Source organism: Dipodomys spectabilis, unplaced genomic scaffold (genome assembly GCF_019054845.1).
Source record: "Dipodomys spectabilis isolate Male_0828 unplaced genomic scaffold, ASM1905484v1 ptg000118l, whole genome shotgun sequence".
In the NCBI taxonomy this organism is placed as follows: Eukaryota; Metazoa; Chordata; class Mammalia; order Rodentia; family Heteromyidae; genus Dipodomys; species Dipodomys spectabilis.
The window spans coordinates 1014339-1077424 of record NW_024870795.1 but is presented as its reverse complement, the minus strand read 5'-3'; the positions used below and the strand labels follow the sequence as shown (position 1 = coordinate 1077424).

At 45.5% G+C, this 63086-nt stretch overlaps 2 protein-coding genes, 1 non-coding gene and 1 pseudogene across 3 annotated transcripts; 3 read left to right on the top strand and 1 right to left on the bottom strand.

The window, feature by feature from the left end:
* Positions 1-3040: 3040 nt before the first annotated feature.
* Positions 3041-13284, bottom strand: Pla2g5 (phospholipase A2 group V). Its single transcript, XM_042688714.1, has 5 exons — positions 13204-13284; positions 9715-9764; positions 8323-8467; positions 4669-4775; positions 3041-3552 (listed from the first exon to the last, which is right to left on the bottom strand). The coding sequence occupies exons 1-5, from the start codon at positions 13251-13253 to the stop codon at positions 3428-3430; spliced, it is 477 nt and encodes a 158-aa protein (XP_042544648.1). The 5' UTR covers positions 13254-13284; the 3' UTR covers positions 3041-3427.
* A 13846-nt stretch (positions 13285-27130) lies between these two features.
* Positions 27131-27801, top strand: LOC122115322 (annotated as a pseudogene).
* Positions 27802-30893: 3092 nt separating this feature from the next.
* Positions 30894-30958, top strand: Trnaa-ugc. The gene has a single exon. It is a non-coding gene; the product is annotated as a tRNA-Ala (tRNA).
* A 783-nt stretch (positions 30959-31741) lies between these two features.
* Positions 31742-34979, top strand: Pla2g2a (phospholipase A2 group IIA). Its single transcript, XM_042688695.1, has 5 exons — positions 31742-31776; positions 32414-32463; positions 32639-32783; positions 33032-33141; positions 34596-34979. The coding sequence occupies exons 1-5, from the start codon at positions 31757-31759 to the stop codon at positions 34736-34738; spliced, it is 468 nt and encodes a 155-aa protein (XP_042544629.1). The 5' UTR covers positions 31742-31756; the 3' UTR covers positions 34739-34979.
* Positions 34980-63086: the final 28107 nt, after the last annotated feature.

Below are 63086 nucleotides of genomic sequence, written 5' to 3'. Positions count from 1 at the left end.
CACAGCTTGGGGATCTGGCAGCTCTGCTTCCTTCCCACCTGTCTTCCCCATTATCTGTGTGACCTCAGGCAAAGCAGTTCTGCCTTCACAGCATACAAGTGCTCTACTGCCTCCAGAGTTTCAGATCAGGTAGGGGCAGTGTCCAGCAAAAGGGAGGGTCACCTGCTACCTCATCAGATCCTCTTTTCTCTGTGCTCTCTGCTTTGTGTCTACCAGTGGGCTTTCCCTTTGAATCCATTTTAGTTTGGCAGCCATGAACCTCTTCACCCATGTGCTCAGAAGGTTGAGTCCAAAGGCCACATTCAGATGCCAGAAAAGGCAGTCTACCCATTGAGTGCAGATCTATCTGTGTTCTCTGCCCACATTTGTACAAAGATCTAGCTAGGGTGCATGTTAGGCTGCTTTCAGTAGCTTTGAAATGAGGAGGGATGCAATTTTAAGGGGGGGGGCGGGTAATGGCCTCTTTGATGGGGCTGCTGTCCACCAAGGAATGGGTGAATCAGAAGTGTGAATATCTCTTCCCAAGTTCGAGGGACCACTTAGTTTGTTTCCTCGGAGCTGTTCACCACAGTGAAGGTGGGTCCAAGGCAACAACAGCCTTGGGGTGTCTGGTATGGAGTATGAAGCCTAGAACCCAGCCACAGATGGCTTCTGGAAGTCCAAGAGGCAAAGTACAGAGGGAAAAAATGGAGCAAGCCATTGACTAGACTCTAGGGGTCTCTTGAGGACCTCTAATGTGAACGCATCTCTCAACTGCTTTGGGTTCCATTTTCTCCCATTGAGTTGTAGCAGGGTGGTGAGCTGAGCTCCAGGTTTAAGTCAGGAGGGCTATTCCTGTTTTGGCTGCAGATGAACTGTGTGACTTTGGGAAAGTCTCAGCTCTCGGGGGTCCCAATTCTTGGGTTGATCAATGAAGGTTCTCCACGGTCCCTTCCAGCTCAAATGCACACCCGCCTGTGGTAGGTACTTCATCTGTCACCTCGTAGCATCTCTTTCCTGTCCTGTCTAGATATTAGGGCTCTGAGCTGGATGCTCCAGGGAGAAGACCTGCCCACAGCCATATCTACACACCTTACTGGACAAACACCTCTTAGCCTGGTGGGAGAATGGGAAAACATCATTCAGTGTTTCATAGCTGAAGAAACTGGCCACTGAGAGGAGCTTCCGGCTTCCCCTACAAAGCCACAGGAAGGTTGCATCTTGAAAGTGGTTTTGATTTTAAATTTTTTTTGTGAGCAAATTGGGCATATGATCCCCATTCCGTTACAGTCTTAAATATAGTCATTGAGTATATGTGGAAATACCAATGTGTTCAAGGCAATATCATGGGGTTAATTTTTTTGTTTTTAGAAAATGTTCAACACTATTCGTTAAAGATTCCACTATTATTTCTTTTGGGGGTGGGGGGGTCTGGTTGTGGGGCCTGAACTCTGGGCCTGGGCGCTGTCCCTCAGCTCTTCAGCTCAAGGCTAGTGCTCTACCACTTGAGCCACAGCACCACTTCTGGCTCTTTTTCTTTTTGCTTATGTGGTGCTGGGGAATCGAACCCAGGGCCTCATGCATGCAAGGTAAGTGCTCTACCACTGAGCCACCTTCCCAGCCCCATGATTCCACTATTATTATTTGGGGGTTATTATGGTTATTGGGGGATGTAAAGAACGCAAAAATCCTTCTTGGAAACGATTCTCCTTTGTTTTGGAACTTGTCCCTTCTTGCTGGAGTCTTGGAATTAAAACATTTTTGTTGTTGCTGTGCCAGTTGTAGGCTTGAACTCATTCCCTGGGGACTGTCCCTGAGCTCTACCATTGGAGCCAAGCTCCACTTCTAGCCTTTTGTTAATAAATTGAAAAGTCTCACAAACTTTCCTGCACAGGTTGGATTCAAATGGTTGATCCTCAGATCTCAGTCTCCTAAGTGTTAGGTCCACCTGGAAAAAAAATGGCTCCTTTTTCTTGTTTTCTCTCCATGCAAAACTATGCAAAACCACAGTTAGACCCCTAGACCCCTTCCCTGTTTTCTCTCTGTGCAAAACTGCATGTGGCCCTGCCTAGAAGTCCCTGCCGAGCACCTGTAATCCAGGTACCTAGTGCACCTGGGGGCTCTGAGGTCACTTCCTCATCCTCGGAGGTCACTGCTCTGGTCACGCCTCCTTCAGACAGTGAGCAGTTCCCTTTCCCATAGGTTACACCTCCTTCTCACCCTCCGCCATGCTATATAATCTCTCTCTGCCTTTAGTTGCAGCTGGTACAGCTACACCCTACTCTAGAGGGGCCCAGCAGTTTGACTCTCCCAAATAAACTCCTTTCTGCCTCTTACAGGCATGAGCCACCAGTGTCTGGCTAGGATGTCTTTTCTTTTATAAACTGTGAGGTAAAATTGAGTTCTTAAGTGCCCTTGATTAAAAACAATAATAAGCCCTATCGCTTAATCCTTTCTTCTTTATATTTTTCTTTCTCTCTTTCCTTCCGTCCTTCCTTCTCCTCTCCCTTTCTTTCTCTTTCTTTCATTCTCTCTCTCCACAGTGCACCTGATGAGCCCACAGCCTCATAGGTGCTAAGCCAGTGTTCGACCACTGAGCTCCTCACACTTCAGCCACTAGAGCCCTCTTCCTGTTCTGTGAACCCCAGAAGCCATCATCCCTACATCCACATCAAGGCGGGCAATAAGAGTCTTGTTTTAAGCTGCCAGGAACCTCACAGTTTCTTTTTCAAAGACACTGAAAGTTAGAGAGGGTGGCCTGAGGCCACACAGGGAGAGAAGCCAGAATAAGTATTTGAACATTACCCTCTCTGATCTGAAGCCCGAACTGGCATTCCTGCCTACTATCTGACCCCCAGCCTGGCTCAAGGGACCTCAAAATTCAAGGAAATGAACCCAAGAGAAGACTTGGAGCTCATGCAAGAAACCTGCCCTGCATTTACTGTCCCTTTCTCTGCCTCTAAAGCAATGCAGGTAACCAGGTTTCATGCCAATGGCAAAGACAGACAGAGAGATTCAGACAATTCCCTGCAGCAAGAAGAAATGCCTGTGTGCTTTTTAGTAGCTTCAAGATTTAATTTTATTTATTATCAACATAGCAGATCTATGGAGTCAATTTTGCTTTTACTGGAAGAAACATTCCCTGGAGAGCTATGTTGGTAAATGTATCGAAGAAAATAAACATTAAATCCCATCCAGAGCTGGAAAGAGAATTCCCTTCCTCAACTCACAAGGCTGAGCTCACAGACATCTAGTGACTCTGAATTTGGCCACATCCTGGACCAGAGACACCGTTCTGGAGCAGGAAATGTAGTCTGGGCTCCTCCCAGCTGGACAGAGCTAGGAGGAAGATTTAAGGCCCACTGCTGGAGGCAGCTGTGAGGGGCCTGCAGATAGCAATAACCTGATGTAAGAGAAGCGGGGTCAGGAACAAGTTCACTCAGAGCCACTAGAAGCAGAAGATGTTGGGGAAATACTGATAATAAGGGTTGTAGCTCCACAGATTTCTCTTCAGGCAGTAGACAAAGTTCCGGTCACAGGTGCAGAGCTTTGCTGGACAGAAGGTCCCTCGATCTGCAAAAGAAACATGGAATACAGGAGGAAGGGGAAGGTTCATTGTCCAAAGCCAAGTCCGAGGATGGGGCCAGAGTCTGCATCTACGCAGTCTCCCCAGCCCCAGGTGGGGGAACTGTCTACTGTAAGCAGGACACACTGCCACTGCCCCATGGGAGCCTTCAGTCCCAGGAGACTAGAGCCTGTCCTTTGGGAGTTTTCAGCCCCTACTTGGAGAAACTGAGGCTCCTAGAGGGGGATCTATTCCTAGGCTTAGCTGCAAACTCAGAGGACCTGGGTTTGAACCCAGTCATCAACTGGTGATTCTTTGAGCTTCAGTCTCTCCATGTGCAAAATTAGAGACTAGCCAGGCACTGGTGGCTCATGCCTATCATGCTAGCTACTAAGGAAGCCGGGATCTGAGGATTGCGGTTCAAAGCCAGCACCGGCAAGAAAGCCTATGAGACTCTTATCTCTAACTAACTACTCTCCCCCCCACCCTCAACAAAAAAAAAAGCTGGAAGTAGAGCTGTGGCTTAAGTGGTAGAATGCTAGCCTTAAGCAAAGAAGCTCAGGGAAATGTTGAGACCCTGTTCAAGTTCCAGGAGCAAAGAAAACAAAATAATGGGGGAGCCAGGTGCCTGTAGTTCATGCCTATGATCCTAGTTATTCAGGAGGCTGAGATCTAAGGATCACAGTTCAATGCCAGCTCGGGCAGAAAAGTCCATGAGACTCTTATCTCCAATAAACTACTCAGAAAAAGTTGGAAGTGGCACTGTGGCTCAAGTGGTAGAGCTTTAGCCTTGAGCACAAAGAGGCTCAGGGATAGCACACAGGCCCTGAGTTCAAGCCCCAGGACAGGCAAAAAAGAAAAAAAAGCAATGGAGGAGATTGTGCCCACTCCACAGGGGTTTTGTTTGGTGGCAGGGAGCTGGGAGATGAAGTATAAAGGAGTCTGCACCGCCTCTAGCGCCTAGTGAATGCTGAGTCTTAAGACATGCCAGCCCTCCTCCAGAAGTCTCAAATGGGCCCTGTCTTTTATCCACACTCTACCTCCCAAGACAGACTGGCTGGCATTCCAAGTAGCTGAACACTGAGACATGAGAGATCCTGGCCCAATGGGAAGCCCAGCCTTACCACAGGTGACAAGGCCCCATGCGAATCTGTATTTGTATGACTGTGTCCGGATGTTACAGCCTTCCTCCTCCAGCCGCCCGTAACACTGATCATGTACCCAACAGCACCTGCCAAAGCAAGAGATTGGGGTCCTGAATGGAGGGACTCCCTCTGCCTCCCATCCCTGTGAAGGAGTACAAGATCAAGATGTACATCTCAGGCCAAAACAAAATTAGAGCCAAGCTGGGCTCCAGAGGCTCATGCCTATAATCCTGGCTACTCTGGAGGCTGAGCTCTGAGGCCAGCCCAAACAAGAAAGTCTATGAGGCGCTTATCTCTAATGAATGATTACAAAGCCAGAAGTAGAGCTGTGGCTCCAGTGGTAGAACACTAACCTTGAGTGAAAAAGCTAAGAGACAGCACCCAGGCCTTGAGTTCAAGCCTCAGTACAAATATACACACACACACACACACACACACACACACACACACACACACACAGTCACAGTCAGGAGATAATCAAGGGGAGGGATGGTACCTGCCTGCCTGAAGTAAGGATTAGGGCAAGGATTTTCTTCTTATCCTACACACACCCTGTGCTTTGTACAGCTTGCTTGTATGTAAAATCTACTGGGGAAAAGTTTCTCTTTAACATGCTTGAAGACTTCAGCAATTGAGACAAGATGCCCTGCATAGCACGTTGCCTAGCAACCAACCTCCCTCTCCTCTCATGAGCTGATGCTCATGACCAATGAACTGCTTTGCATCCAAGCAGCTTATGTAACTACCTCTTCTGCAAATAAAAACATCCCCATGAGCACATCTGTAGTTTGCTGCGGTTATTGGTCTGCTCTTACCAAATCAATGTCATTATTCTTTGGAGATTATATATTATTTAGGCTGCCATCCTTAACAGGTACAAAAATTCAATCCTGTCCCTTTAGCATATTCTATGCTAGTATGTGTGTGTGTGTGTGTGTGTGTGTGTGTGTGTGTGTGTGTGTGTGTGTGTATGTGTGTACCAGTACTGGGGCTTGATTTCAGGGCCTCATGCCTTTGCTTGGCTTTCGCTCATGGCTGGCGCTCTACCAGTTACCTGGAGATACAAGTCAACAGTAATACTCAGTAGACACTATGTTGAAAATGAACTTTAAATTTGAGGGGGAGGGGAGTCAAGGATGAGAGGAAGTGGGAAAAATGAGAGAGGGGGTAACACTGTTCAAAAAGAAATATACTCCTTACTTATGTAACTGTACATCACCTTTACAATACTTTTTTGTCTCATGTACATTTTTGTCTGGGCTTGCTTAGACTCTTGGTCCAAAGACTTCAGCCTTCTGGGTAACTAGGATTACAGGTATGAGCCACCAGTATCAGTGTCCAGCTTCTTCCTTCTTTTTGATGACTGATAGTTTCAGGAATTCTGGTCAGGTATTCTGTAGGATATCTCACTTAGGATTTTTTTTTTCTTTTATGGTCATGGGACTTGAACTCAGGGTCTTGATGCTGTTCTTGAGCTCTTTTGCTCAAAGCTAGAGCTCTACCACTTTCAGCCACAGTGCCATTTCTTGTTTTCTGGTGGTTAATTGGAGATAAGTCTCACAGACTTTCCTGCCTGGACTGGCTTTGAACCATGTTCCTCAAATCTCAGTCCCCTGAGTAGCTAGGAATTACAGGCATGAGCCACCAGAAACCTGCCACTAGGAATTTTGTTTGTTTCTTTTTTATGCTAAGACTGAAATTATAGTTGACTTATTTTGCTGTTCTGATTTGTTGCTCTTGGGGTCTTTTTTTCCTGCTAGCCCCTCTTAGTTAACAGGGTAAACATGTATGTGTTTATATTAACCCACACACATTTACATATCTCTAGATAGTTCTCTGTGTGAATGTCTACATCCATATTAAGCCGGACAGCCTACTGATGTCTCTTCCTGTAACCTGTCACCATGGAGACCATTCTATACTCCCCCACCCCTTGCTTATCTGTAAACCCCCACTCCAGCAGTGGGAAACTTGGCTCCAACAACCTGCCATCCATTTACTTAGCTAAGGCTTTCCATTGTCCATGTATGCTGGCATCATAATTGTTGTTAAAAAAAAGACTGAGTTTTCACAAGAATGATATCTTAGTCTCTTGCTCTTTCTTCTAGACCTGTAACACTTCCCAATCAAGAGACAGGATCTAGGTCCCCTCTTTCCTTCTTTTCTTTCTCTTTGGATGCATGATAACTGTACTTATTCATGGGGAATAATATGGCACTAAGCATATTCTATGCTATTATCCAATAATACAATTAGGGTACTTTGCATATCTGTTACTTCAAACATTCATTATTCTTTTCTTTGTGGTGGGACTACTAGAAATCCTCTCTTATAGCTCTTTTGAAATGTTTATGTTATTAAGTATGGTCAACCTGCTGTGTAATAGAAAAACAGATCTTATTCCTTCTGTCTAATTTGTAACTTTGCACCTATTGAGTAATTTCAGTGTCTTCCTCCTTAAAGCCTTTGTGACTGCCCCAACTAATAGGTCAGTATAAATGACACTGGAATTTCTGAGGTTGAAGATAAAAATGCCACTCTCTTCTGTATTGCAGTTTGGGAGCATTCTGTTTAGAATCAAAGAGCAGCCATGCTGTGAGGAAGCACAAGCATCCTTGCAGAGGCCTCATTGAGAAGAGTGTGGCTCCCCCACCTGCCAGCTAGAGACATGAGCCATCCACAGGGTGAATCATTCAGTCCCAGTAGAGTGCCCAGGCTGTAACAGAGCAGAGTAGAGAGAGCCATCCACACACACAAGCCTTTCTCAGATGGCAGATTTGTTAGCAAACTAAAGAGCTGTGGTTTCTTCAAGCCACAGTATTAAGACCCTTTTGTTATGCTGAAACAAAGCAGAAACACCTTAAGTTGCTAAGATCCTGGGACTGTTTGTGAGCTGCCTAACATAGCTTAGTCAGCCAGTTAACTTCTCTGAATTTCAATTTTCTCTTTCTTCCTTTCTTCCTTCCTTCCCTTTCTTCCTTCCTTCCCTTTCTTTCTTCCTTCTTTCTTTCTTGCTTTCTTTCTTTCTTTCTTTCTTTCTTTCTTCCTTCCTTCCTTCCTTCCTTCCTACCTTTCTTTTTTTGTCAGTTGGGGGCCCGAACTCTGGGCCTGGGTGCCGTCCCTCAGCTCTTCAGCTCAAGAATAGTGCTCTACCACTTGAGCCACAATGCCACTTTGGGCTTATGTGGTGCTGAGGAATCGAACCCAGGGCCTCATGCATGCAAGGCAAGCACTCTACCACTGAGACATCTTCCCAGCCCCTGAGTTTCAATTTTCATAATATCTCTGAGCTTCAATTTTTTAAGTATAGCCTCAGCTAGGCTCTAGTTGCTCATGCGTGTAATCCCAACTACTCAGGAGGCTAAAATCTGAGGCTCTCTGTTCAAAGCCAGCCTGGGCAGGAAAGTCTGTGAGACTTTTATCTTATCTCCAATTAAGCACCAACCAGAAGTGAAGCTGTAGTTCAAGTGGTAGAATTCTAGCTTTTAGCATAAAAGGCTAAGGGACAAAGCCTAGGCCCTGAGTTCAAACTGCAGTACCAGAACATACACACAAAAATGCTGCCTCAATATTCATCTTGCAAACACATATGGAATGGGATGTGATGTTTGTGCAGTGGTGACATCTCCTCACCAGTCAGTGCCATCCTTAGGGGTCCCTCGGCCACCCCAGCCACAGTAGCAGCCATAAAAGCCATAAGCCTTCAGAGCATCCTTTCCAGTCACTTTCTCAATCATGGACTTCAGGTCAAGCAAATCTCCGGGCACAGCAGGCACAGCTGAAAGACACCCCAGATTCCCAAACATGAGCCCACTCCCCAGCCTCTCCTGCCCTTTCTCCCACACTCTTTCATTCTCCCAAGCCAGTGAGGGCAACCAGCATAGAGATGTGGGTAAGAGTGTGGACTTAAAGGAGTGGACCTGAGTTTGGCCAACTGGCCCTGACACTAATCTCAAGTCATGTTATCCATGTGGAGCAGACAGAGAGAGCTTCTTGTCTCTCCTGGCAATCCCCCCACCTTCCTTCCCACCTCATTGCTTAACATAACACTGAATGCTATGCCTTAGAAAATAAGGAATAGAAAGTTGGAACGACTGGGGTCTTTAAGTACCACTGAAACCAACTCCTTCTTGCAAACTGGAAAGATCTTGAAAAGGTAGGGTCAGGTGTTCTATTTTTTATCTTGTTGTATGTCCTTATTGTATCTGTCTACCTACCTATCTATATCTGTTCATATATGTTTATTTATATATTTACTGGGGCTGGAACTCAAGATCCAGACTCTGTCCCTTAGCTTTTCCACTCAAGGCTGGTACTCTTCCACTTGTACCACACTTCCATTTCCAGCTTTTTGGCGATTCATTGGAGATAACAGGATGCCAGATTTGTCTACCTAGGTTGGCTTTGAACTGTAATCCTCAGATCTCAGTCTCTTCAGTAGCTAGAATTCTAGATGTAAGTCACCAGTGTCTGGCTTCTGTTTTTCTTTTTTTTTTTTTTTTGTCGGTCGTGGGGCTTGAACTCTGGGCCTGGGCGCTGTCCCTCAGCTCTTCAGCTCAAGGCAAGCGCTCTACCACTTGAGCTACAGCGCCACTTCTGGTTTTCTGGTGGATTATTGGAGATAAGAGTCCCACGGTCTCTCCTGCCCGGGCTGGCTTTGAACCGCGATCCTCAGATCTCAGCCTCCTGAGTAGCTAGGATTACAGGCGTGAGCCACCAGTGCCCGGCTGTTTTTCTTTATTATTTCTTTTTTTGTTTGTTTGTTTGCATGGGGGGGGAAGGCACGGATATCTGTCTGCCCTGTTCACAACCTTCTCCTCCCTTCCACAGCAGCACCCTAAGTCAGAGAGGGAACACGGGCTTGGGGAAAGCAAGGCCCTCACTGGCATCTTACATCTGTGTTGGAAGTGCAGAGCCAAGATTTAAGCACTGGTCTCTCATCTCGAAGATCAGGTGTCCTTCCCCCACTACCCATCATTCCCATGGGGATGGAGGTCATTCCGAGTTCATGGGATCAGTACTTACTACAAGCCAAGAACCAAGCCAGTGTAAGGATGCCCCTCATCTCTGGGTCTCTGGAAAAGAGAACACATCCCATGACTTGTCTCTCAGCTGTTGTCTTCAAGGCCCATCCTGATCTCCTCGCGCCCCCACCCCCACCCCCCTGCCACCTGGCTCCCCGCTTGGCCTACTCACTGATTCTCTCCCTCATGCGGAGCAGTAGGTGCCCCATCCCAACCAGAAAGATGAGGCAAAAGCTTCCAGAAAGGGGCTTGGAAGGTGGCTCAGTGGTAGAGTGCTTGCCTTGCATGCATGAGGCCCTGGGTTCGATTCCTCAGCACCACATAAGCAGAAAAAGCCAGAAGTGGCGCTGTGGCTCAAGTGGTGGAGAACTAGCCTTGAGCTGAAGAGCTGAGGGACAGGGCCCAGGCCCAGAGTTTAAGCCCCACAACTGGCACACACATACACACACACACACACACACACACACACACACACACACAAAAGCTTCCAGAAAGAACCAGCAGCTGTGCTCAAGAATAAGTGGACCTTAGGTGTTTATCCCAGCTTGTCAGGTATCATTAGCTCTATTTGCCAGTGGGAAAACCTGAGCTCAGAAAGCTGAAAGAGCTTTCCAGAAGCCCAACAAACTAGTAGACAGAGGGATTCAGCCCCAGAATGTGTGCCCCTCCCTGTCCCACATAGCCTTCCCCTGAGGGACAAATGAATTCTCCAAATCTAGGGAGTTCAGTTCCTTCCAGGACTCTATCTTCCAATGCTGCCTTCCTTCAGATCCATCTCGCTGCAGGGTTGTGTGCTTGAAAGGGCCTTAAGACAGGAAATTCCATGTGTCCCCTGGCCACTGCCCCATTCCAATTCGTCCTTTCAGAGGCTCCTTACCAGCAGCTGCCTGCTTCTCCCCTAAGGACCACAAAGGTAGATCCAGGCTGCTCACCTGCTGTGATCTGCCAGGATTTTCCCTTCAGTGCCACATTGTGTACAAGTCCCCAGGTTGAAGGGTCATCATGTCAATTCTCTGCCTGAGCCCCTGGCACCACCCAAGGCCTGGTGTCCAAACACACAGCTTCAGACTCCCAGGGCCACTGGACATTCAGCCTGGCCTCTGTCCAGCAGAGCCAGTGAGTTCCAAGAACATTCCTGAGGGTTCCCGTTAACCTCCAGCCTGTGCTCCCAGGGCTCTGAGCAGCCAGGTACAATGGCCCTAGACCCCACCTTCCATACAAGTCTTTCTCTCTTGCATCCTGGAGCTGCCAACAAGGTGGAGATGGTAACTACCACTCACCCTAAGCACCTCTGATGAGCCAGGCACCATCCATAGACCTTCAAAACCATCAATGATTATGGCAGGTAGAGTGTTAAACCTATCCATCCCACAAATGGCTATTTGTTGAATGAATGAATGAGTGAGTGAATGAATGAATAAGCTACTGATCTTACAGATTCCAGAAATTAAAGCTTGGAGAGGTGAAATTAATTTCCCAAAGGTTTAGCCCAACAATGAATATTCTCCTTTGACAGACTTTATTCAGCTACCACTGAGCAACCCTTGCACATTAAATATGTCTTTACTTTCTATCTTTTGATAGTATGGAATTTGAACTCAGAGCTTTGTTAGGCAAGTGCTCTCCCACTTGAGCCATGTGCCCAGCACCTTTATGCTTTGCTCATTTTTCAGGTAGGGTCTCTTATTTTTCCCCCAGGGCTGGCCTTCAGCCCACCTATGCCATGTAGCTGACTTATTGGTGGACATGAAGTCTCACTAACTTTTTGCTGAGGTTGGCCTTCTATCATAATCCTCCAATCTCCCCCTCCTGAGTAGCTAGAATTACAGTTGTGAGCCACCATGTTGGGCCTTTTACTTGCTTTTGTGATGCTTTGATATTTTCTGTTTCTTCCTAAGTTAACAGAGGCTGCCCTATGGCTCCATTAGCTAATTTCTGGAGACTGTAATGACTCCTTTGGGAGCAGGCATTTTGTGTGAAAATCAATCTACCAATCCCACTTCTGCTCTAACCCTCACAGTCCCGCTAGGGTCTCCTACCCCAAATCACCCCAGGCAAGATCCAGATAAGGAGAAAAGTCTGGAGCCACTCCCCCTAGCCCAGCTTGAAGGCGTCGACATGACACAAAGTAGCTAGCCCTACACCACCTGCCTACCACAATCTTCCATCTCCCCACACCCTGCTGTGCTTTTCATTCAGAGATCCCAACTCAAGCTCTGGGCCTTTCTGCTGCTTCTCCTGTCTTCAGTGCACATTAGCACTCTCCCTTGCATCCATAAGGGGATACTACAGGCCTTCTCTGGGGAACTGTGAGTAACAAGTGTTTTTGATCCGTTGTCCTCATCATACCTAAATAAACCATCACCCAAGGGCATCTCAGAGTTCCCTCAGACTGCCAAGGTCAGCACATCAGAAGGCCCTACAGAGGAGTCTGGAAGAGGAAGGCAGGTTTCTCAGAGGCAGCAGTAGAGACCTAACCCAGACCATCTCCGGAGCCCAAAGGCCGGTCGCCAGGAGAAGGAGGGAAGGATGTGGCACTGTCTATTTTTATCAAATGACCAGGGAACCCCACCGCAAGATAATTTCAGAGTGGAGTCAGGCTGCATAATGAGAGGTGGAGAGCACAGAGGTGGATTAATGGAAGCACAGGCTTGGAAGGGGCCCCCTCCCCTGAGGGACAGTCTTCCACATCCACCTATGGGAGCCCCCTGCTCCCAGGAACCCCCTGGGTTCACAATCTCTGGCTGGAAAGGAGGAGCAACTGAGGCCCCCAGGACATAAGAGCCACCAAGAGGCTGTCCCTCCCTTGGCCCTGCCCCACCCTCTCCCCCCTCCTCCTCCTCCCACCTTGTCTTGAGGGGCCAGGGGCCCCCTCTCACAGCCTTTCCCTGGACCCTGCCTCCCTGTACCCTTCCTGAGCAAAAGCAGTCCCAAGAATGAGAGTCTCACCAGTGAGCCCCTCTCTGTCCTCAGGCCTGGAGAAGGGGCAGTGCTGGGCCAGCCTGGTTTATAAGGGCAACTGTGCCCGCCTCCCACACTCCTGCCTGGGCTGGCTCCAAGATTCCTGGTTAACTCACACAGAAATCTGAAGCTCCCCTCCAGACACCCCTGGGGATTCTCCCCCACCCCCACCCCCGAGCCACCACCCCTCTCTCTGCCCTGAGGCAGCTAGCTCACAGTTCTGGGACTCTAAGATGGGGTCTGGCTTCCCACCACACATGGTCCAGGGCCATAGACCAAGCACTTCCTCTCTATCACAGAAAGTCTTTGTCCCCAGCCCCTGGATCCTTGTGGTTTTCCCAGTTCACAGTCACTGCTTTTCTTTCATTCTAACTCTTTTAGCCTCAACCAAGGGACAGTGATGGCAGCTCAGTGCCCCACCACCACCCCGTCCACTTCCTGTCCCTGCTAACTCACAACCCCAGCTTTCTCTGGAGATGCAACAGAACATCGCTTTCCAAGTCCCAGGTGGTGCCTCCCCCTCTGTTACCTGACTATAGAATTCCTGTGTTTTCTTCTCTCTGGGAACAAGGGAGGCATCAGGTTTGCCGATAAAGTAGTGCAAGTTTGTAGTCTGGTCACGTAGGAGCTGTGTGGCCCTGGACAAGTCACAACATTCCTCTGTGTCTTCATGTGAAGCATGAAGCAATGACTTCCCCCTGCAGCCCAGAGGCTCTAGCTAGAGGCACAGCTAAAACCCAGGCACATCAAATAATGTCAGGAAGGTAATGAAGGAAAGCTCAGGGGGTCACATCACAGACTCTATGTCGCTCCAAATCCTTCAAATCCTACCTTCCCCAATATTGGCTGACAGTTGATGTTTTTACAATTAAATGAGTGAATGCATGCGCTAGACTTAGGGCAGTGACAAATGCATGATAACACTAATAAATAGTGACAGCAAACCTTCTGAAATGTTCTCTCAGGACATAATCAGCTGTAATTATTCTCCCTTCCACACTCTTTTTTTTTGCTGTTCCTGGGGCTTGAACTCAGGGATTAGGTGCTGTCCCTGAGCCTCTTTGTGCTCAAGGCTAGCATGCTACCACTTGAGCCACAGGACCACTTCTGGCTTTTTCAAAGTAGATTATTGGAGATAAGAACCTCCCAGACTTTTCTGCCTGGCTGGCTTCAACTGCATACTTCTGCTAATCTCCAGCTTCTGTTTCTTTGAGAAGCCTCTCCCCACCGCCCTGGTCCGATGAAGAGAGGGGATCCATGACTGGTTCTCTAGCTAGGACCTGCCCTCTCAGCTTCTGAAGAACCCAGCAATTCCACCCAAGGCAAAAGTTATTTATTGAATGTCTACGACCTGCCAGGCACTGCTGGGGAAGCAGATGGTAAAGCCTGAAGCAGCATGGCCAGCAAGGACTGTGAGATAAATCCTGGCCTACATTTTCCTTCTCCTTCTTGACCAGTTCCCATCTCCATCCTCACCCCGCCACCCCAAACCAGCCAAAACCCAGACAAAAAGGGAAAAAACCAGGAATTCACTGGCCTCAAATGACCTCCATCTCTAGCTTTCGTTTTCCTTTAGAAATGGAACTTTCGTTCCCCCCCAAAATGAACTTGCTGTCCAGAGACCTCTGTCCACGCGTAACCCTTTCATGTCCTGGCTCCTTCTATGGCCCTGAGCCTGTTCTCGGGGACTCCTTGAGGCCCACATGGCCTGCTCATGGGGTTCACCCGCAAGCTGTCAGAGTGCTCCACTCCAAGGACTCTTCCTCTTCCTCCTCCTCCTCCTCCCCCAGCTTCTCCCTCCAGCCTTCATAAGACCCATGCCAGCCTGGCCTAGAGAGGCATGCTACAGGTATTGTGTCAACTTGCTTTTCCTGGGAACTGCCTTCAGGAGAGTCTGTCTGTCTGTCTAGCCTCTACAAGTGTAGTGTTCATTTTTCCAGGGATCTACCTTCTGGAGTACTGGTCTACCTTTGTCTGTGTCTCTGTCTCTGTTTGAGTCTCTGTGTGTCTCTGTCTCTATCTTTGTCTCCCCTACACACACATACTCTTCTCTCTCTGACTTCCTGGGTAAGCGTCTACTTATCCTCTGGGATTCATTCTTCTCTTAAAATTAATTTACTTTATTGATATTATAGAAGTGATGTACACAGGGATTACAACTACATGAGTCAGGTAATGAGTCAATATCATTTCATACAGTGCCTTCTATTCCCTCATTCTCTCCTAGTCCCTCCCTCCCACTCCACCCACAAGTTGTATAGTCCACTTTCACCAATGTCCAGTGAGCTCTACTGCTGCACCTTTTTTACCCTTTTTCTCTCAAGTTCTGTACCCTCCCCCACCTGCCCAAAGACATACACTTGAATGAATACACCATACATAAGGTAAATAAGAAAGAATCATCTAGCTGGGCACTGGTGGCTCACGCCCATAATCCTAGCTACTCAGGAGGCTGAGATCTGAGGATCATGGTTCAAAGCCGGCCCTAGCAGGAAAGTCTGTGAGACTCTTATCTCCAATAAACCACCAGAAAACCAGAAGTGGTGCTGTGGCTCAAGTGGTAGAGCGCTAGCCTTGAGTTGAGCTGAGGGACAGCGCCCAGGCCCAGAGTTCAAGCCCCACGACCAGTGAAAGGAAGGAAGGAAGGAAGGAAGGAAGGAAGGAAGGAAGAAAGAAAGAAAGAAAGAAAGAGAGAAAGAAAGAGAGAAAGAGACAGAGAAAGAAAGAAATAGAAAGAAAGAGAGAGAAAGAAATAGAAAGAAAGAGAGAGAAAGAAAGAATCATCTAAAACTTGTTTTTAAAAAGGCATAAAGGGAAAAAAAGAGGTTACTTGTTCCGTACCTTGGAGTTCCTTTCAGTAGTATACAGTATTACTTTATGTAAATATGAAGAGCACTTAGGCATTGTGCTTTTGTGTTTCTCTCCTAAGAGTATCCTCTTTTGGTCTCACTGTATGTGAGGATCTAGAATCCTGTATAATTTATCAAATCTCAGTGCATTTAGATACAACTTCTGCTTATCAGACAGAACATGTGCCATTTGTCTCTCAGATTGGCTTAACCTCATTTAATATGATTTGTTCTAGTTCCATCCATTTCCCTGCAAATGACATGATATTCTTTCTAATGGCTGCATAACATTCCATTGTACATAGGTACCATATCTTTAGGACCCACTCATCTATTGTGGGGCATCTGGGCTGTTTCCATATCTTAGCTATTGTGAGTAGTGCAGCAATGAACATGGATGTGTTGGTGTCTTTATGGTATCCCGGGTCATGATGTTCATGGTAGATGCCAAGGAGTGGTATGGCTGGGTCATAGGGAAGGTCTGTGCTTAGTTTGCTGAGGAACCTCCAGAGTGCTTTCCAGATTGGTTGTACTAGTTTACATTCCCATCAGCAGTGCAGTAGGGTTCCTTTTTCCCCACATCCCTACCAACATTTGTTCTTGTTCAAATTCATGATGTTGGTCAGTCTTACTGGGGTGAGATAGAATCTCAGAGTTGTTTTGATTTGCATTTCCTTTATGGCTATGGATGATGTTTCTTTTCCATTCTTCCCTCTTCTCAGAATTCTCTCCTTAGCTCCCTTGCCCACTTAGGGATTGGTTTATTGGCTTTGGGTGGAGTTCACTCTTATGACTATGTGGGATTCCAGGAAATGAGTTTTGCCTGGGCCCTATCTGCTTAGTTTTGACACAACAATGAAAAATGATTAAAATCAAGAACAAGGATTCAGCTCAGTGCCTGGTTGTTAGGTCATGTATCTCTGAATGTGAATCTCCATTATCACCTGCCCAGGCTGCCCTGTGTCCCAAGACACATCACCTAATATCCTCAGGCCTCTGTTTCCTGCTTCTAGTGTGAACTAGAGTAATCATAGTAGGACCAGCTTCACCTGGTATGGGTGACAACCCAGAAATGGGTCAGGTGGAAGAGGCTGGCTATGTCTCTCCTCCAAACCAATGAGGGAAGCTCTGGGTCTGCATCAGAATGTGGCACATAGTAGGTGCCCAGGAAAAATTTGCTGAGTGAATGCTCCACTCTCTAGCATCATTGTAACCTACTGGCCTAGCCATACTTCCAATATCATATACATATACATATATATATACACATATACATATACATATATGAGCACATATACATATGCATGTGTGCCTGATGCTTAGCTCAGAGGCCCTCAGGATCTCAGAACTAAACTCCCTGTCTCTCTCACAGCCAGTTCCAGGTTTGAACTCAGAGCCTTGGCATTGTCCCTTAGATTTTTCACTCAAACTTAGCACTCTACCACTTGAGCCACAGCTCCACTTCTGGATTTTTTTTTGGTAGTTTGCTGGAGATAAGATTGTCACAGACTTGGGCTGGGAAGGTGGCTCAGTGGTAGAGTGCTTGCCTTGCATGCATGAGGCCCTGGGTTCAATTCCTTAGCACCACATAAGCAGAAAAAGCCAGAAGTGGCGCTGTGGCTCAAGTGGTAGAGTGCTTGCCTTGAGCTGAAGAGCTGAGGGACAGTGCCCAGGCCAAGAGCTCAGGCAAAATATAAATAAATAAATAAAGAGTGTCACAGACTTTCCTGTCCCAACTGGCTTTGAGTCTCAGTCCTCAGATCTCAGTATCCTGAGTAGCTACGAGTACAGGTTTGAGCCATTGGCACCTGGGCCAACTGTCAGTCCTTTTCAGTCTCCTTCTTCCTGGTAATGGATCCAGCCATAGATCTACCCTGCCAAGGCTCTGAAGGCAGAGACTTCTCATCCTTCTGAATCCCTTTGAATCCCAGCACCCAGGACAGATCCTCAGACCTCAGCCTCTCCCATGGCTAGGATGAGCCACCGATATCCAGTTGATGCCTATATGTTTAAACAGCTTGCCAATTTCTCAAAAATTTGGCTATGGGTATTTGTCAGCCAATTCAAGCTGACTCTGGTATACTGATGCCAAGTCAGGATGCCCGGTGCTTCACGTATGAGGCCCAGGGTTCAAACCCTAGTACCACAGGAGGGGCTGGACCTTCCTTCCAGTCTGGTTTCTGTTGCTTCCTCCATCCAGAACGGTCTACATGCTCTCTTTCTAAATGGCAAAGCCTCCTTATGGTCTCCCATGTTCCTGGTGGAGGCTAGAAGGAACCTTAGCACAGACTAGTGCTCTGACTGGTGAGGCCTCAGACGGCTCTGGAGGTGTGTAAGCCCCCACACCCATGATCCCAGCACGCTTCACTTGTCTCAATTCTAGTCCAAACCAAGGATCCTTTCTCAGGCAGCGTTCCAGCCAGGCCTTATGGAGAAGCAAAGGCAAAGCTCCGCCCCCAGGGGCGTCTCCATCTCCTCCCTTCCCCTCTTCCTATGTGGGCATCCTCCCCACCTCCCTCCCTCACCCTCCCTCTCTAGCCCTCCTTCCTTCTTCTCCCCTGTTCTCTCCCCTCCATCTTTCCACCTCTTTCCCTTCTTACCTGTTTCCCCTCCGCTCTCTTCTCTTACCCAACTCCTAGTCATCCTTCTGCATTCACACACGGATCTTTCAAGAACGGTTTAGTGCTCCTGACACCGGGCCAGGTAAAGGAAACAACTGAGAGCTCTGTCCTCATGGAGACCCTGAATTCTCACGGAAGGAGACAGAAATAGACAAGTAACTAAGCAAAATGCGTGGTTTGTCAAGTGCTGGTAAACTTTGGGGGAAGGAAGGTGGGATGTGCGTTCTCTCTCTCTCTCTCTCTCTCACACACACACACACATAGGGCTGCTGAACAGACTCTTTAAATAGGTAGCTTAAAAAGATATGGTCAAGATGGTGACAGTTGACCAAAGCTATGAAGGAATTAAAGGAGCAAGCTTTGGGGATACACAAGAGAAGAATGAATGTTCCTGATAGGTAGAAGAGCAGGTGCAAAGGCTCTGGAGTGGAGGTCTGGCTCTGAGCAGGAGGAACAAAGAAGCTTGGTCTCCCTTTGCCAAAAAAGTCTTATGAACCCACCCTATCCCGACCTGAAGGTCTTGCACTCCGAGCTCCCCCGGCACCCTGCACTATCTCTCATCAAACCTCCTACCAGACCATGCCACAGTGGCCCTCCACCAAGCTGGGAGCAACCTGTGTCTTTTATTATGCCCTGTCTGTGGCATATCGTAAATTTACTGACTACCTAACCAAATCAATCAGTGTATGAGCTAGACCATGAGCCCTTACAGATGTATCAGCTCTGTCCCTAGAAGTACCTGCTACGCTGTATGGCACAGACTGGGTCCCAGAAAGAACATGTTGATGCAATGACAGATTAAAAATAGCTAACACTTGCTAAGCACAAATACTACACTAAGTTCCTTACACGCCTTATCAAATTTTATTCCCTAAAAAGATCCAACAAAGTAGATACTGTTATCAGGTTGTTGACTTGTTTGTCCTAAAGCTGCCTCTACACAAATTGTGGCCCAAAGATTTCTGTGCACACAGTGAATGGAAGCCTAGCTTGATGTTCAAACAGCCTTTCCTTACTAGGAATAGTAACCTACTCTCGGAATCTATCGGCCAATCACAAGTGGCCTCTTGTCTAAACCGTGTTCAGAGAAGACAGACATGAGCTGGAGCCAATCAGGTGGCTCTATCTCCTTTCCATAGTCACATGCTCTTTTCTGGCTACACAATCAGACCTTGGTATCCACGGGCATGTGATTCCAAAATGGAAAATGCTCGGGCAGCAGAGAGTTCGCTGCTCAAAACCAAAACTCGACCTATACCACACATATAATAGGTGTAAGGACCCCATATCAGAACCCCATAGAGTAGGCTGCATTAATGTCACAAAATAACTGTTGTACACATGAGTTCACCAATACCTTAGATATTTTTCATGCCCTTTATCTAGGAACCTGAAGAAGCCTGGTTCGCTTTTCCTGTAAGCATGCACTGTCCACTGGAAACATGACATCTTCCAACACACCTCCAACTTTCAAGTTAGCACGTACATTAAGCACACTGCCTTTCCTTTCTGGCATGGGAGAATTACCCCAACTTTTGCCTTGTTTGGGGGAAGCAGATTTTCACCACCTAGAAGCAGGAAAGACTCAATGGAACACAGTGATTCCATGACTAACCATAATGGAACAGCCACTGAGCTGCAGAGTGCACATGTGTGGTCATTTAAATACTTTTGTTTTGGGCATTTCTTCTGATTTTTAAAAAGAAATTTTTAACCAATAGCTCACGCCTGTAATCCTAGCTACTCAGGAGGCTGAGATCTGATGATCACCGTTCAAAATCAGCAGGGGCAGAAAAGTCTGTGAGACTCTTTCTTCTCTCCAATGAACCACCAAAAAGCTGGAAATGGAGCTGTGGCTCAAGTGGTAGAACACCAGCCTTAAGAGGAAAAGCTCAGGGAGACAGTTTTTGTTTGTTTGTTTTTTTTTGGACTGTATTTGATCAAAGCTGTGTGCAATAAATCCACCAATAAAGCAGGATCACTGCACAGGGCCTGCCCAGTGGCAGGGCGGAGTTCTGAATTCCTTTTGGTCTGGAGTGCTTCCTAACCCTGGATGGCCACAGTAACAAAAATCAATCCGTGTCTGCAGAAGTAGACTTGCTGGGATTTTCTCTTTTTATGGCAGGCACCTCGCAAAACACTGAGGCTCAAAGAAAAGGAAGTCCCAACCTGTCCAGCAGGCAGCGGGTCAGTGGTAAAGCTCTGAGGCAAACCCCATCAGTGCGATTCCTACACAAAGGAAACCTGGGAGGGAGAGAGAAAGAGGCCATGAGGGAGGGCAAGAAGGGAAGGGAAGAAAGGAAGGAGGGAGGGGAGGAAGGAGGGGGAGAGAGGGAGAAAGGGAAGAGCCAGAAATGGATCCCACAGCCACAGAATCTCTTTGGCATCCGGCTGGAAGTGGACCACTTCTTTTCCTGAAGAGTATTATTTTCTTGTGGTTTGGGTTCATGAGGAACCCAGGCAAGGTCCCAGCTGAGCATAAATGGAACTCCTGACCCACTCCATAATGACTGTCCTGACTTTGTGCCTCCTTTCAGGAATGAGCTTCTTTTACATGAAGAACATCCCAACACTCACCTTGTGACACACAAGGGTAGAGGACCCCAGCAGTCTTAGTGGTCGCTGACAGGGGCTGTGTCCAGCCCTCCCAGGACCCCCTCTTAGGCTACCACTCCCCCATCCTTCCCTCTCCAGTACATTTGCCCCTCCCAGATCAAGCCACCCCATGAAGTCACTGACCTCTTTGACCCGACTTCAGGTCCTGCCCTTGGGGCCTGCCCCCACCAACAGCCTCCTCAGACAGAGTCTGGAGCCCCAGGGTGCCAGCCACCAGCCAGAACATTGGGACCCTAAGCTGTGGATGGAGAAAGAGCAGCCTGATGGCTTCTAGAGTCCCAATGCCCACAGTGGGGACTGAAAGGAACAGAGGCCTGCTGGGAGGAGAAACTTCTGCCCATACCCAGCCATGCGTCACCCTGCTCAGGCCTCAGTGGCTTCACCACCAGGCAAAGTTGAAGCCTGATGCTGCCTCTGTCACCACAGGAGCCTGGGCAGTCACGCAGGGCATTCCAGAGGGGGTGGACTGGAGGCCTGCATTTGTTATCCAGTTATCCAGGTCACAGCCTTATCCACTTCAAAAGCTTTCCCTAATCCCATCAGCCTGGTGCAGCACCCGCCCCCCCCCCCTCCTGCTGTGGCCCTATACCATCTGACAGGCTGCTAAGTGTCTCCAATAGCTGAGAACCCAGGGCCCCTAAGAAGCAGGAACATAGACTCTACAGACACACACACACACACACACACACACACACACACACACACACACACACACACACACACACACACACACACACACACACACACCAGACCTGGGCTACAAGAAAAAAGACAGGAGTTACAAGGGCCACAGAAGATGCACAGATATTTCTGGAACCCACCACTGACAGTGAAGACCTTTGCCCAGAAATGCATTGCTCTTATTTATTGAAGTATGTCTTCCTGAGAAGCTGATGTGCTCCAGTCTAAGGCTGGGATGTGAGATGCATAAGTCCTTCCCTTGGGGGCTTGGAGTTTAATCATGGAGAATGCGTGTGCACTTGTCACCCAACCACAGCAAAAGCAGAGGGGACGCACAAAGGACAAATAAAAATAAGAACAGATGCTCAGCATCACACGTCATTAGAGAATTGCACATTTAAACTGTAAGGAGTCTTCACATGCCTGCTTAAATGACTAAGTTACAAAACACTGATAAAAAGCAATGCCTTATCAAATCGCCAGAAGACACGGCAGAACCTTACAGGTAATATTCCCAATGGAAAGAAGCCAGGATAAAAGTGCTGCAGCCTGTATGATTCTAACTTTTGCAAAATTCTTGACATTCTGCAAAAGGCAAAACCTTAGAGATCGCATGTTTCCTGTTACTATGCTTGGATTCTGAAATGTCCTCCAAAGGCCATGTATAAGGGCTAGGTCCTCAGCCTGTGGTTCTATGAGGAGGTAGTCAAAGCTTTAGGAGATGGAGATAGAGGCCTGGAGAAAGGAAGTGAGTCACTGGGGGGCGTGCCCTTTAGGGAAGGAGCCTGGCCCCTCCCTCTCTCTCTGCTTCAGTTTTCCTCTTCCACCACCACTGGCTCCCACTTGAACTTCTGCTCTGCCACAGGCCCAAGTGATCCCAGACATCCTAAACTGTGAACTGAAAGAAATCTTTCCTCCTTTTCAGTTGTTTATCTCCCCTCCTCTCCCTCCCCCTACACACATCCCCACCCCCCTGGCCAGGTATTTTCTCATACTGACAGATGGTCAGCACTGGGTGTTTGGGGGAGGTAGTACACAGAACAGGAGTTTGGAGAGTGGGAAAGTGCTCTGCATGGTGTTGTGAGAATGGACCCGTGTCATCCCACATGGCCCAAGGGCCATAGAAAGTTCAACACTCGACTAAACCCTGATGCAAACTATGGGCTTCCTTTGATTGTGATGTCTCTGTGTGCCACATGGGAGCAGGAGTGGACAGTGGCAGGAGACAGTGTGTTTGGGGTACAGGGGTGATGGGAGACAGAGAGAGAGAAGGAAAGGGAGAAGTAGAGAAGCAACAATCTGAAAGATTGACTTCCAGGAGCTCAGATTAGGATCTGGTCCACCTGGGCACAGGACTAAGCAGAGGAGGAGATGTCCACAGAAGAATAAAGCCAGTCAGTGTTGTCTCTGAGACAATAAATCTAGGCTTGTATAAGCTGCTAAGTTTGTGGTGGCATATTATCCAAAGTAGATAACTAAAAGTTACCTAACTTAAAAGGGGGAGGAAATGAGGTAGGAAGACGAAAATGGATAGAAAGTAAGTTCCCAGTCAGTAGCTCTCAATTTGTTTCACATGGCATTGTTTCACATATCCTCTGTGTCAACCAGCTTTCTGTTACCATAAATAATATTCCTGATATATTAGCTTATAAAGAGCAAAGGTTTGAAGCTGGACGTGGTGGTCCAGGCCTGTAATCCTAACACCCAGGAAACAAAAGCAAGGGGATCACAAGTTGGAATTTTTGGCTCACAGTTTCAGGAAGTTTCAGTTCAGAATCACTTGACCCATGAATTTCTGGGCTTCTCGGGAGACAGCACATCATGGTAAGAGCTCATGGTGGAAGCAGTTCCTTCCCTCGTGGTGGGCAGGAAGCAAAGAGATAAGAAGAAATCAGGGTCCCGATAGCCCCACCAAAGTAACTTCCTTCCACTTTAGAGGACAGGCCCCCAAGGACCTCACTTTCACTTCAGAGGATATACCCCCTGTGACCTCACTCCCCCACCCCCAAGGACCTCACTTTCACGTCAGAGGACATACCCCCTGTGACCTCACTCCCCCACCCCCAAGGACCTCACTTTCACGTCAGAGGACATACCCCCTGTGACCTCACTCCCCCCCCTCCTTATAGGCTCCATCTCCTCAGACCCTCCACCTCCCAAGAGCACCCTGGGCTGGGGACAAAGCCCTTAACGCACGAGTCCTTGACCAACACTTATCCAACCCATAATACATTAATTTACCATGATTTGATACAAGGAAAAGCTCTTCCCCTGCAGAAAAATTCAAATGCTTCATCTTGAAGGGCTGAGGGAGCCGGAAAAACACCAAATAACAGTTGTTGTAGCCAAAAAACTATTTTAGTTGATGATAAAATGCTAAAATTAGAGAGTAAAAGAAGTATACTAAGAATGGGATTACATTATCTAAACTATCTCCCTCCAGGAGATTTAAATAAAAAAGGAAAAACCTGGCAGATACCCCCATAGCCAAGTCATTAAAGTGAGCATCAAGAGGAAGGAGCCAGGGCTGCCGATGTGTTTCAGTGGTAGAGTGAAGCCTGGCATTGTTGAGGTCTGAGTTTGATCCCTAGCACTGAATTAAAAAGGTAATGAGAGCCAGGTGCCAGTGACTCCTGCCTGTAATCTTAGATACTCAAAAGACTGAGCTCTGAGGGTTGAGGTTCAAAGCCAACCCAACCCAAGCAGAAAGACTGTGAGACTCTTATCTCCATGTAATCAGCAAAAAGCCAGAAGTGGATGAATAACACAAGTGGTAGAGCCTTAGTTATGAGGAAAAAAGCTAAGCAAGATTGTGAAGTCCTCAGTTCAAGTCTTAGTACTAGTGCGCGCGCACACGCGCGCGCGCACACACACACGTACACGTAAGGAGATTTATTAATTCTATTTACTGTTGATAAGATTCATTGAGAATCATCTCTGTAATATTCGTGCCAAAAATGTACATCTTTCATCAGACAAATCTAAATGAAGAAACATTCCACAGAAACTTGACCAGTACTTCTCAAAAATATCAAGAGCATATAAAACAAAAATATATAAAAACAGCCAGGTGCCAGTGGCTCATGCCTGTAATCCTAGCTACTCAGGAGGCTGAGATCTGAGGATCACGGTTCAAAGCCAGCCCGGGCAGGAAAGTCTGTGAGACTCTTATCTCCAATAAACCACTAGAAAAAAAAATGAAGTGGCGCTGTGACTCAAGTGGTAGAGTGCTCACCTTGAGCTGAAGAGCATAGGGATATCACCCAAGCCCAGAGTTCAAGCCCCACCACCGACAAAAAACAAAAAATTACATATATGTTATCTATATATACACACGCATATATATCATTGTTACCCACTAGAGGAGACCAAAAAGATGTGAGAGCTGCCAAGTGAAATCCTGAAAACTATGAATCCTTCTTATCCATGACATGGATATCTTTCTGTGTTCCTCTGTCCACTATAACTTTGGCCATCTGTGTTTTAGAATTTTCATTGTGCAAACCTTCTACTCCCTGTAAATTAATTTATACCATTTTAAGTAACTATTTGGAAGTTCTTTCTTCATTTTTTTTGGGGGGGGGAGGTCCAGTTGTGGGGCCTGAACTCTGGGCCTGGGCACTGTCCCTCAGCTCTTCAGCTCAAAGCTAGAGCTCTACCACTTGAGCCACAGCGCCACTTCCAGCCTTTTTTTTCTGCTTATGTGGTGCTGAGGAATCGAACCCAGGGCCTCATGAATGCAAGGCAAGCTCTACCACTGGGCCACCTTCCCAGCCCTTCATTTCTTTCTTAATAGTTCACTATACACATATTACTTTTATATCCTATGAAGCTGTATTGAATGCATTTATAAATCCTAATGGATTTTTGAGGATTATTTGGGGTTTTCTATGTATGAAATTATGTAATCTGCAAATATGGACAACTTGAATCCTTCTTTTCCAATTTGGCTGTACTTTCTTTCTTTTTGCCCAATTTCTCTTGCTAAACTATACAACTGTGGGTGGGGATGAGAGAGAAAAACTGGGAGAGAGAGCGAGGGAAGGGGTGACATTGTCCAAAAAGAAATGTACTCTTTACCTGACTTATATAACTGTACATATCCATTCTAACAACAATTTTTTAAATGTTAAGATATTGTGTGATTTTTATTTATAGCTTTTGTAGTCTGAGGTACGTTATTTCTACATCAAACTTGTTGAAAGGTTTTATTATGAAAGAATGTTGTCTTTCGTGTGTGTGTGTGTGTGTGTGTGTGTGTGGGCACACACGCTAGTCCTGGAGCTTGAATTTGGCTGGGCAATCTATCACTTGAACTGCAGCTCTTTTTTTTTTGGCAATTAATTGGAGATAAGAGTCTCATGGACTTTCCTACCTGATCTGACTTCAAATCGCAATCCTCAGATCTCAGCCTCCTGAATAGTTAAGATTACAGGCATGAGCCACCAATGTCTGACAAAAGTGTGATCTTTTTGATCTGCAGTTGGATTTGGTTATGAAGATTTTGTTGAGAATTTTTGTGTCTTTGTTCCTCATGGAATGTCTGGTTTTCTGTTTTCCCCCAGCATTTTCGTACGGCCTCTTCCACCAAGCCTGAGCCTCCTAGGAATGGACATTTGTCCAAGGGCTTAGACTTGATGTTGAGTGGAAGAAGGCAAGCAAGAGGCCAAATTATAGACTTTGAATTCCCAGAAGAAAAAAAAAAAAGCCCATCAAAGATGAGAAATAAAAGAACACTGAGATCACCAGAGCCCAGGACTTTGAGAGCAATTCTGCCCAAAGCTGGGACCTGACACTGGAACAACAGGGGAGCGGAAGGCTACTGAGATAACAAATCTCCCAAAGTCTGCGGGGATGAGCCACCGCAGGGGATGAGCCCTCGGAACCTTGTGGGCTGCTGTAGGCTGGAACCCAGGTAACCCTGCATACAGTGGCTCGTAGAGTTCCAGGGATGCGTTCCTTTGCTGGCTTTCTACTAGGAAGTCGGGTCCGTCTACCAAAAGAGCTCTGTGAACAGCAGCAGCCAAGCCTCTCCCGTGGGCTCCTTCTGAGGGCCGACATGGAGGATGTGCCTCAGGCTCTGTCCCCTACTTACAGTACTGTAGTGCTGGAAATACTGGACACCTGCTGTGGAAGCATTGTCCTGACTCTGCCTTCCCCTTCACCCAGCGTTCCCCTGTGTGTTCCTGCACGCATGCATGACTCTCATTACTTCTGGCAGTAGCCAGGGCAGCAGACGGCAGCAGGCAGCAGCAGACGGCAGCAGGCAGCTGCAGACAGCGCCCTCTAATGTCACAACATGTTACAGCCCCTGGGAGTTCCAGAAACCAGGGCCCACAGTTTCTCTCCAGCCTTCTGTCTTTCTTCAGCCTTAGCTCTCCATCTCTCTTCCTTCTCTCTCCTTCCAAAAACCCCACTGCCACTCCAGCTCCCTATTGGTTTTTTCCCCTGGTCGCTGTCATCACCATGGCCAGGGTGATGACTGCCCCTGCCGACAGGTGCTAGCTCTGCTGCTGAGTCGGCCTCCACTGTCACGGCTGCCCCCCAGAGCCTGCCCCTGCTGCAGCCTCCCGCCCTCTGCTCACGTAACCAGCGTGGTCTGCTCTACGAACGGCAGAGACCAGAGAGGCCAGAAAAGACCACTCAAGAGCAGCCTTTTGACGCGTCAGCCAAAGATGGTTGTGCCCAGGCAAATGGAGCAAAGGTTGTAGTGAGACCAAAGCGGCCCAGGAGGAAACTGGGAGCCGGCTGCTGGGAGGTTCAAGATGGATCCTAAACCAGATGATACTCTCAAGGAAAACTTAATTTTTGATATCATAGCCAGAAAAATTAACCAACTTCCAGAAGCAGATAGGAATGTCCTTGAATATGGACTTAACACTGCTTTCTGTGGCTTAATAGGTAATAGTTTTTTTCGACATGCCTTGCATGTTACAAAGGCTCCAGTGGCATCTGGATTACCAATGGCAGTGATGCCTTTTGACAGCTAATGTGGCTTACAAAGGTTTTGTAAGTTTACCTTTGAGTACAGGTGATTTGAGTTATGAAACCTGTCCCGTGACACCGGGTGGACTTATTGGTCTAGTTGTGGGTAGTCTGTACCCTATTATCTTGGCTATTCCTGTAAATGGTGGTCTAGCAGCCAGGGATGGATCAGCGCTGCTACCAGATGAAGCAAACATCTTAACTTACTGGATCAGGATTTCTAAACCTGTCTTTAGAAAAATGTTATTTCCTATTTTACTTCAGACTGCATTTGCAGCATACCTTGGATCTAGACAATATAAGCTACTCATAAAGGTTCTTCAGTTACCTGAACCTGACCTAAAAATGACTTAAAACAAATAAAATAAATTGGTGGGGGGAAAAGAAAAGAAAGAGCAGCCTTTATCGGCCCTGGTGTTATACCACCAGGGGGCAGAAAAGGAGAGAGCATCAGAAAAAGGCTCTCAACAAGTAGCCAAAAGCCTGCTCAGGCCAGTAATGGGGGTGTGGCAAAGATGACCACATCACTAGTGGCATGGTGGCCCCTTGTGCAAATGAAGGACTGGGTTTGTCCCCATCATAAGCCTTCTACTGAGTCACTAAGGGAAGAGCGCCCCCTCCAGAATGGTGGAAATGGCTGCAGGTCATCTAGAGCCACCCAAAGGCTGTGACAGCAAAAGAAATCTAGTGCAATCTGTTTGACAGGACAGTGCCATCAGCAGCCAGAGGTGGGTTTCAGCAGCAGACAGATGTAGTTGGTATGTTTCTCCCTCAAGGTGTCCGTGGGGTATGCAAAGTAGCCAAGGCTGGCAAAGGGCAGCCTGGATGGCTGGTCCTTCACTCCCAGAAGCCTCAACACCAGAAAAGGATCTCACCTCACTCATTTGGAAAGCCAAATCATGAGCCAGGTGCTGGTGGCTCATCCCTGTAATCCTAGCTACTCAGGAGGCTGAGAGCTGAGGATCCTGGTTCAAAACCAGCCTAGAGAGTAAAGTCCATGAGAATCTTATCTCCAATTAATCACAAAAAAACTGTGGTGTGTGGCTCAAATGGTACAGTGCTAGCCTTGAGCAAGCTCAGGGACAGTCCCCAGACCCAGAGTTCAAGCCCCAGGACTGGCAGAAAGAAAGAAGGAAGGAAGGAAGGAAAGAGAAAGAAGAAAGAAAGAGAAAGAAGAAAGAAAGAACAAAAGAAAGAAAGAGAGAGAGAAGTGGCGCTGTGGCTCAGTAGTAGAGTGCTAGCCTTGAGCAAAAGAAGCTCAGGGACAGTGCCAGGGCCCTGAGTTCAAGACCCAGGACTGATACACAAAAAAGAAAGAGAAAAGAGAGAGAGGAAAGAAGGAAAGAAGGAAGGAAGGAAGGAAGGGAGGGAGGAAAGGAGGGAGGGAGGGAGGGAGAGAGGGAGGCAGGGAGGGAGGGAGGAAGGAAGGGAGGGAGAGAGGGAAGGGGGGAAGGAAGGAAGGAAGACAAGCAGGCCAAACCACTCAGCCCCTAGCATCTCAGCCTACTTATAGGAAAAATGAACATTAAAAGAGCTACTTACAGCTGAATGATTATTGCTCTTACCTGTAATCCTAGCTATTCAGAAGGCTGAGGTATGAGATCATGATTCAAAGCTAGCTCAAGCAGACAAATCCAGAGACTGGAGGGATGTGTGTGGCTTATGCAGTAGATCATCAGCCTTGAGTAGAAAAAGCTAAGGGAGATGGCTCTGGTCCTGAGTTCAAACATGGTACTGGCAGCAAACAAACAACAAATACATAAATAAACATGAGCTGCTTATAATAAAGGTTTATTATCATCAGCAGTGCTTTAATAGTAGTCCACAGTATTCTAACCATGTTTAGTTCCTGCCTCAATACCCCAGGGAGAGAAGTAGATCTCTTTTTTTGCCTCTTTTGGCTTTTTCTGTGTATGTGGTACTGAGGAATCGAACCCAGGGCTTCATGCATGCTAGCCAAAGCACTCTACCATTAAGCCACCTTCCCAGCCCCAGAAGTAGATCTCTTTAAACTGTCAAAAATAAATTTGCATTTTCAAGAGGGAAGATTCCTGAGTTGCTTGCTCTTAGTATACACTACATCATTTTGCAATCATTTCAGATCTCAACTCTCAACAGCTTAATGGAAAACAAGACGTTCATTTCTTACTCATACTGGGTCCCCTGAGGTGTATGTGTGTATGTGTGCAGGGGTGGGGTGAGTACATTCTGCTGCCCTCCACTCTGTGACTCAGTGTGCATCTACCTTAGGGCTCTCCCTAAGGGACACAGAAGGGCCAGAGGCCCGCTCTGTCTGACCTTGCCTGGGCTGGGACAGGACCCTTCCCACCAATGCTCCTGTGTGAAGCCCTATCAGGAAAACACACCTGGGAGGGGTAGAGAGCAAGCCAGGTGCCCAGATGAGAAGACCATGGGCCTCTACTCTCGTGGTATACTTTTTGAGTATGTGTGATGTCAATCCTAGGGCTTGAACTTACAGCCTGGGCATTCTCCCTGAGATTTTGTGCTCAAGACTAGTACTTCACCACTTCAACCATAGCTCCACTCCCAGCATTTTTTTTGGTTGTGGGGCCTGAAGTCTGGGCCTGGGCGCTGTCCCTCAGCTCTTCAGCTCAAGGCTAGCACTCTACCACTTGAGCCACAGCACCACTTCTGGCTTTTTCTGTTTATGTGGTGCTGAGGAATCGAACCCAGGGCCTCATGCATGCAAGGCAAGCACTCTACCACTGAGCCACCTTTCCAGCCCCCACTCCCAGCTTTTTGATGTTTAATTGGGGATAAGAGTCTCAGACTTTCCTGTCTGGGCAGGCTTTGGACAAGGATCCTTAGATGTCAGCCTCCTGAGCAGCTAGGATTACAGGTATGAGCCACCAGTGCCTAGTTTGTAGTGATATTTTAAAGACTAGTGGTGGGGTGGCTTCCTTAGGTCCATACAAGCCAAGTTCTTCACACAGATTGGAGAACAGGGGAGAAAAAATAAAGACGTTTACTTTAGGGAACTAAAGTCACCATGTCCTTGAAAACGTTAATGCATTAATGATCCCTGGAGCATTAATGGGACTGTCTCTAAACAGTCAAGGACCAAGCCTAGGGGGGAGGCAGCATTTGGTGAGACTTTGAAGACTCAAATGGGATGAGAGAGGAAGAGAATGATGGAGAAAGAGGAGAAGATGGAGGCTCTGGGCCCAGTTAGGTGGAAAGAGATTCTACCCATTGACCCCTGTGGGGTCCCCAAGGGCAGGATTCGGGATACAATCTGCATCACCTCCCACGATCTATTTGCACAGGCCCTAGAGCTTTAGCGTGAGTCTGTATTGCTGCGAATGAGTGAGTAACTGACGCAATGAATCACGCCAAAGATCCTCTTTCTTATTCTCCAGCGCTGCATTGCACAGAAGGAAGGAGCACTCCTTGCACAGTAAACCATCCTATTGGCTTCAAGAATAGAAGGGCCTGGGGGCTGGGAAGGTGGCTCAGTGGTAGAGCGCTTGCCTTGCATGCAAGAGGCTCTGGGTTCAATTCCCCAGCACCACATAAGCAAAAAGAAAAAAAGCCGGAAGTGGCGCTGTGGCTCAAGTGGTAGAGCGCTAGCCTTGAGCTGAAGAGCTGAGGGACAGCGCCCAGGCCCAGAGTTCAGGCCCCACAACCGGATCCCCCCCCCCCCCAAAAAAAAAAAACAGTTCAAGGAGAGTGCACATGCGTGGGCATGCATGCATATGTACAGATTGGCACTTGATAGTCCAATTGAGAAGACTTTAATAAACTGTTTACAGGGCTGGGAAGGTGGCTCAGTGGTAGAGCGCTTGCCTTGCATGCCTGAGGCCCTGGGTCGATTCCCCAGCACCACATAAGCAAAAAAGGAAAAAAGCCGGAAGTGGTTCTAGGGCTCAAGTGGTAGAGCACTAGCCTTGAGCTGAAGAGCTGAGGAATAGCACCCAGGCCCAGGGTTCAGGCCCCACAAGTGGACCCGCCCCCCCCAAAAAAGAATGGAAGGGCCTGTCCACCCTGGAAAGGGGCTGCAGGGAGGGAACTGACTGGCAGCCACACCAGTACTCCTTGTGGAAATCCCCTCAGTGGGGAGCTGGGAACACGAAATGCATTCTGGTAAACTCATGCATGGCAGGAAAGGTTTTCCAATCTTCAATACTTATTTTTTCCTGCTGAAGGAGGAGGGGGCAGGAGCATTGGGCATGCAAATCTTGGAGTTTGATCATCTGCCACACCCCGCAATACCTCACCCTGTGCCTCACCCACCTCTAAACTTTCAGGGGAAGAAGCTATTTAAGGGCAGTCCAAGTTCAAGAAAAATAAGTCACTGGAGGAAGTGTTTATGCCAGCATCCTCTGAAAGGTAGAAACCCAGAAATCACTGCCCTTTGCTGCCTTCAACTAGGGGTGTGTGTGTGTGTGTGTGTGTGTGTGTGTGTGTCTGCATGTGAGCGTGTATGTGGGGGAGAGCGGCCATGCACATGGGGTTGGGAAGCCTGAATCTTAGTTTTACTTCAGGAAGAAAATTCGGGGGGAGTGAGATCCATGGATGAAATCCCCAATCCCTGAATCTAGTGTGGGTTCCAAGATGAAGGAAGTATCTTCATGGGAAGACACACCCTCTGAGCTCAGGACCCTCCCAGGCATGCTCCCAGGCATGAACCTGCTTTCAGCCTCACAGGAGCTCCCGGTCAGATGAGGAGAGAGGAGGAAGTCTCATTATGGCATCCTGTGGGGTCCCCGTGGGTCTGGGGCTGCATGTGTGCAAAGCCGCTCCGCAGAGCTGGAAGGGTCAGGAGTTGATGAGTGAGGTCACCCCGTGTGCGTTCGTGTGGCAGACGTGCTCCTCAGGATGCACCCTTGATACAGAAGCACATCTGTTAGCCTCAGGATTGTCTAGTTGGGCAACAGAGCAAGGACTGGGCAGAAGATAAGATGACTGGGGGAGAGAGGGGAGAGAGAAGATTCCAGGCCAATTCTTCCATACTTGTCCCCCACAGAGCCATCACCATGAAGACCCTCCTGCTGCTAGCCATGCTCGTGGCCTTTGGTAAGAGCTGACTCGGCATTCTGAGCTCAGAAGTAGGCACCCATGCCTCAGTTTCCCTCCACTGCAGCAGCCCTGTGTGTGGGGGTGAAGGAGTGGAAGAATAACAGAGAGAGGCAGGGGAAAGGACAGCAGAGTGGATGCACCGTGACCACGCCATTTCTCAATGTGCTTCTAGGCTTCATGCAGGCCCACGGGAGTCTCCTAGATTTCCACAGGATGATCCTGTTCAAGACAGGAAAGAGAGCTGACATCAGTTATGGAGCCTATGGTTGCCACTGCGGCTGGGGTGGCAAAGGGACCCCCAAAGACGCAACAGACAGGTGAGTTCTACTCCCCTTCCTTCCCTTCAACTCTCCTTTTCCTCCACTCAGTTCTGGACCCAGCAGGCTTGGGACCTGCCAGATCCCAGCTAGAAAAGTGTTTTGTGTGATACAGACTCTGCCTTAGACTGCCCTAGAGTCATTGGGGCTCTGCCCAGGGTTGAGGGTATGGAGATGACGGATCTCGGGGCTCCATGTGCCATTATCCTGGGTGAGAAGACAATGCCAACCGGACATCCTTCCACCAGGTGCTGTGCCACCCACGACTGTTGCTACAGCCGTCTGAAGAAACGTGGATGTGGAACGAAACTTCTAGGCTACAAGTTTACCTACCGAGGGGGCCAGATCACCTGTTCTGGTAAGAAAGAGCCTTGTGACAGCACCGAGTTTCCCTTAGAAGTTTTTCTGAGTGTCTAGCATGAAGGGATGTGTGCCGGCACCAGCACACTTGAGAAGTTCAATGTCAACTTTAAGTAGGGAAATGAGGAATCAGGTGGGAAAAGGTCCAATAGGAAGTAAACGAAAAGACAAAACATAGCTAAATGCCCGGTGCCTCCTGCAGAGCTTGACATTTAAGCTGGGTCAGGAAAAAGGTAGAAACAGGGAAGAGGAGACTGGGAACATGTCCAGGAAAGAACAGGTACCCTGGGGGACTGAAGACCCAGAGGAGATGTGAGGAGGAATTGGGGTTGGGGACAAGGCAGGATCGGATCAAACCAGGTCTTCCTGGCCAGTGTCTGGATTTTGACCTAAAGCAATAGAAGCAGTCTAACAAAGGAATGGCAGATTGGTGTGGGGCAGGGACAGAATAGAAGAGAGCAGTTACTGCCACAATGCTGGAGAGAGAGAGCAGCAGCTTGGCATAAACAAAGGTGTCTGAATGGAAGGGGTGGGGTGAAATTCAGAGGTGCAGGAGGAGAATCTACAGAGCAGGGTGACTGCCCTGTGGAGACATGGAGATAATGAGTTCCTATCTGTGACCTGTGAGGGGTGGTTGGTACGGGGAGGGAAAGAACACAGGAGAGGTTCTGGTAGGGAGTGGGAGTAGGACTCATTGGAGCAGGTATAGGCTCAGGCTCCTCCAGAATGTCCAGTGAGTGGCTAGTATACAACTGGATATGTGAAGGGGCAGCTCAGAGGATGATCTGCCCTGAGATAGTTAGCTGTGTTTGCTCATTCACTGGATGGCTAAAGGAAGCAGAAAGGCTCAACAGAACTCTAGGAATGGACTGTATGAAGCCAAATGGACACAAAAGAGGGGTGATACATGATGCATGACCTGTTTGGCCAAGGCCATCATGATGTTGACTGACAGCTGCTCTGGACTGAGAGGGGGAGAGATAGAGGGAGGAGAGAGGAAGGGAGGGAGGGAGGGAGAAGGGGAGGGACAGAGAAAGGAAGGAAAGAAGGAAGGAAGGAAAGAGAGGAAGGGAAGGAAGGGAAGGAAGGAAGGAAGGAAGGAAGGAAGGAAGGAAGGAAGGAAGGAAGGAAGGAAGGAAGAAAGGAAGGAAGGAAGGAAGAAAGGAAGGAAGGAAGGAAGGAAGGAAGGAAGGAAGGAAGGAAGGAAGGAAGGAAGGAAGGAAGGGAATTGCAAAAGCATGGTGGCTAGAAGACCTCTGACAGTCCCATTTTGGTGGCTTTGTGACATGGAACTAGCAACCCACAAGCAGGAATGTGGATCTACTCAGCCAGAAGAATCTGGAACCTGGTGCTTGTCTCTGGTGAGGTAGAAGCATGTAGAGCCAGAGCTGAGCTTTCTTCCTCTCAAGGAGCCAGGAAATACTGTGAGTGTTTGTTTGTTTTGACTTTCAGCAAATCAGGACTCTTGCAGGAGGCAGTTGTGCCAATGTGACAAAGCTGCTGCGAACTGTTTTGCTCAGAACAGGAAAAGCTACAGTATAAAGTACCAGTTCTTTCCCAATCGCTTCTGCAGAGGGAAGGCACCCCGATGCTGAGAAGCCCCTCCATGCAGAGTCTCCTCTAACAACTGTCTTCTTACCCCAGCCACGTTCCCAGAGATCACTCTTGTCCCATCCCAGAGTTACCAGGAGGCCTTCTGCCCCGACCCAGAATCACAGCCCAAAGCCTGGGAGGGGTCTGACTGGCCTCTTCCCCTACCACCCTTGGTTTAAGCTGCCATGCGCCTCTCCCACCATTCCCCTCCATGGCTGACATCTGCTCAGCAGTGGGAGTACACTCGTGGGAGAGGGGAGTCTCTTCTAAATAAAACAAGTTATCATCTAAACACATCTGTGTGTTTGTACGCATGTTCTTAGTGTGATAACACACCGGCTGGGACAAAGTGGCATACAACACTCCTGCTAAAAGTCCAGGCTCTGGTAAGCCAAGCCTAAATAGACAAATGGCACATGTTTCCTGCCATATGTGGAAGCTAGGTCTAATATACACTGGAACATGGTACATTATACACATGGTACATTATACAGGAGTCTGGGCATTCACACGCCATGAAACCAAAGGAGGATATTCTTAGGAGAGGAGCACAAAGGTGCAATGCCTGTGTGCATCTGATCATATCATTTATTGACATGAACTCCAGGAAATGGAAACAAGAGGGTTTCTTTTTCTTTGTTGCTGTTTTTCTTTTCTTTTTGTGTTGTTTGTTCATTTGTCTGTCTTAGAGAGGGTAAGTCAGGCACAGAAATGGAGAGACAAAGGGTGAACAAATTCAGCAGTGGCACTCACCGGACACTACGTTAAAAATGAACTATGTGATAAATGACAAGAGGGAAAACCAAGAGAGAACAAGAGAAGGGGAGACATTGTCCAAAAAGAAATATACTCCATACCTGACTTATATAACTGTAACCCCTCTGTACATCACCTTTATAATAACAATAAAGAAAAAAAGTCCAGGGTCTGGAGTCAAAATGACTGCTCCCCTCCCCCACCCTGCCCTGCACCATGCTAAGCCTCGATCCTCTCATGGTCTTCTGGCTTGAGAATAACCAGTGAAGACTACATGTGAAACACTGGGTCTGACCTATCCCAGCTACCATTCCTGTTAGGACTCAAATCCAGGCATCCGCTTCCCTTCCCTGGGCCAGAACTGCTCCAACTGGCTTGTCAGGGCCTATAGAAGTCTATGGGTATCACTCTGGTCAAGGCCTAGCTAACCACATTGTTGGTTTTTAAAGCGGGATGTTATGGAAGAGGAATCGGATGCATGCATGTCAGACACAGGAACTAGTCACAGAAGGCAGCCACAACCACAGCCTTGTATAAAGGCCTTCTGCAAGCCAGCTATGGTCATCAAATAGACAGCTGGCCAAACAGTGCTAACCACATGGGATCTTTAATATTCTCTTTCTCTCTCTCTCTCTCTCTCTCTCTCTCTCTCTTTCTCTCTCTCTCTTTCTCTCTCAATACTGTGGTTTGAATTCAAAGCCTTTCTTGATCAGCTGGTGCTTTACCACTTGAGCCACACTTCCAATCCAACTTTTTGCTGGTTTTTTTTAGAAACACAGGATATCAGACTTTTCTACCTGCGTTGATCTTAACTAAAATCCTCAGATCTCAGTCTTTAAGTAGCTAGGACTATAGCTAGGTATCAGCCACTGGCACCTAACTTGAGATTCCAAAATTCTAAGGCATGCAAAAAAAGGTTTGCTTCAAGAGTTCCAGTTGGCCATATTATGGCCTGTTTTCATGAACGTTTCTTTTTCTGTCAATGGAAAAGGATAATTCTTAAACTGTAATGATAAAGTTAGCATAGAAAGACTTTCTTAATCTATTTTTTCCCTCTGCCTATTTGAATCTGCAGGTCTTATGATAAATATAAATTAAAGTAGACATTTCACTTAAATGGTTAAAAGGGGTTTATTACTGTTGTTTGGAGGGTGTTGATATTGGGGCTTGAGTTGAGAGCCTCAAGCTTTCACTAGGTTTTTTTCAGTCGAGGCTGGTGCCTTACCACTTGAACAACAGCTCCACTTCTGGCTTTTTGCTGGTTAAATGGAGGGAAGAGTCTTTTAGAAGCTTTGAACCTCATCTTGGGCTCTCAGCCTCCTGAAGATCTAGAGTTACAGATGTGAGCCACCAGTGTCCAGCTAAATTTTCTTAAAGAATGTCAGCCAACAGAGCAGGGCATCCCCTTGTTTCAAGGAGAAGGATCTGTTCTATGGCAGGATGCATTCTGAACTGAAAACTCAGAAAGAAAAACACCACGTGTAGTTAAAGCAAAGACAAAGCACCTAGCTTTTCACAACTTAAAGCCAGACCCCTGCCGTTACCCCATAAATAACCAACAGCCCAAGGAGCTGTGTGTGTCCCTGGGTGTCTCCTTGTGTGTGTCTGTGTCTGTGTCTTTGTGTCTCTATAAGAGCACCACCCTCTGCTAGACTGTGCCCCTGCCCTTCTGTTTGTCTGCTTTTTGTCTGTTTGTCTGTTTTCTTGCTTGTTTACTTAATAAAACTCTGCCGAGTTTTCTTTAAAAAACAGAATTTCAGCCAGTAGAGGAAAGGATAATTTTAATTTCCAAATACTGATATTGTAACTTACAGGAGCCTCATGGCAGCACACACTCCTGAGAGTTCTCTTTCCTGGAAGCAGGAATTCATGTTTGCATGACATATGTAAGTGCTGAGGAAGATTAAGTTATTCTACCTCTTTTTTTTCCAATACTGGAGTATGAACTCAGGACCTCATGCTTATTAAGCAAGCACTCCACCACTTAAGCCACACCACTAGCCTTTTTACTTTAGTTATCTTTTCAAATAGAGTCTTCTATTTTGCCAGGTCAGCCCTGGACCATAACCCTTCTACCTGTGCATCTGGATTACAGATGTGTACATATTCTGCCTTTTTGTTGTTGTTGTTGTTTGAGACCAGGACTCAGATTCAGTATTTGATGCTTGCTTTCACTTATTGATTAGCATTCTATGATTTGAGCCACACCTCCAACTCCTGCCTTCTTAAGCCACTTTTAGGCCTTAATCAGAATTTTGTACAATAATAAAAGATCTCTACCTGGCTTACATATTGTGTCTCTTCCACGTGGGATATGGGGATAAAAAAAAAGAAAAATTACAAGTAACTTTTTAAAAAATCTAAACATGTTTCACCAAAATAGAAGGCAGATGGTTTCATAGAAACTATCCCAAATGGGGCTGGGAAGGTGGCTCAGTGGTAGAGTGCTTGCCTTGCATGCGTGAGGCCTTGGGTTCAATTCCTCAGCACTACATAAGCAGAAGAAAAAAAAAGCTGGAAGTGGTGCTGTGGCTTAAGTGGTAGAGCGCTAGCCTTGAGCTGAACAGCTGAGGGACAGCGCCCAGGCCCAGAGTTCAGGCCCCACAACCAGACAACCCCTCTAAAAAAAAAAAAAAGAAAGAAAGAAAGAAAAGAAAAAAGAAACTATCCCAACAGAAGAAAAGTAGAGAGAAGGAGTTCCACATTGAGCCTCTGCGCCTCTGCTCTCCTGAGTATCGGGGCAGGGGAGGGGAAGGAACTGAAGACTGCAATACAAGGGATATATAATCAGACTACCAATTCTATCTACAGGAAGCCCACACAAGCTGCAAGCCTTCCTTTCAGTTGAGGGAACTGTAAAGCAGTGACCATCCTGTGTGAGAGACTAGCCTTGGAGAAGAAAAGCATCCATGCCTCTCTGTATCCAGAATAGGGAGTTGCCACTGAAATAAGGATACTGTATCTAACAGGCACCATCTTGGCAATGTGGTGGACAAATAGGGAATTGGGTCTTGGCTTCTTGGGAGATGAAGGTGAAGTTCCACCCCCAGGTGATTGGCATGGATGGGTGAGGATGGGGACTCAGACAATAGGTAACTGGACCTACCCAACTTATAAACTTGAGAGCCTCTTTGAACTCTCGAGCTCCCTGTGGCCCTGCCCCCGATCATGACCCCATTTAGGCCCTGACCAGCTCCGCTGCCATTTTGCACCATGCCTCATGTCTCCTGACTCTCCTCAGGTCACCAAGGTGTCCCATTTCCAGTTCCATTAGAATTGATCTGGTCTGTTGAGATTGTTTTTCTGTTCTTTCTTTACTCTGCTACCAATGTGGCTCATTTTCCTAACTGTATTAAGTATATTCAAGGTTGCATTTATTTTTTGGAGAGGGATATCCATCTGCAGTTCCTGACTGTCTAACAAATGTGGCTTCTCTGTATCTTGCAATCAAATTCCTGTTTAACACCATCAGAGAGGAAGCCTGTTATTGAGACTGAACACTTCCATACACATACCCGCTGGGGGACCTGGGAATAAAGTTCAGTAATGGCTCGGGACTCATGGTACATTTTGCCATAACATTTGGGTGTACGCCAGTCATAAGAGATGGCTGAGGAGAAGGAAGTGCCTGAATGGACCCTGCAGAGAATCATAAATGACCGGAAGTGACACTGTCAGCTTACACTGTAGACGTTCTGGAAGCCTTTCTGTACTATGAAGAAGGCTTGGGACTTCCTGCCAGGGCTCCCAGCAGAGGCTTGGGTTTGGTGGCCATTACTTTGGAGAACTACAGTTGTGACTCATAATATCTGGCAGAGGTTACCATTAGAGGCAGCTGAGCCTCCAAAGACTGGGTGATGAAAAGTAGTTTCCTCACCATTCCCAATGATGAACGAAGTTGAAGCTGCTGAGTCAGAGATGCCAATATTGAATTAAAACATGATATACACAAGGCTGTGTGTTCTACACACAAACTCTCACTGTGCTAGATTAAGGGATATCACTCAGGGAAAGGATGAAAGTCCTAAGGTATTTCTAGTCTAGCTAACCAATATCCTGAAAGATACACTATGAGCCCAGATTCAATAGAAAGATGTCATTCATTAGATAGTCAGCACCAGCCATCAATCATCAGCTATAAAGATTGAAGATAGGCCCCAGAACCCACTAAGGAATTAGCAAATTTGGCCTTTATGCTTTTCAAAAACCAGAAAGAAGGGGAAAAGATTAAGAGAAGTAAGTTGCTGGCAGGGAAACAGGTTCCACTTACTTGCTGAAAACCAAAGTCAAATATTGGCTGTGACTACTGATGAAAAATTTCCCTGTAAAGGAAAGCTCCTTCGGTGAATCATACCAGAAAGACTAGTGATTCTGATACCCCAAAGGAAAAGTGTTATATATCAATATAGAGAACTAGGACATTGGAAACTTAAATAGCCAAAGTGAAACAGGATAGACTAGGGGAAAATTGAAGACCCAGAAGAGCATATGGACACAGTCATGTACAGCAAAAGGAGTTTATTATCAGCAGGGGTAAGAAGTATGGGAAGTCCTCTGCATATGCAGCTGAATGTAAAGATGGCACACAGCCAGGGTGGGGTTTTCTGATTGTAACGGTTACCGTTAGACAGCATTCTTTTGATGCAGCTGGGGCTTAGGGGTGACAGGAGGCTCTAAGAAGTGAAGTGGGAGGAACAGCCAGGGATGAAGGCCAGTTGCAAGTAGGCCTAGCCAGATCAACTGGTTTTGTAGGAGGGACTGAGGACCTGAGATGGAGGGCATGCTAGCAAAAATGAGGTGTGGTAAGCTTACGGAAATAGAGGCGATACCATCTACTACCTTTAAGATTAAGGGACCAAAGTCTTTTAGGGGAATATGATGCAGGATAAATTGACGAAAATGAGGCCTGGTGAAGGTAACTCAGAAACATGGTGTTTAGAAACACAAAAGAACTACCTTTGCTTCAGGGAGAGAGAATGGGATGCATTCCTTTCTGAGAGATGCATTTCCTACCCCAAGAACTAACATTTGTCTGGCAGGATGTATGCTTTTCTGAGAGAAATGTTCCCCCCAAAACTTAACCTCCTACTCAAATTGCAGGCAACAGGACCCTTCCTTAGCTCAAGGATAAGGATCTGTTTTATGACAAGATGCATTTTTTTTTCAGTTGTGGGGCTTGAACTCTGGGCCTGAGCGCTATCCTCAGCTTTTCAGCTCAAGGCTAGCATTCTACCACTTTAGCTATAGAGCCACTTCCAGTTTTCTGGTGGTTTATTCGAGATAAGAGTTTCACGGACTTTTCTGCCCGGGCTGGCTTTGAACTGCAATCCTCAGATCTCAGCCTCCTGAGTAGCTAGGATTACAGGCATGAGCCACCGGTGCCCAGCTAGGATACATTCTTATCTGGAAAGAATGCCCAAAACATCCAGAAACTCAGAAAGTAACACCAGGAGTGATTAGAGCAAAGATAAAACACCTATCTGTGCATAATTTCAAAGTCAGACCTCCTGCCTTTACCATGGAAATACCCCTAAAAGCCAAGTTGCTGTGTGTCTCTGTCTCTCCTCCAGAGCATTTTGAGAGGTCAGATTAGGAGTCTTTAATTAGACAGCCAGGGACTGCAGGCAGACACACGTCTCCAAAACACTTGCAGCCTCAAATACTTTTAGAAAACTGAGCCTCAAGAGTAGCAGAGTAAAGGGGCTGGGAAGGTGGCTCAGTGGTAGAGTGCTCAGCTTGCATGCATGAGGCCCTGGGTTCGATTCTTCAGCACCACATAAACCAAAAAAGCCGGAAGTGGTGCTGTGGCTCAAGTGGTAGAGCACTAGCCTTGAGCTGAAGAGCTCAGGGACAGTGCCCAGGCCCAGAGTTCAGGCCTAATGACCAGGAAAAAAAAAAAAAGGAAGAGTAGCAGAGTAAAGAAGGAGCAAAATTCCCAACAAACAAGATCAACGCTAATAGAGAGTTGAAATGGGACACCATGGTGACCTTGAGGAGCTTCAGGAGACACAAGGCATGGTGGCATGTGCCTCCCATCCCAAATCAGCAGGTTTTAGCTGTGAGTGATGAAGGCCAGGCAAGGAGATCATCTACTCTCACCACAGTGGGCGGTGGTCAGGGTGATGGTGTAGGGCCCCTTCCAGGTGGCAATGAGGCTGTCTTTGATGAACTTCTTAGCCCAAATGGAATCTCCAGGTTGGAAGGGATGGGCTAGATTCGAGCTGGGCAAAGACAATTTATCTCAGACCTATTTATGCACCACCTGCTGAATTGCCTGTAAGCTCTGCAGAAATGTAAATAAGGAAGCATTATTAAGTTAGCCTAAGGTGGGGACCTACTTCAGTGAAGCTACCTCCCAGTGCTCTCCTGGAGAGCTTCCTCTTGAGTATGCTGGCTTTGTCAGCAGGCTGGGGCTGGGAACAGTCAATAAAATATTTAGGTGCCCCACTGGTTTTCTACCCGCTTCTCAGGCAGTGGCAGCGGCTGTACAATTTCCTTTAATACTACAGAATTCCCATTTTGATGCCCAGGACAATGTACAAAGGCAACAACATTTGGTAACCAGATTTCCTCAAATTAGGCAAGACATAGAAGGCTTGGGCCTGTGACCTTCTCTCATGAGTACAGTCTCCACACTCAAGAGGGTCTATACTGGTTAACACTGCTTTCCCATGCCTATTATTTTTTAATCTATCCTGCCTCTTTTTTTTTTTTTTTTCAAAAAAATGACTGGTCTCTTGATTTTAAGGAGAGTTGATGGGTGAAGATCCATCTTCTGTAACTACTTCAAGCTGAGTAATGGCACTGACCTTTCCTAGCCAGAGACCTGAAGCCTTGTCCTACCTTACCAAGGGGTGGTATGGGAAATTCAGTTGTCAGATTGCCAGGACCAGATACCATTAGGGGCACTATTTTTTTACTCCAGACTGGAAAGGAAGCCATATGAGAAATTAGTGAGGATGACAAGCCACAGAAACAATATAAAGAACAGCAAATCAATATCTTCCACATTATAGTACCAAAAAGAAAAACTATTAGGTAAGGAGCTCATTAAAATTAAAAGTAGAGTTATATACAACAGTTAACTTTTAACAACTGCACAGATTTCTCCTTGGGCTACAGCAGTCCAGCCTGTTTAGCATTCTGCTTTACAAAAACATTTTCCCAGGGGCTGGGAAGGTGGCTCAGTGGTAGAGTGCTTGCCTCGCATGCCTCAGGCCCTGGATTCGATTCCCTAGCACCACATAAGCAAAAAGAAAGAAAGCCGGAAGTGGCGCTGTGGCTCAAGTGGTAGAGCGCTAGCCTTGAGCTGAAGAGCTGAGGGACAGGGCCCAGGCCCAGAGTTCAGGCCCCATGACCGGACCCCCCCCCCCAAAAAAAAATTTCCTATCTGACTGGGAAACTCGATTTTTGCTGACCCTCACACAGCCAAACAGTTTCCTGTGAAGGTTTCCAGATAGCTAGCAATAAGGACATGATCAAAAGTCCATACCCTACTGGGAAGTTTTCATCAGCCAACAAACTTTTCTTTATAAAATGTCTGCATGGGCATTTAATACCAAGTAAGCATATTTAGAATCTGTAGATATTAAGTCTCTTTACATGAGTGTATGAGGTCTAGTAGGTCCAAATGGCCAAGTGTCCAGAAGAGTGTTTAGATTCACAAACACTCTAGCCTTACTCTCCTTTCCTGAGTATATGAATTCATGTGGCTGGATCAAAATTTATTGCTAATTAGGGCTTTGAGCAGATGCAGGGTGCTGCAATTTTTGTTATTTTAAACTATCCCACATTTAACAACCCTAGTATTTTACTACCCCTTATAATAAGTGATTGATAGGCAAGGGTGTAAATTCCTGCCCAGTTACAAAGTAGACAGGTATGGGCATTAGACAGGCATGCTTATGAACCATTTTTCTGATGTCCTTCCAGCTCTTGATTACTTTTGAAGAGACAAGCACAAGTGATTCCATTCAGGAACTGAAACCATCCCCTTATCTGAGCAGTTTCTTCCAACTGCCTCTCAATAACCCCTCATCATCAGGACAAGCTTTGTCCCGGGGTGGGGGGGGGGGGTCTTCTTGCTGGATAATGTCCACTAAGCTTTTTTTTTCAGTCATGGGGTTTGAACTCAGGACCTGGTTCTTTTGCTCAAGGCTAGCACTCTACCACTTTGAGTCACAGCACTACTTCTGGTTCTTGACTGGTTAACTGAAGATTAGAGTCTCACAGGGACTCTTCTGCCTGGAATGGTTTCAAACTGCAATCCTCAAATCTCAGCCTCCTGAGTAGCTAGGATTACAAGTGTGTGCCACCAGTGTCTGGCCAGTTGGCAATTGTGCTTATTGCTGGGATGACATGTCCCAGTTGTCTGAATTCCAGCATTAGAAGGGGGTGAATAACAGATCAAATGAGTGTTTGCGAATAACCACTTCATTTCCAACTGAAGCAACAAGGAGATCAATGGAAACAGTTTTAAGCAGGGCTTGCCTGGAACTTACTAAGAATCAAGGGTAAATCTGATAAATTTGTAAGAGTCATCTGTCCCACTGTGGGCCTGACTAATTGCTACAGAAGATCAAATGTGTAAAGGCAAAACTCAATAGTAGACACAATGAGAGGTTTGAAACAGCAACTGATTAAACAACCTAGTTCATTTTTTTAAAGAGAGGATATAAAGTTTATTGCTGGTGACCCAAACCAGGCTACTGCCAGAAAGAAATTCAGATGCCAAGATAAGGGAGACCCTGGGTTTCATACCAGCTGCTGAAAGTGTATGGGGAATGCTGGCATGAGGAAATAGGGGCCAAGCATCAGTAGACATACAAAAGGTCCCAGGGGCGATCAACAACTTCTGACCAGGTGGACAGTTCCTTTCTAGTTGTGCAGAAATCATTACATTCTGTTACTGCACTTCTGTATTATTTTTTAAGTCCCTTACAGACTTTCTGTGATCTATTCAGATAGCCCCACCTACTCTGCCCCAAGCCCACATTCCAGCAACAGCCTCACTGGGCCACTTTTCTAGCAACTGGTTGCTGGGCAGTCCCTTTGCTGGGAAGGGTAACTTTGCCTACTTTAATTTTGCAGAAATCATTACATTCTGTTACTGCACTTCTGTATTATTTTTTAAGATCCTTACAGACTTTCTGTGATCTATTCAGATAGCCCCACCTACTCTACCCCAAGCCCACATTCCAGCAACAGCCTCACTGGGCCACTTTTCTAGCAACTGGTTGCTGGGCAGTCCCTTTGCTGGGAAGGGTAACTTTGCCTACTTTAATTTCCTCCTTGGTTTATGGTTTGGATTTTACAGGCACATGAAGATTTTGCAATCTTGGTTGGCCCCTATTTCCATATGCCAGCATTCCCCACACTCTGCTCATCTTTCCTCATTTTGCCTGGATCTTAGTATTTTGTTCCTGCCTGGCCAACTCAACAGGGCCTCCACCCAGCAAATCAGTAAGGACTAGAGCCTAACTTCTTTTTTTTTTTAGTTGGTTGTGGGGCTTGACGTCGGTGCTATCCTCTGGACGTCGGTGCTATCCCTCAGCTCTTCAGTCAAGGCAAGCACTCTACCGCTTGAGCTACAGCACCACTTCCAATTTTCTAGTGGTTTATAGGAGATAAGAGTCTCACAGACTTTTCCTGCGTGGGCCGGCTTTGAACCATGATCCTCAGATCTCAGCCTCCTGAGTAGCTAGGATTATAGGCGTGAGCCACCGGCACCCAGCTCTAGAGCCGAGCCTAACTTCTATGCTAGGTTCTGATCTAGAACCTTGAGGGCACAGGTGACTGACCAGTCCAGCTCTGGTGATCTCAGAACTTGACCAACATCCCTTGCAGCCTGCTTAGGATCCTTGCAAGCTGGATTGACCTCTTTGTCGGTGCATTTAGTCCCTGGAATGTGATCTGTAGGCCTTGCTGTTGGTTGAAGCTACACTTGGCCAAAGCTTCTCTGGTGGCAGACACTTGCTGATCAGTCTCTGCTAGCAGATAGTGCAGGAACACACAGTTCCTGGGACTTTGGGAAATTCTGTTCCTAGAGAGTGCTTCCTATATCCTGGAGTTAGGCCCTGCCCTTCCTTACAGCCATTGCCTTCTTTACTCCGCTTGCCTACAGATCATCACAATACAGAAAGCCTGGTGTTGCTTTATTTCTTTTGTTTTAAATCCTGTCAAGATGAGATAGACTAGGCTAATTAAACATTTTTATTTTTCTTTCTTCTTTTTTTTTTTTTTTGTTGGTCATGGGTCTTGAGAACTGGGCGCTGTCTTTCAGCTCTTCAGCTCAAGGCTAGCATTCCACCACTTAAGCCACAGTACCACTTTCAGTTTTCTTGTGGTTTATTGGAGATAAATATCTCACAGACTTTCCTGCCTAGGCTGGCTTTGAACCATGATCCTCAGCTCTCAGCCTCCTGAGTAGCAAGGATTACAGATGAGAGCCACCGGCACCCAGCTAATTAACATTTTTCTAACTGTGAGCTGGTGGCTCACACTGTTATCCTAGTTACTCAGGAAGGTGAGATCTGAGGATCATGGTTCAAAGCTAGCCTGGATATGAAAATCTTTGAGACTCTTATGTTCCAAATAACCACCAGAAAACCACAAGTAAGTAGTGCTGTGGCTCAAAGTGGTAGAGTGCTAGCCTTGAGTGAAAGGGTTCAGGGACAGTGCCCAAGACTAACTTGAAGCCCAATGATTATCAAAAAACCCCAAAAACTTCTGACACTGGGCACCAGTGTCATGCCTGTAATCCAAGCTACTCAGCAGGCTGAGATTTGAGGACCATGGTTCAAAGCCAGCCTGGGCAGAAAGTCCATGAGACTCTTATCTCCAATTAAACACCAGAAAACAGGAAATGGTGCTGTAGCTCAAGTGGTAGAGTGCTAGCCTTGAACTGAAGAGCTCAGGGACAGCGCCCAGGCTCAGAGTTCAAGCCCAAGACTGACAAAATCTGCTATGAAAAATTCATCAAAGCAGAAACAGGATAGAGTAACTTCTGTCACATGAGAACAGAGAGACTCTAGGTGACTCGGTAAGTAGAATTGTGGATGTCCAAGTCCAGCACTGATGCTTCTTCTGGTATTCCTGACGACCTATCCTGGGGACAGAAAATGGAGGCAGCAGTGGTTTCTTTCCTGTTTGTTCTGTATTCCATTCCACCTGGAGAGCATCCAGTGTGGTGTGTTGTTCATCCAGCTCCTGGGATCTGTTCTGTGGGAGTCAGAAACGGCCTTGGGGAAGGGAGAAGGTTGCCAAGCTGGTAGGGGACACACACAGGTTGCTTAGCTTTCCTGCTCAGCTGGAGTGAGGGAGGGGAGAATGACCAGGTGGGGGCGATGCTGGGCTCCCTGGCAAGCCTGGGCAGCAGCCTGAGATCTTAGTTCTACATTGATGTGTGTGTGTTTCTTTTTTCTGATCCTGGGGCTTCAACTTGGGGCCTGGGCTCTGACCCTGAGTTTCTTTTGCTCAAGGCTAGTGCACTATCCTCTAGTTAATTTTTGACTGAATATAATACTTCAGGATATTAATTAAGATTGAAGTCATTGTAACTAAGTCAAACCTTTGTGATTAAAATGAAGAATGAAGGAAAATAGTCCTGTATCCAAGGCAGCTCACATCCTTGGGAATAAACAGATTAGATAGACAAAAAAACAAACATGCATTTGAGTTAGAAGGTGTTCATTTGAAAGAACTTGACATAAGCAAATCCTTAGTGAACTTTGATAGTCTTAGTTTCTCCATTTCTCTAATTTTAAACAAACATTTAGGAGAATTCTTCCTTCCCCAAATCTTTATATCCAAATGAAGTTATTTTTAATTCTCTTTCCACAGCCTTTCTTTACTAACTTCTCTTTTTTGCTTTAAACTCCTTTTTCTTTTTTTCACTTAAAATAACCCTTAAAACACCTTTTAACTAAAGTTCCTCTTTAATACAATGTAATAATCCTTTGAAATATTTGGTAATGACCAAAGCTTATGACCTCCTTTGAGTTCATACCCACCCAGTTACCATTTCTCAATCATGCTGACAGTTTTTTGGTATCAAAATACCAGATTATTTTGAAAACACACACACACACACACACACACACACACACACACACACACACACACACACATTATGTGCACAAAGGTCTTAAAGCCCACAAAAATGAATATTGCCCATAAGTTTTCTGGAATTCCAGTAGCAAGAGATATTTTTGCCCATAGTACTACAGAACCATGTGGTCAGTGTTTAAAAACCTTAAATAATTTTGTGAACAAACAGGATCTCTTACTCTTATAGTTAACCAAGACTTAGATAATACTTGTAGACAATTTTTTTGTCAGTTGTGGGGCTTGAACTCAGGGTCTGGACCCTGTCCCTGAGCCTGTCTGTACTCAAGGCTACAGCTCTACCACTTGAGCCACGGTGCCACTTCCAGTTTTTGAATGGTTAATTGGAGATGAGTCTCACGTGGACTTTCCTGCCTGACTGGCTTCAAACTGTGATCCTAGATCTCAGCCTCCTGTGTAGCTAGGATTACCGGCATGAGCCCTGGCACCCAGCTTTTTAAAACAATTTTTTAACAAAACACATTAGCTGAATGTCAGTCTTCAGGGTCTGCAAAGAGAGACAACTTTACTAACAAGGCACATTAGCATACAAATTGATCTTGAATACTTTATGGGTGGGTGAAGGAGGAGTAACATTGGTGGAAGAGGGAGAGGGTCTCATGAAGCTAAACCCTAAACCCTCCACATGATCTTACTCTGTCTTTCACCCATTTTAAGACCAGAGCACTTTACATACCAAATTCCAAACTGCCAAGGTTAAGTTGGGGTCAAAGTGAAATATGGAAACTGAGTCTAATTTGTACCATCTTGGCATCTTAATAAAAGATGATGACTTTCTGAGAATTCTAGAGGTGACAGAGGACATCCTTTGGATTGCAGGTATATTAGCTTTAAGTGTCCTCATCTGGTTGGTTTGGCTGATGTAAAACACTTTTGTTAAGTTTAATTCTTCACGCCATATGTGGTTTTGGACAACGTAAGCTTCGTGCTAGCTGTATTTGAAACTACAAGTTCTTTGGGACGTGTGTTCCCTTGCGGACACTGGCATTTTAATAAAATCTGCTTTAATAATGTGCTGCTTCTCTGTATCTCACTAATCAATTTCCCATATAACAAAAAGAGCCTTGGCTTGCTAGCCAACCCCAAATGCAGGCCAATCTACTGCACAAAAACTTTTCAGTTTAGATTTAGAAACCTTTACCTCATAGTCATCTGAAAATGCCAATTTGAAATTATCCAATATACACTGGGGGAGGAGAGGGGTACAAGGGAAACTTTGGATCCTCCTCCATAGAGATGTCTAAAGAATAAAGAACAACACAGAAGACAAGGATCCATATTACAACTTGGTATAGATTCTTAATAGAAGGAGACAAGACCAAGGCAGAAACACAGAAACCAAAGCCTGTTGGGTAAGCCTGATCCATCTGCCCAATCCCCCTCAGTAGAAACCAAAACCCTCTGCTCTTCTCACAGAAATGAAAGCCTGATGGGGAGGCCTTGAACGCATCTGCTCCCCTACCCCAACTGTCCTAACGGATCAATCTGCAGAAAACAGAAACATAGACAAACAGAAAACTTCAGGTAGACACATATCCCCAGAAAACTTGCAGCCTTGAATATACTTAATACTGTTAGAAAACCGGGGCATGAGGGTTGGAAAGTAAGGAAGGAGCAGCAGAAAAACAATCTCAACAAACTAGATCAATGCTAGTGAGGAGCTGAAGTGGGACACCATGGTGACCTGGGGAGAGTCAGGGGACATGAGGCATGGTGCAAAATGGTGGCTGAGCTGGTCAGGGCCTAAATAGGGTGGTGGTGAAGAAGCAGGGCCACAGGGAGCTCTAGAGTTCAGAGTCTGTCGAGTTTATGCTAAAGGTCTGGCAGGTCTAGTAACCTATTGTCCAAGTCCCCATCCCTGCTTCTAGGAATTCAGGCACACCCATCACCTGGGGGTGGAACTTCACCTTCATCTATCAAGAAGCCAAGATGGTGCCAGTTAGACCCAATTCTTTATCATCCACCATGGTGCCAAGATGGCGCCAGTTAGACTCAGTATCCTTTTTTCATTATCACTTTCTTCCTGGAACAGAACAGGAACAAGATGAACTCCCGGCTTTTTTGGATGCTTGCTTTAAGATAAGAAGACCTAGTTGGTTTGAGAGGCAGTTTGCCTTCCACACAAGATGGTTATCGGTGAATCTGGTCTTTCTTAGTGATGGCAGGTTGACTTTTGCAGAGAATTGCTCAGATCAAAGGACACAGATTCAAAGTTGGAGTACTTTTAGTTAATTCAGTGTTGTCCCCACTTGAGTGGAGACAGCGGAATGCTGGAATGCCGTGTGCTGAGAAAGCAGTCAAAAGCTGGCTATTGCCAACAACAAAGGAACTCTCGAGGACACGGGGGAAACGGAGGAATTTAGAGCGGGGAGATGTTAAAAGCAGAAACAACAAAATTCACGTAAGTTTAGTTGGCACGAGAGAGGCTAAGTACTGACCAAATAAGGAGACAAATCAGGCAACAGGAGAATGACAGCACATATTTCTTTAGGGGGGGTTATGAACCTGAGCAGTTTGTAACCAGGTTTAGCAGTTAGCCCAGGGGTGTGTTTTCTCAACTCTAGGTAACCCTTATCTTAAAACTCCAGCTGGCCTTTGATGGGCCTTAGCTGCAAAACTGAAGCCAGGGGGATGTTAGATATTTCAACAGGGCCAAGTAAAAGCTTTCATAGAAACACTGCCGAAAGCGCTCTCTCTCTCCCTCTCTCTCTCTCTTGCTCTCTCTCTCTCCCTCTTCCTCTCTCTCTGTCTCTCTCTTTCTCCTTTCTCTCTCTTTCTTTCTCTCTCCCTGTTTCTGTCTCTCCTTCCTGTTCTCTTCTCTCTCTCTCCCAAATTGACCTCTTAAAGTACAGCTTCTCTGTATCTCACTGATCCATTTCCCATATAACAAAAGGAGCCTGGGCTTGGCTAGCCAACCCCAAAGGCAGGTCAATCTACCATACAAAAACTTCTTAGTTCAGATTTAGACATTTTACCCCATAGCCATCTGAAAATCCCAACTTAAAATTATCCAATATACACTGGGGGAGGAGTGAGTACAAGTGGAACTTCTGTTCCTCCTCTCCCTCTCTCCAGAGAGAGTGAAGGGTATCTACCTCCAAGATGGCTGTCCTTAAAGACTAAGAATGTCCAATGGTTCCCGCTGCTGAGCTTCAATCTTCCAACTTTTTATCCTGTAAGTCACTTCAAGTGTCTCTCAATGTAGCTAAAAGATTGCTTTCTCTGTGTCTGTGTCTGTGTGTGTGTGTGTGTGTGTGTGTGTGTGCGCACACGTGCGCACGTTACAGTCCGGGAGCTTGAACTCAGTGGAGCTTGAACTGGGATGCTGTCCCTGAGCTTTCTTTGCTCTATCACTTGAGCTATAGCTCCCCTTCTGGCTTTTTGGTGGTTAATTAGAGATGAGAATCTCACAGGCCTTCCTGTCCTGGGATGGCTTGGATCCACAATTCTCAGATCTCAGCCTCCCTGGTAGAGATTAATTTTAATAGATGTCAGGGCCCAACTGACTTCCCTGGATCTGTTTCTAAATAAAGCTACTTGGAAACCAGTGTTGTCTGAACTCTAAAGATAAAAAAGATTTACTGCTCTTCCAACTTACAGATATGGCCATTTTATTTTTTCTCAAAGATTTTGAAATATGGATACTTGGCCTAAGTAATGCCATCTTGTCTTCACCTCCATGTTATGTTTTAACAGATGGTGGGGACTTTTCACTCCATTTCAAGAATCACAGGTGTTTCAAGGGTGGTTACGCTCTGACAAAGTCCAGGGAATTCTTGCCCTTGATTGCCCCTGATTGTTCCCCCTAGAGGTCCTTTAAATAGTTGCTTTGTTTCTGTAAAAAAAAAAAAAGAAAGAAAAGAAAAAGAAAAACATAAAACAAAACAAAAAACCCGCTCTTGCTAGGTTAAGTTCCTAAAGCCAATCGTGGTTTTTGCCTTTATAAGCTTTGTACTAACTTCATTCAGAGCTGCCAGTTCTTTGGGACACTAGTCTGCTCTCAGCCACCAGTTTTGTAATAAAGACTCCTGATTCAGCCAGGCACCGGTGGCGCTGTAATCCTAGCTACTCAGGATGCTGAGATCTGAGGATCATGCTTCAAAGTCAGCCCAGCAGGAGCATCCCTGAGACTCTTATCTCCAATTAACCACTTGAAAACCAGAAGTGGCACTGTGGCTCAAGTTGTACTGAAGAGCTCTAGGACAGTGCAAAAAAAGACTCCCAGTTGAGCCTCTCAGAGTGTGGCATTTCTCTGTATCTCAAATTCCCATATAACAATATAATAATTTCTTGTTCTATCATAATGCCCAGCTCCATTTCTGAATAGAGATATTTTGATTGTTTTAGGAACAAATTTATTTTTTGCAAGTTGTTACTTAGGAAGATAATTTGAGATCATTTGCCTTGGTCTTCATTGACAGATAAGGTACTGAAGAGTATTTTATTTTATTGGGAAAAAGAAACAATTTCTAAGTCCAAACATTTTATAAAAGTTATTTCAGAATGAAAATTGAGGGGAAAAAAGATGGAAAAGAAGGATATTATAAAAAAAAAGATTACTCTCAAGTAGGAAAGATACAACAAAGTTGTGAGGATATGTTTATGGAAAGAAAATTTTTGTATAAAGGATTTTAGAGAAAAGGTTTTGTAAAGTTTCCCTAACAAATTGTTCCAAAATGGAGGGAGGAAAGGATTAAGATAAATCCCAGGAGTTTCAAGAAAGTAGCAGAAAGCGAGAAATGGATCAGAAATTGAAAGAGCACAAGGATGAACTATCAAAAGATATACAGGATATCAAACAAAAATTGGATGCAAAAATAGAAGCTGCACAAACCTCAGTAAGAAGTGAGATAAACGCCAAATTAGAGGTAATGCATACTGATCTCACCTCATTGAGAGGTGAGATCAGTACTCTGAGAACCAACATTGAATCCATAAAGGGATCCATTTCCACCATGCAAACCACAATAGAAGCCACGGTCAACAGAGTGAATGAAATGGAAGGTAGAGTGTCAGATACAGAAGACAGAATACACCAACTGGACCAAAAAGTGACAGATATGGAAAAATCACTCAAATTAAACCAAAGGGAAATTCAAGAGCAAGCAGATAATGCTAAAAAATTTAACCTTCGCATAATCGGAGTGGACGAAGGTGAGGAATTCCAGAGCAAGGGAATGCAACACCTATTTAACAAGATAGTCAATGAAAATTTTCCCCACCTCAAAAACGACCATCTTAACTACATCACAAAAGCTTATCGAACACCCAACAAGCAAGATCCCAGGAGAAACACTTCTAGGCACATAATAGTAACAATGATGGATCTGAATAATAAGGAAACAATCCTGCATGCAGCAAAAATGAAGAAGGAGCTATACTACAACGGGAAAAAAATTAGAATCACTGCAGATCTCTCCACACAAACAATGAATGCAAGAAAAGCCTGGGAAAGCACCATACGAGCCCTGAGAGCCAATAACTGCCAACCCAGACTGATATACCCGGCAAAGCTAGCATTCACATTCGATGGAGAACTGAAAACTTTTAATAGCAAAGAAAAACTAAATGAATACATAAACATTAAGCCAGCATTACAAAGAATTCTAAGAGGGGGGACACAACCTGAAGAAAGCAACCAGGAACTGGGACCTGCCCCAAACAGGCATTACTCAAAGTCTAACTGAGCAAGCACAGGAGGAAAGGAAAGAAGAAAAACTTAGGAAAACGGAATGGCAGGGACAACAATGCATCTCTCTATACTTTCTCTTAATATAAATGGGCTGAATTCGCCAATTAAAAGAAAACGAACTGAGGACTGGATCAGAAAACAAGACCCATCCATCTGTTGCCTTCAGGAGACCCACCTCTCAGCCAAACATACAAACAAACTCAGAGTGAAGGGGTGGAAAAGGATCTACCAATCAAATTCCCCCAATAAGAAAGCAGGTGTAGCTATCCTGATACCTGACAAAATAAACTTTTCATTAAAATCAGTACAGAAAGACAAGGATGGACACTATATATTAATAAAGGGAACAATCCAAGAGGAGGATATAACCATCATCAACTTATATGCCCCAAATATCGGTGCACCCAGATATGTTAAACAAATGCTCTCAAACTTACAGAATAAAATAGATCCCAATACGATAATACTAGGAGACTTTAACACGCCACTCTCACCAAAGGACAGGTCTACCAACCAGAGGATTGGCAAAGAAGCTACCGAATTAAGTGAGGCCATACTTCAAGCGGAATTAACTGACATCTACCGAGTATTTCACCCTAAAACAACACAGTACACATTCTTCTCAGCAGCTCATGGAACTTTCTCCAAAATAGACCATATCATAGTTCATTCAAGGAACTTAAGCAAATACAAAGGGATCGACATAATCCCCTGTATCCTATCTGACCACAGTGGAATCAAGCTAGCTCTCAATAACAAAGCATACCGCAGAAATTTCTCTAATACATGGAAATTGAACAGCACACTCCTTAACAAGGTCTGGGTAACAGAAGAGATCAGAGAAGAAATAAAGCATTTCCTAGAACTCAATGAAAATGAAAACACCTCACAAAGAAACTTGTGGGACACAGCAAAAGCAGTCCTGAGGGGCAAATTTATTGCCCTCAGTGCCCACATCAAGAGAATGGAGACAGACCAAGTAAATAATCTCATGTTGCAACTAAAACAGCTAAAAAAAACAAGAAAAAATGGGACCTAAAGCTACTAGACGAAGCCAGATAACCAAATTGAGAGCAGAGATTAACCAATTAGAAAATCAGAAAACCATAACCAAAATAAACCAAACAAAAAGCTGGTTCTTTGAAAAAATAAACAAAATTGATGGCCCGTTGGCAAGATTAATTAAAAAAAGAAGAGAGGAAACCCATATTAATAGGATTAGGGATGCCACGGGAAACATCACAACACGTACCCAAGATATCCAAACAATTCTAACAGACTACTTTCAAAAGCTATACTCTCTAAAGGAAGAAAATCTGGCGGAAATGGATGCATTTTTAGAGAAATACAAGTTACCCAAACTGAGCAAAGAAGAAGTTAACCAATTAAATAAGCCAATATCCTATAATGAGATACAGGAAGCTATCAAAAGTCTTCCAACAAAAAAAAGCCCAGGACCAGATGGATTCACAGCAGAATTCTATAAGACCTTTAAAGAAGAACTAATACCCATACTCCTCAAGCTCTTCAGAGAAACAGAGAAGGAGGGAGCTATCCCAAACTCATTCTACGAAGCCAATATCACACTCATCCCCAAACCAGGCAAAGACCCAACCAAAAAGGAGAATTACAGGCCAATCTCCTTGATGAACACAGATGCAAAGATCCTTAACAAGATTCTAGCTAACAGAATCCAGAAACACATAAAAAAAATAATACACTATGATCAGGTAGGCTTCATCCCAGAGACACAGGGATGGTTTAACATACGTAAGTCAATAAATGTAATCCAGCATATCAACAGAGCCAAGGTCAAGAATCACATGATTATCGCCACAGATGCAGAAAAGGCCTTTGATAAAATTCAACATTCATTCATGCTAAAAGCTCTGGAGAAAATAGGAATAGAAGGAACATTGCTAAAAACAATAAAAGCCATTTATGACAGACCAATAGCCAATATTATACTTAATGGGGAAAAGCTACAACCAATCCTCCTAAAAATAGGAACAAGGCAAGGATGTCCACTGTCTCCACTCCTCTTCAACATAGTCCTAGAACCCTTAGCCAGGGCAATAAGGCAAGAAAAAGACATTAAAGGGATCCGCATAGGGAAAGAAGAAGTGAAACTATCCCTTTTTGCAGACGACATGATACTATACCTCCACGATCCCAAAAACTCCATCCCCAAACTTTTAGAAATCATAAGTCACTTCGGCAAAATAGCAGGATACAAAATAAACCCACAAAAATCAGTTGCCTTCCTATACACTGATAACGCACAGGAAGAGAGGGAAATAAAGGGAGCAACCCCATTCACAATAACCTCCCAAAAAATAAAATATTTAGGAATTAACCTAACCAAAGATGTAAAAGAACTATTTAATGAGAACTATAAAAAGTTAAAGAAAGAAATTGCAGAAGACACTAGGAAATGGAAAGACCTCCCATGCTCCTGGATAGGCCGACTTAATATAGTAAAGATGGTGATACTTCCAAAACTAATATACAAATTCAATGCAATTCCTATTAAAATCCCAATGACGTACATCACTGAAATACAGAAAACAGTCCAAAAATTTATATGGAACAACAAAAGACCTAGAATAGCCAAAACAATTCTAGGGGATAAAGACAATATGGGAGGGCTATCCATGCCGAACTTCAAACTCTACTACAGAGCTATAATCACAAAGACAGCATGGTACTGGCACAAAAACAGACCCGAAGACCAATGGAACAGAATAGAAGATCCAGAAATAAATCCACAGGCCTACAGCCAGCTGATAGTCGACAAAGGAGCCAAAGACATACAATGGAAGAAACACAGCCTCTTCAACCGCTGGTGCTGGGAAAACTGGGCAGCCACATGCAGAAAACTAAAAGTGGACCCCAGCCTATCACCATGCACCAACATCAACTCAAAATGGATTAAAGACCTTAACATTAAACCTGAATCTCTGAAACTACTGCAGGACAGAGTAGGAGAGACACTTGAACTAATAGGCACAGGAAGGAACTTCCTGAACAGAGTCCCAGGGTCACAACAAGTTGGAGAGAGACTCGACAAATGGGACTACCTTAAAATAAAAAGCTTCTGCACAGCTAAATCTATCGCAACTAAGCTAGAAAGACAACCAACTAATTGGGAAAAAATATTTACCAGCAATATATCAGACAAGGGGTTAACATCCTGTATATACAGGGAACTCAAGAAACTAATCCCTCCCAAACCTAACAAACCAATTACTAAATGGGCAAGGGAACTAAAGAGGGACTTCTCAAATGAAGAAATAAAAATGGCAAAGAAACACATGAGGAAATGTTCATCATCCCTGGTGGTGAAGGAAATGCAAATAAAGACAACCCTGAGATACCACCTTACCCCAGTCAGAATGTCCCACATCCACAAATCAGCCAACGACAAATGCTGGAGGGGATGTGGAGAAAGAGGAACCCTATTACACTGCTGGTGGGAATGTACACTTATACAACCACTTTGGAAAGCAGTCTGGAGGGTCCTTAGAAAGCTAAAGATTGACCTCCCTTACGACCCAGTCATACCACTTCTAGGCATCTACCCTGAACAACAGGAACCAATATACAAGGACACGTGCACCTCCATGTTTATTGCAGCACTGTTCGCAATAGCTAGGATATGGAAACAACCTAGGTGCCCCACCACAGATGAATGGATCCAAAAATTGTGGTATCTATACACAATGGAATATTATGCAGCCATTAGAAATGACAAAATAATGGCATTTGCAGGGAAATGGATGGAGCTAGAAGGAATCAGTTGAGCGAGGTAAGCCAAGAACGAAGAGACAAACGGTACATGGTCTCCCTCATAAGTGGATGCTAAATCCAAAAGGTTAGGTGATACGACAAAACTAACAGGACTTAAGAAACAAAGAACTCCCGCTCATCTGGTTGAACCACTACTAAATATCCTCATGCTGCTGATCACAAATATGGTATATAACATGTGAACACTGTTATATATTACAGACTGTGGTAGACAATTTGCTCCAGGGAAGTTAGAATGAACTTGTGACTTTGAAATTATGTAATCATTTAATCACAATCAAAAAAAAAAAAAAAAAAAAAAGAACCTCGGGGAAGGGAGGGAGGGAGGGGATGGTAGGGGGAAAACAATGGAGGGGGTAACAATGTTCAAGAGGAAGTGTACTCATAACCTCACTCATGTAACTGTAACCCTCTGTATAGTAGCTTTACAATAAAAAAAAAAAAAAAAAAAAAAAACAACAAAAAAAAAAAAAAAAAGAAAGTAGCAGAAGGTATGACTGTATCTCAAGGTTGTAAGTTATGAAAGGCTTATGTATGTTACTGTTGGCTGTAATTTAAAAATTACAAAAAAAGGGCTGGAAAGGTGGCTCAGTGGTAGAGCGCTTGCCTTGCATGCCTGGGGCCCTGGGTTCGATTCCTCAGCATCACATAAGCAAAAAGAAAAAAGCCGGCAGTGGGGCTGTGGCTCAAGTGGTAGAGTGCTAGCCTTGAGCTGAAGAGCTGAGGGGCAGCGCCCAGGCCCAGAGTTCAGCCCCACAACCGGACCCCCCCAAAAAAAAAAAATTACAAAAAAATTTACACTGAAATTATAGTACCTAAATCTATGCTTTACTTTACTCTTTGTAACATTTGCAACAAACTAACTTTAAGGAAATATTTAGTTTAACCTTGATAAAGCTAATTTTTTTCAAGAAATGGAATCTTAAAAAAAAAAAGTATATTTAAGTATGTTTATATAAGTCCTGCAATAAATAAAACTTAAAATCCTACTGAAAATGTGTGGGTTTTATATGCCTTATTTAAATTTTATATAAAAATGTATAAAGTTAGAAATATATAAGTTTAATGTATACAAAATGGCTAGCAAGAACTTTTCCTTTTTGCATAACCTACATTGAGCTAAATGGTAATTTTATGTATGTATGTGTATATACATAACATATATAAGATAATAAATGATAAAACAATAATAAAATAAAATAATAGAAATTAAGTCTATTTGTGTTCATTGACATAGGCTCCCTAACTTTTGTTGCTGGTGGTGGTTGTGGGGCCTAGATGCTGTCCCTGAGCTCTTTTGCTCAAGGATTAGTAAAAAGGTACAAAGTCTTTACTGAAGAGAAAAATGTACCAAAGGAAGGAAGACACTAACTCCTTTTGTTTTCTTTTCTCTACAAGGTTTAAATAGGCTTTCTTGTTATTTCCTCGGATCCAAGTTTTTCTCTCTAAGATCTGTCATTTGCCAGATTGGTTTTGGTATATGGAGCCAATAGCTGATGCTAAGTTGTGATCTTGGCAGAAAGAAAAGGGAAAGTATAGTGTATATAATTTGAAAGTACACACAGCAAGTTATGCAAACAGCAAGTATTTTTTCAAGGAACTGTAAATCTAAATAAGCACAGATTGAGTTTAGTGGAAATAAAAAATGAAAGGAGAAAATGAACACAATAAAACAAAACTGTGTATCTCATAATCCAATGATAATAGTGGCCAGTGAAGAGAAACTAGAAGAGACGATTTCAAAGATGCTTTTCTGAACCTGTGGGTTGACTACAAGCCGGACTCTCAGCCTTCTCCTTTGCCTCTTGTGCCCTTTGACCTGAACTCTCCCTCCTGCAATTTATAATCACCTTAGACTCTAGGAGACACAGATCCACTGATAAATATCTCCCACCACAAGAAAACATCACACGCCTCCACTCAAGTGAAAGAAATAACAACTTCTCCTAAATTCTTCCAAGGACAAAGGTTGAGCTAATGGCCAACCAAGCCATGGGACCCATTACTCCAGACTGTTTTAACTATATATGCCTTTTTCACATTTTGCTTCTAGTTCCAGATGTAAAGCTTAAAAGCTTAAAGACGGCTGAGATATATTAAGTGTTGTCTTGCTGTGACCATCATGTACCAATTCACCTTTTCTCTGCCCTACACTGTGTGTCTTCGTGTGGCATATAGGGGTAAATGGCTGGACCTGCTGTAGAACTCATGCACATTGACCAGCGGTGTAAAAACCTTGGTGCATATGGGTTAAGAACCACTCGATTAAAAATACATCTGTTGTGGGCTGGGAAGGTGGCTCAGTGGTAGAGCGCTTGCCTTGCATGCATGAGGCCGTGAGTTCAATTCCTCAGCACCACATAAGCAAAAAGAAAAAAGCCAGAAGTGGTGCTGTGGCTCAAGTGGTAGAGCGCTAGCTTGAGCTGAAGAGCTGAGGGACAGCACCCAGGCCCAGAGTTCAGGCCCCACAACCGGACCCCCCGCCAAAAAAATTCATCTGTTGCCAGGTGCTGGTGGCTCACATCTCTCATCCTAGCTACTGAGGAGGCTGTGATTTGAGGACCATGGTTCAAAGCCAGCTGAGGCAGAAAAATCCTTGTGAGACTCTTATCTCCAATTAACCGCCAGAAAACTGGAAGTGGCACTGTAGCTCAAAGTAGTAGAGCACTAGCTTTAAGCAAAAAAGAAAGCTCAGGGGCAACACCCAGTCCCTGAGTTCAAGCCCCACGACTAACAAAATGAAATTTTTAAAAAAATGTATCTGTCCTTCTACTTAGCAACTTTACCATTGGTGGTGAAATCTGGGGAGGCCTCGGAGAGAGAAACAAGATGGCAATCTGTACACAGTGTTTCCAGGTTCCTGTCACTGTCACCAGGAGTTCTAGGCCAGATGCCCAACTCCCTAGAGCACCACATGTCAGGACCAGCTGCTTACTTCAACACAGCAAACAAGGATGAGTAGATGAAGGGCAGAGGAAAGATAGTGCTGAACACAGTAGGCCAGCCACAGAAGAGACCAAGGAAGCACTTCAGCTCATCTTCCTTGTCCAGACTTGAGTTTCATGTTTAAACAGAGAAAGAACTGGGCCAGGGCAAGAGGTATATATAATGTTTAAATAGCCCCAGCCACTGGTATGGTCCAGTGATCAGAGGTGGTCAGTGGTCCCATTCAGTTGTTCATTACAGAGGGGCTCCAGAGATGTTGTAAGCCCTGACAATACTTGAACATAGAAACTTGTCATGAGAGGAATCATTGTTGAGTGGCAGGTAGTAGTCTGTCTGAGACTGAGTTTTTAGACGCCAGGCCCAAAGTCCAGGTGTCCCTCCCTCGAAATGTCAAATAAAGAGACATGATGGAGGGTAGAGAAAGAGGTATTACATAGCAGCCTTGGGGAAGACAGCACTTCAGTACATTTTCAGCCATATTCAGGGATACAAACATTCCTTGGGTTAAATGAGGAGACGTTAAGGCAGGAGTAATGATGTATTTATAGTTAAAACAGTCCCAAGTCACAGTGGATAGCCTGATAACTCCAAGATTGCCAACCAAGTAACTGCCGAGAGAATGGCTCAGGAAAAAAAAAAAAAGACAGAGATAGAAAATGATAAAGTCGGAAGTGGCGCTGTAGCTCAAGTGGTAAAGCGCTCGCCTTGAGCTGAAGAGCTGAGGGACAGCGCCCAGGCCCAGAGTTCAAGCCCCACGACTGACAAAAAAAAAAAAAAAGGTAAAGTCTGAGATGTCTGGTCTTTATCCTGTTCCTGCTTAATTTATGCACCCAAGTAGGGAGTCAATGTTTCTCAGCAAATAATAATAATTAAGTTAAATTAATCATCTCTTAAATGTCCTGACGAGGCCTTTCCTTAGGGGTAGTTCCCATCCCTTGTTAGTTCCTGTCCCTTGTCCCTTATTATAAAGATATTATCAATCAGTTATTGCAAAAGGGAGAGAGAAAAATATAGAGACAGAAAAGGGGAAGGAGAAGAGAATGAAGAAAAAGAAGAGAAGGGAAGGAGGAGGAGGAAGAAAAGGATGAAGAGAAGGAAGAGAAGGAGGAGGAGGCGGCAGAGGTAAAGGAAATAAATAAGACAGGTAGAAAGTGGAGACAAAGATACCAAGCTTTTGCCCTGCTTTTAATCACCCTTTGGACATTTGCAGGCTCAAGTGAGGAGTCATCATTCCTCAGCAAAAGCACCTGTTACCTCACCATGAGACGAAGAATTCTGAAACCGATAAAGTAATGTGTTGTTGGGAGGAGGTTTATTTATTTCGGGATGAAAGGCCACGCTCTAGAGGGAGTTCAAGCTTCTCAAGGCTGAGTCACACAACTCCAGAATTTTGCACAGTTTGTCTTATGAGCAAACTTTAATGGAGGGGAGGATTCACCACAAGTTAAGGCCAGGAAATGGTGAGGAATTCCAGGAATGGGTTGAGATTTTTCTCAGAAGATGGTTGGCTCCTTTTTCCTGTGTTTATACAGAGACCTTTCGGATGTGTCATGCCACCAGATGCATGATGGGAACAGCCAACCGCTGGGTTTAGTCTTCTTCATACTGTTTGAGTGGCTGCACAATGTCCTGCTGTGGTTACATCAGCTCTATGGTGATATCAGCCTCTACCAGAGCTGTCGGGGTCCATCCTGTGGATGCACTGAGTGTTCCCTCACAACCTAGACAGCTAAGGTGCCCAGTATCTACCATATATTCCATATACACAGACTGAATATGCCATACAATATGCCATATCTTCAGTCCATACAGGCTGAAATACTCACTTCTCAATTCTTGCTCTCTCTTTTCTGGGTTAGCAGAGGTCACAGCTAATCCTGAAAACTCAATTTTGCTTCGGCCTACAGATTTAGAGCGGAGACCAATAAACACCATTGTCCCTTAACAGGTGGAATCAAGTCAGATTCATTGCAGGTGGCAAAAAGCTGTGTTCAGAGGCTGAGCGTTTTCTTCACAGCTTCTCAGGCCCAGGAAAGGTGTGAGCTGAAAGAATCCAAGAGGCACATAACAGAGAGCATCCTCGAAGCCACCCAGAGCCTCTCCTGTTCTTCCACTCTCCCCAGCTCCAGACAGGAATTCTGATAAACTGAGAAGCTGGTGCAAACAAATGGACTCAGAATCTCCTTCAAGATCTGGGGCAGATCTATTAAAGGGCTTATTGAAAGATAAAACCTAAGCAAACACAACCGAGTTTGCTCAGTCAGGACAGTGATTGGTGAGTCAGGCAGCTCCAGAGGACAAAATGTTTAGGACACAATGACCTCCAGCTATCTCCATGCTAACAATGCAAGCAAGCTGTTCTCTCTTCAGCTTGCTGAGTTCAGTGTGAGAGCCCAATCTTGGTCTCTCTTAGTTTGTATGGCCACCATTGGTTCCTGGTTTCCTTCCCCTGAGTCACCCTGTCTGTCTTCTTTGCTAACACACCATCCGCTACCCAACCACAATATATTGGAATTGCTTGCTGCTCTTTCCAGCAGCTTATTTTCTTCTTTTTATACCCTATATGTTTATTAGCTTCCTAATCACAGTGGCATAATAACGGACAGACCCACAAACGGGAAGCTCAGAGGCTGGAAAACTATTGAAGTGTAGGGTCTGCCAACAGTAGGAAAAACTGTTGGGCATACTGTATATAGAATATCAACTTCCCAGGGTCTGGCCTTTTGGAGCTCCATGCTCACTGCCTAAGGGACTGTTGATAACCTCCTGTAGCCTTGTGTACCAAGAGCCACTGAAAATTACGTTACATTGTATATGGATTTCTATGGGATTTTTTGGTCTGTTATGGGGCTTGAACTCAGGGACCGGGCCCTGTCCCTAAGCTTTTCCACTCAAGGCTAGCACTCTATCACTTTGAGCCACAACATAACTTCTAGTTTTCTGGTGGTTAATTGGAGATGAGTCTCACAGACTTTCCTGCCCAGGCTGGCTTTGAAACGTGGTCCTCAGACCTCAGACTC

What these genes read in the sequence shown, in the direction of transcription:
- Pla2g5 (XM_042688714.1), bottom strand. Translation starts at nt 13,253, where the DNA reads ATGCCTCCCTTGTTCCCAGAGAGAAGAAAACACAGGAATTCTATAGTC. An exon ending in CACAGGAATTCTATAGTCAG is followed by an intron (nt 9,765 to 13,203) that starts GTAACAGAGGGG and finishes TCTCTTTTCCAG; the next exon opens with AGACCCAGAGATGAGGGGCA. An exon ending in CCTAAGGATGGCACTGACTG is followed by an intron (nt 4,776 to 8,322) that starts GTGAGGAGATGT and finishes TTGCTTTGGCAG; the next exon opens with GTGCTGTTGGGTACATGATC.
- Pla2g2a (XM_042688695.1), top strand. Translation starts at nt 31,757, where the DNA reads ATGCCAGCATCCTCTGAAAG. An exon ending in ATGCCAGCATCCTCTGAAAG is followed by an intron (nt 31,777 to 32,413) that starts GTAGAAACCCAG and finishes TGTCCCCCACAG; the next exon opens with AGCCATCACCATGAAGACCC. An exon ending in GGGCCAGATCACCTGTTCTG is followed by an intron (nt 33,142 to 34,595) that starts GTAAGAAAGAGC and finishes TTTGACTTTCAG; the next exon opens with CAAATCAGGACTCTTGCAGG.